Genomic DNA, 72,089 nt, shown 5'->3' on the forward strand with positions numbered 1-72,089 from the left:
AAGCAGACCCAACATATGGCTGTCCAGCTGCCTCGTGAATGATTTGTGCTGGAGAGCCCACCGCCTCCTGATGTAATTAGCTCCATTGTTGTACCGCTCTAACAGTTAGGAAGTTTTTTTCTGATGTTCAGCCAGATATTTATTTACAAAAAATGCCACCACCAAGACTAACTTGCATTGTAAGCAGGGAAGTTACTGATACAACTTTAAAAATAAAAATCTACAGCATTTTTCACAAAAGAAAGAGGCAGGACACAGCAATTTCAAGTTTATAAAATTGGCACAAATATTTGTACTTTGAACAGTCAGATGGTTCTTTGAACTTTCTGTACAGGCAAAAAAAGTATCTGAAAATGGCTTCGTTAGTCTTTGTTTCCAAAGTAGCATCTCTTCTACAATAAATAAAGCAGAAAAAGAGATTGGATAACTATTTATTTTACACACTGAACAGTGCTTACTCTGTTATTGTGCTTTAAAATGCTTACTTTCATGGCCAAATGTTTGGGATGTCTTGACTTAGAACAGGCTTTGCTTGTATCTGTCCACTCTATCCAAACTTTTTCAATCCCAAAGGAATCGTATTGTTGACATGTATTTTACCCCCCCCCTCTCTCTCTCTCACACACACTCTCTCTCTCTCTCTCTCTCTCTCTCTCTCTGTCCCAACAAATGTACTGCAGTGATTCCCTATGGACACTTAATATATCCTCTTTGCTCCATTTGCTTTTTAACATTTTACTCATTCAGGAATGCAAGCCTTATTGAACTGAGTGCCAATGAAAAAATCAAGCTGTCATATTATAATACAGCTGTATACTCTTTGTAGCGCTGGTGAGGGCACTGGACCTTTAGGTGAACAATACTGAGGATACCTTTACTTTTTTCTTTCCTGTGTGACAGCCATACTGTTATACCTTAATTATCTATGCCCATGAGGGTACACTTCTAGAGATCTGGGTTAATGTCACATAGCTGTGGTTGAAAGTACAATAGCTTCCTACAACCTATTATGTCAGCACCAATGAATTTTGATGAGAGGTTTCTTCACAGAAGACTGCAACTTTCACAGGATATGCAGGCCAGATAGTCCATAGACAAGGAGATTGTGCACCAAGACAGCACCTTTCTGTTGATCACTGTGCACAGTTCAGAACTATGGACTCTTCGTTTTTAGGCTCAGATACAACCCTCTTGAGCCTAATTAGGGAAGAACATAAGAAGAACCGTATGTTCTTCTGTGAAGAGCCCAGCGCCCGCTTCTCCTAGTGGCCAACCAGATGCCTATGGGAAGCACCTAAACAGAACCTGAGTGCAATAGCACTCTCCCCTCCTGCCGTTTCCAGCAACTGGTATTCAGAAGCATACTGTCTCCAACAGTGGAGGTAGAACATAGCTATCAGGGTTAGTAGGCACGACAGTTAGTATATAGGTCAATTTGTAGCTGAGAAGAATCATCCACTGTGAACTGTAAGATCCAAACACATATTTTGCATATGCCAGCAAAGCAGAGTCAAGATGCTGCAGATTACAGGAACAAGGCTGGAGTCAATTAAGAGGGGGAATTCAGTATTCAGGGAAGAAAGAATTCTATTTAGCTCTAGCATATAATGATGTTTTCAGGTACAAAATGAGACACATTTAGCACTTGTAGAATTTTCGGTCTTCGCTAAAATCCATCACTACAAGTGCAAAAATGCACTCGGACCAGAGATATGATAAAAACAAGAGTTGAAGTGGAAGGGCAAGTGGGTGAATACAAAGATACCTGGAGACCTCATCAGTAAGTGAGTTAACTAGACTGGGTAATTAAGCTAATCTAGGACAGTACTGCAACAAGCTTTTAGATACAGTAGGGCCCCACTCATACGGTGGGTTACGTTCCGGACCCCCGCCGAAAGGCAAAAACCATTGAAAAGCGGAACTCATTAAATAGAATGGTGTGCGACGCCCGAAAACCGCTGTAAAAGTGAAACAAGCACTGTATGAGTGGGGCTTTAATCTAATTGCGTCTAATTGAGACCGCCGCATTAGCGAAGCACCATAAAGTGGGGCCCTACTGTACATCAAAAGCTACACATTCCACCATAGCAGCAGCTGTTGAGAATGGATTCTCAATATGAAATTCCCTAAGAGATGTGAAAAGTGAAGTATACCAACTTAAAGCTCAAGCTCATTCAGATTTGCAAAATGGTACATAGTAAACTGAGCACTGACTTTCCTGCCCATGTTTATTTACAGCACTGATGAAGGTAAAGAAAACACATTTGTGCTTTCTTTCTGCTATGACACTCTCCAGGCTTATTTACTAGGTTTGTCTTGGCTCAAAATTTAGTTTTATCTTAAAGTCCCCAGAAAGCTACCAGGTTAAGTCCTCGAATAATTCAGCTCCTCCAAGATGTATACATCAAGGACGTGGCTTTAAATACCACAGGTCTTGCTACCATCAAACAACAGTAGGATTTGACCTATCCTCCACTATCTTGGAAATGGTACTGTTTTAATGCATGCTTTTTAACAAATATCATCTTCTGATTGTATATCAGTCAATTAGCTTACTTATTAAGACCAACAGGATGCACATTCTACCAATTACAAAAGAAATTAAAGAAGAAACACTTTCCATGCCCTGAAAAGCATCTCAGAATGGCAGTTTTGGTTCTGCTTTAAATATTTGCAATTATGGTGAATTCCTTTATTCATATGCAGTTCTCACAATTAAAAACAGCAAGAGCTCAAGGTTGAAGCATGGTGAACTATGCTATCCCATCAGTGCTCCGAGGCTGAAAACCCTCTCTTCGAAGACTGGTTAAGTCTAAGCGTGTTATAACCTCACAGCGTACCAAGAGAGTATCCTCTTTTATATATGTTCTTTGTTTTAGTGTGTGCAACTGCATAAAAGTCACATATCCAAAGCCTTTCGGGCTCCGGGGGACTGTTGGACGCTGGAAGGCTAGCAGCTCAGGCTTGGTATCCATTACTTCTTCGTGGTTGTGCCTTGAAGATCCTTCAGACTGATCTAGAATAGAAAGTCGTATGGTGCCTTGGAATGGCCAAGGCAGGTGACTGTCATAGTCCCCTCGCATAGTGTGAACAAAAAGGGAAATATAGTTAGCACAGCGCTGAGCGTTTGGCAACTGGATATGCAGGCGCAAACAAAGTTTGTAGCCAGGTTTTCCTGTGTAGAAACCTGGGCTGTGGATTACAACAGGCCTTTCTTCTTCTTGGGCTTTCAGATAAATACTGAAATTCTCAATCTTCCACAGGAAAATCCCATTACACTGCTGTGCTTCCATTTCAACAATTTTTTCCTCCAGATTTCGGATGGTGCATTTGAGATCCCCCATCTGGGAGTTTTGTGTCTCCATTTTTGCAGCTAGTTCTCGGATCTGGTGATCTTGTCTCACCAAGCGACCTTCCAGTTGCTGAATGGTCTCCTTGAAGTTTTGGACTTCTGGGCTACATTCACAGGAGGCTGTCAAGGCTTGGTTGAAGAGTGATGGGTCAAAGGGTGCAGCTCCATGGAAATTCATGGAAGTTGGGGTAGTAGTAAAGACACTCAGGAGAGACTGAGCCATCATTCTCATATGAACTTGGGTGAACTCTTGCATATGGCGTGCCAACTCATTTCTCTGCATCTGTAATTAAATAAAGACACACAGTCCCATAAGCATTTTCTTTGACTAAAATCAAGCACTAAGCCTTAACGGAGAAGGGAAAAAATACTCTGTTGAAAAGCAGAATTGACTTCATCTTCCAGTGATTATCTGAAACAAGAATTGAAAAACTGAACAGAATGAAAGTGTGACTGCTACACAGTTCAGATGCCTTTACTGGAAAGCAGATTAAGGCCTTGGAAAATTTCTCCACTACAGCCTTTTTTTTTTAGTTATTCAGAAAGTATAATATCAATATCACACTTCACAAACCAGTACTGTACTCTTTGGTCTGTGTCATTTCAAACAATTAGAATGTAGTGTAAAATACTCTTTTGTAAATCTGGAATTCACCAGAACCTAAGCTTCTAGTACTCATGCTTGTAGCAATATATGGGAAAACATCAGATAAGAAAAGTTTATCTGAAGGAACAACTGTCCCTTTTTCTAGTCTCTAGGCGTTTTCTTTCTTCTAGATTCTTCCACCCTTATCCTAAGCAAGCTGTCCCTTGCAAAACAGTCTCACATGAATTTATGGAGAATATGCCTCAAAGGGTAGTTTAAGAAGAGAACAAACTGAGAATCATTTGACCAGCAACAATATATGTGCTGCCTTGCAAAAGTAATCAGACCCCTGACCAATGCTCTCATATTACTGAATTACAAATGGTACATTGTAATTTCATTCTGTATGATATTTTATTTTGAAACACTGAAACTCAAAATCAATTATTGTAAGGTGACATTGGTTTTATGTTGGGAAGTGTAACAAACATAAAAAACTGAAACATGTTGCTTGCATAAGTATTCAACCCCTGTGCTGTGGAAACTCCCAGTTTACACAGATGTAAGAAATTGCCTTATTGAGGACACAATTACCTTACCAGTGGCCTCCACCCGTAAACCATTAAAGTTGCTATCACATTGTCAGGATAAAAATCCCACTGTTGAAGGAGCATTGGTCAGGCTGTGGATCTGAAGGAAAATGAAGACCAAAGAGCATTCTACAGAAGTGAGAGATAATATAATACAAATGCATAGATTAGGAAAAGGGTACAAAAGAATATCCAAGTGTTTGGATATCCCAGTGAGCACAGTTGGATCAATAATCAGGAAGCGGAAGCTGCATCACACCACCCAGGAACTGCCATGAAAAGGCCGTCCCTCAAAACTCATCACGTGAACAAGGAGGAGACTTGTGAGAAAAGCCACAGAGAGGCCAACTATCACTTTGAAGGAGCTACAGAGTTCAGTGGCTGGGAGTGGAGTAATGGTGCACCAGTCAACCATATCAAGAGCTCTGCATAACACTGGCCTATATGGGAGGTTGGCATGAAAGAAGCTGTTACTCAAAAAGTACCATCTGAAAGCATGTCTAGAGTTTGCCAGAAAGCATGAGAGTGCCCCTGCTGTGATGTGGGAAAAGGTTTTGTGGTCAGATGAGACCAAGATACAGCTTTTTGGCTAAAATTCAAAGCTCTATGCATGGAACAAATCTAACCCTGAATGGTAGAAAATATAGTCTATGGCTGATAGCCAACAGAATGCCCAATAATGCCCAATTTCTAATGCACATGCACTTTACTACACAGAGCATGATGTGAATTGTTGGTTCTGTAGACAAGATATACACACACTATATATGCATACATTGCTGTGTATTTTATCTTCACATTTTATATTTCTGTATTAGTACACCTCTGCATTTTATTGCCATGTTGCCATTGGGAGTGTTATGTATATCTTGTCTAGAGAACCAACAATTCACATCACGCTCTGTGTAGTAAAGTGCATGTGCAATAGAAATTGGGCATTATTGGGCATTCTGTTGGCTATCAGCCATAGACTGTATTTTCTACCATTCATTTCTACATATATTTTTCAGAATCATGTAATGTGTGGTTTTTTATATTTGGTTTTTGGTTGATGATTATTTTCTCCATGTTAGGTTTTTGCAAACCTAACACTGTCCATGCATCAAGACACACCATTCCTGCAGTGAAGTATGGTGGTGGCAGCATCATGCTGTGGGGACTGGGCATCTTGTTAAAATTGAAGGAAGAATGGATGGAGCAAAATACAGGGAAATTACTGCAAGGGAACCTGCTTCAGTCCACTAAAAAACTGATGCTTGGGAGGAAATTCACTTTTCAGCAAGACAACGATCCCAAGCACGAGGCCAAAGCAACATTGGAGTGGCTCAAGGACAAAAAGGTGAATGTCCTACAGTGGCCCAGTTAAAGTCCTAATTTCAGTCCCATTGAAAATCTGTGGCACTCTTTGAAAATTGCAGTCCACAAGCAACGCCCAACCAACCTGAATGACCTGGAGCAAGTCTGCCAAGAAGAATGGGCCAAAATCCCTCCAACGCTGTGTGCAAAGCTGGTACATACCAACCCCAAAAGACTTAAAGCTGTTATTGCAGCGAATGATGGCTCTACCAAATATTAATGTGTGGGGGTTGAATACTTATGCAAACAACGTGTTTCAGTTTTTTATGTTTCTTACAAACATTTCCCAACATAAAACCAATGTCACCTTACAGTAATTGATTTTGAGTTGCAGTGTTTCAAAGTAAAATATCATACAGAATGAAATTACAATTACCATTTGTAATTCAGTAATATGAGAGCATTGGTCAGGGGTCTGATTACTTTTGCAAGGCACTGTACATAATTATTAATTTGCACAACTATAAAAGTTTAATAGATCCATTTTATTTCTAATATTTATTTTATTATTTATTTAACAAAATTTATATACCACTTGATTGTAACAAAACCTCTAACCTGTTTACAAGAAATATTGAAATTATCAATAAAAACAGTTAAAAATAGGTAATTTTTCACAAGACAATTAAAATCAGTAGTAAACGAAAAAGAGATTACAATACATCAACATGTATGTGTCTGGATAGGCTTGCCTAAATAGACATGTTTTAAGCTGGTGTCGAAAAGGATACAGCACCTGCCTGATGTCAAAAAGCAGGGAGTATCAAAGTATAGGTACTGCCACACTAAAAGAATGATTTCTTACGAGTGAGGAACAAGTATTATGTGGCACCTGTAATAGTGCCAGTTCTGCAGATTGAAGCAGTTGAGCTGGCACATATAGGGTAAGGTGATACCACAAGTAAATATAGGACTATATTGCTTGCTGAAGTACATCAACACAGAACATAACCATCGTTTATACATTTCAGTAATATAGGTAAATACATTCCTAATCATCCCAATAATTTTATGCTGCTAGTTTTCAAACCTTACAACAGTCATGATTCATTAAGGATTTACACAAGTTATTTGGGATATAGAATACATATTTTCAGGTCCAACTGCAATATTACTCTGGCCTGAGTGACAGGTAGACATCCACAGAGCCAGAATTTAATGTGCACAGAATCAGAGGTCCACTCCTCAAGTTCTGCAGCGATTGTCGATATGTATGTGGATCTGGTCAGAAATGGCTCCTTAAGCTCTCAGTGCAGGTCAAGAACACCTCCTAAAACATTTCACAAAATCTGAAAATATTTTTGAGGTGGAATAGGAAAGGGCTTGCTTATAATAATGTGGTCTAGAAGTCTGTGAGATTATAATGATTACAATCGAACTTCCTCAATAAAAAAGGCTGAACTCCTATGATTTAGAATAGTGTTGTTGTTTGTTGTTGTTAGGTGCCTTCAAGTCGATTACGACTTATGGCAGCCCTATGAATCAGTGACCTCCAAGAGCATCTGTCATGAACCACCCTGTTCAGATCTTGTAAGTTCAGGTCTGTGGCTTCCTTTATGGAATCAATCCATCTCGTTTGGCCTTCCTCTTTTTCTACTCCCTTCTGTTTTTCCCAGCACTGTTGTCTTTTCTAGTGAATCATGTCTTCTCATTATGTGTCCAAAGTATGATAACCTCAGTTTCATCATTTTAGCTTCTAGTGACAGTTCTGGTTTAATTTGTTATAACACCCAATTATTGGTCTTTTTCATACATACATAAAATGTTGAAGTACTATCTTCCAACTACTCAAGAATGGGCTCCTGCTGGGAGGAAGGGCAGGATATAAATAAAATAATAAATAAGAAAGAAAGAAAGAAAGAAAGAAAGAAAGAAAGAAAGAAAGAAAGAAAGAAAGAAAGAAAGAAAGAATGCACAGGAGGCTTCCAGACAGGAATGGCTGAAGATAATCCATTCCATCCAAAAGTACTTCCAACTGCTGAGCCACAAATCTCTCAATCACCTTCCTGCAAAAGAGGGTATTTGTTACTAGGTAGTAGTTGTCCCAAACCAATGAGTCCGAGGTGGGCTTTTTCAGGAGTAGTCGGATCACTTCCTCTTTCAAAATGGGTGGAAACTCCCTCCTGCAAGGATGCAGTGATCACACCCTGGATTCACCTGGTCATATTTGCTCGGCAAGCTTTAATAAGCCAAGAGGGAACACGTTGCTGGCTGAATTGTTGCAGGCACCTGGTCCGTATCATTAGGCTGCATCAACTGAAACCGATCCCATTATGTTGCAGCAGATGTTTTGCGCAACGCCTCACTGGAGACTGCAGTGAATGTGGCATCAAGATTACTAAGAAGGCAAGCAACTTTACTCTCAATGTGCCTTACAAATAAATCACAGTGGGCTTTCAAAGGGTTTAAAACTCCATTTCCTGAAATAAATGTTAATAGACAATACAAAAAAGCTGTGCTGGACAGCTGCTTGAGGATGCAATGGAGGCAGAGAAGTGGGCCTTCCTTGTTGCCCTCATTGCCATGCAGTAAGCATGATTATGTGTTCTCACTTGTGTTTGGCTGGCTTTGTGGTGTCTTTCGCCAACTGTGCTCTAGCTGTCACCCAGCCTGTTTCATTGCTCATAGTTCTCTTGTATACCAATGTGCAATGTACACCAATGGGCTTTATCAGTAATAAAGTGGATACAAATTTAACCAAATAAAAAGCAAATAAAAGCACTAGCTTACTTTTTCTGGACATCCAAAGGCACTATAAGTACATGGTACTGGAGCAGTAGGGCAATCATTATCATAGTGATTAGGTAGCTGAAGGGGGGAAAAGAGATGACACTGTAATTTTCAGTTTACAGAGTGCAGATAGTGACAAATATAAGAATTAGTGATCAGTAGCCCACATATAGAGTAAATGTATAGGATGATATACAGCTAAGCCTGCAATCCAATACACACTTACCTGGGAGTAAGTCCCATTGAACCCAGTGGAGCTTACTTCTGTGTAGACATGTATTAGATTGCAGCCTGAGTCATACTCAGAGCAGACCCACTGAAGTCCACTGATTGCAATACTGTATGACTAACGTTGTATATCATTTCACACCACAACAGTATGATCTAATTGTACATTTAAAAAAGCTATTTTGGCCCACAAAGCTACATGCTGAGAAAAGCCATTTGCTCACTTACAGCATATACTACATGTTTATTTTATTTATTTAAAGATTTCTCAGATGTCCCTCAGCTGGAATTTCCAAGGCAGTTAACAAGCTATATAATGCAAAATGTCTTCTAAGGCTGCAATCCTGTATTCGCATCTGGGAGCAAGCTCCACTGAAATCAGTGGGGCTTACTTCTGAGTTGACATGCATAGATTTGGACTGTAAAAATCCTATAATGAACCAAAATTAATTAAAAAAAACAGCAGTGTACTGGGCATAGCAGTTTCACTACAGATGAGACTATTTGTTTTTGTAAGGTGATGGTAAATGCTATTAAGTTTTCTTGTTATTTGTCACTTGTATGTAGTGTTCTCTATTCTATTTTGTATTATACTCTGCCCATCAGTATTTCTACTCCTAGAGGGGCACACAAATGACGACAAACAATTAAAATAATAAAATTAATGCACCAGCACAAGTTAAACCACATTAAAACAACAGAAATAATAAAAGCACTAAAGCAGCAAAAAACCATGCAGCAGGGTGGAACCTGTTTTAGGCTCCAACTTATGGTGGGAATAGAAAGCAGGATTCAATTGGTGCTTAAAAGGTGCAGCATGAATCTTTAGAGTATTAGACTGAACTGAGGGCATGGGGGTGGGGGGTGGCAGCAGCATTTGGATTCCATTTCTGGCAGCAAAATGTTTCAGGCAAGCATTGCTTGTCAGCTGCCAGAAAGACAGAAGGAGCAGGCACAGGAGAATCTCCCCAGGGAACTATTCCAAGGTAGTCACCATGTTTTTTTTGTTTTTTTAAAGCCCTTTCTCGGGTAATCACCCACCTAATCTCAGATGGTGGGGCAGCTAGAGGACCTCAATGTACAGGGCCACATATGGTCATATATACACACATACACTAAAACCAAATTTTAGTGTACGTGTGTATATATGACCGTATGTCATACAGTCCAAGCCCTATGTAAGAAAATTCTCACAAGCCAGAGCCACAAGATATACAGACTTCTCACTGCTTCTTATCTCTACATAACATTATACCCCCTCCACATCCTACTATGCTTCTTGACCAATTTGAATCTTCCTGTGCTTCTTAGTGAAAACCAGGGGTGTAGCTGTTCGGGGTCTTGGGGGTCTTTTACTTTTTTGGGAGCAGGGTCCCTATGTCTCCAATATCCTATGAGCTAATGAGCAAGAAAGGGGAGTATTGGCCACTGAGAAGAGACTTCTAACATGCTTCCTTGTCCTTTCCTGCTGATTGGAGTCTACAATAGTGAAAGCAGGTAAGTCAGCCACTGAGAAAGCATTAACAAGGATCTCATTCTCAAACCTACATCTCTCTACAAAGCTCTGCATATAGGTCACATCAGATCCCAAGGATGCAATGCAGGTGCTGGATTGGGAGCTCCAGGGTGTAATGGGCTGGATGTGGGTGAACAAGCTGAAATAAAATATGGACGAGGTATTGTTGGTGAGCAGAAATGCTAACAGGGATTGGGGTTGTTGGCCCACTCTGGATGGGGCTGCACTCCCTTTGAAGGAGTGGTTCTGCAGTCTGGGAGTCCTCCTGGATCCAACCTTGCTGCTAGAAGATCAGGTGGAAGTGGTGGCCAGGAGGGCTTTCGCTCACCTTCAGCTGTTGCACCAGCAGCGGCGCTATCATGGACGCTCAGATCTGACTGCCCTCACCCATGTCTCAGTCACCTTGCATTTGGATTCCTGTAATGCATTCTATGTTGGGCTGCCTTTGAAGATTTCTCGAAAGCTTCTGTTGCTTCAAAAGGCAGCTGCCAGGATGTTAATTAGAAAGATCCACTTTGAGCACATTATGCCTGTGCTAAAAGAGCTACATTGGCTCCCAGTTTGATTCTGAGTACAATTCAAGGTGCTGGTTTTGAGCTTTAAAGCCCTAAATGGTTTGGGACCAAGGTATCTGTCTACCCACCTGCCCCTGATTAGTCATGCCCATCACACAAGAGACAGGGAAGAGGGTCTATTGCAAGTGCCTACCATATCTGAAGCCTGACTGGTGAATACTCACAACAGAGCCTTCTCTGTCATGGTCCCTAGAGTATGGAATGTCCTCCCCCTATAAGATCTTCCCATTTTTAGATGGCTGCTGAAGACCCATCTTTTTATTCAAGCATTTGGTTAAATATCTACCCCTACATACTTGAAGGGTTTTAAGGATTTGTTTATGTATGGTTATTTGCATGTTTCTGTATTTTTAAATTTCTGTATGGTTTTATGTATGTTTTGTATTTTTAAATCTATGTAATCTGCCTCAGGACCCACATTCCGGGTGAGAGGTGAACAACAAAAATAAATTTGTTATTAAATTTAAACTATTAACCCGGCAGTAAAAATGGTGAGGGGCATGGCTGTGACTATAATGAAGGGATCCTGCACTTCTGAATTCACAGCTACACTACTGGAAAACCGCTTCACCCACAAACTTTAGATATCAGTAGATTTGGGATAACTCAGAGGTTTGCAGATGCACAAAAAATGGTCATCAACTCTCCAAAACAGCTCCATAACAACTCAAATTAAAAACTCAACCCAGTCTGCTTCTGTTTTGGAATTGCTTTTTAATATGCTTTTAAACTTTTTAAAAAACAGTATGTTTAATTTTTTTAAAAAAAGTCTTCAAAATGTTAAAAAATGTTTTAAAACTTGTTTTGTTTTAATGTATTTCAATGTCTGTTTTGATGATGTTTTAAAGTGTTTTTAGTTCTTTTGTTTGCTGCCTTGGGCTCCTGCTGGGAGGAAGGGCGGGATATAAACCAAATAATAAATAAATAAAATAAACAGCACAACATGTGAACAACAAAGGAAAAAATGACAGTACAGTGGTGAGGGGGAATAAAATGGAGTGGCTTGAAAAGGAGGGCAGAGAAACTTAGATGTATCTAAGGGTAGAAAAGAACCACCACGCTGTCTGGATAGATCACTTCCTGGTTCACATCAAGAATCTGTTTTTAAATGCTCCCAGGAAGTTGTCCATACCTCCCCCAAAACCCCTCAAAATGGTGACTGGAGGGCAGGGAGGAGCAATTGAAAAACAATCAAATACTCCAATGAGAATTGAGTTTTTCAGTGGACATGGAATACTGATTGTTGTATGTGCAGAGGAAATCTACGGACAAAGGCAGAATGGAGTGGCTGGAACCCTGAGCAAAAGCCCTTCACACTACAACATTTTGTTGCAGGACTCCACATATAAATAGAAATTGCTATATGTACGAATGACCAAATCTACATTGCTATCAGACTACAGGGATAGGGTAGAAAGATTCTTACCTGTTCTCTGATTAGTACTGTATTGCAGTATTCACAGGAGACATTTGCTAAAAGGCACATCTGGTCATGAACCTTCATTTTAGTGAAAGCAAAAAGTAAACAAGAATTTATTGCAGTGAAAGGGGATTTATATATCTTAAGTATAGCTTGACATAATGCCAGTTAGGATGTGACTCTTCTCTCTCAAAATCCCATTTTTCCATTAGAGAAAAAAACAATACCAATGGGCGACTTTGAGAACATTTCACAAAACAGCACTAAAAGCGCACACTCTAACCTAGTCATCAGACCTTTGTAAAATGTGGTTAAATTATGTTAAGAACAACAGGTACTTGGTGTTTCAAGTCTATGCTTAAGTAAAACTTTCTGAGAAAGTTATTTAAATCACTTGTCAAGCATAACCCCAAAATACATTGAATCAGAAATGGCTAGTCTGTTTTCTTGGTAGCCACCACACAGTGGTCCAGACCTCTATTTTGCTATACAAGCTTCTGTCCTCATGAATGATTTAAGCCTGTAAGAATGGTGGTACAATCCAACAAGGACAGAATTGTCCCTAATCATAATTAGGGACATGCACTCCATCTAAGCTATGCGGGAGGGGGGGAATATTACATGGGAAGTACAAAACAAAGATTTTAAATATTTGTTAAGAACTTTAAAAAAATCTTACAAAGGAAAGTAGCGGTGAATTTTTATCACACACTGATGAACGTTTTGTTCTAGTGATCTACTGGTCAAATCTGGCCCCACAAAATTCAATCAAAGTGTGACAGAAGTTCCCACCATTTCCCTTTTTAAGAAAAAAAAAGTAAGTTGAGAGAAAGGGCACGGCAAAAATGAAAGTTCAAAATTTGAAGTAAAAACCTTGAAGTCCAGAAGTGAGGCTCAATTTAAATGAAGAGGACAAAGTGCTTGAAAGAAGGGATTGGGAGATGAGCCTTTATTCTTTTTACAGAAGGAAGAATAAAAATTGGAGATTTATATATAAACATAACAATCCAGTTGTTTTCGGGGGATTCATAATAAAAATATATATTTTTGTGATTTTTTGTGAATATCATTCAGGAGAACATTCTGTTCCAATAACTGTAAATACTGATATTATATCTTATCAGATAACATAGAAAGAAAAGTGACTTCTATCGTTTTTAAATATCACTTCATTAAAAAACCAAACATAAGTATCCTGATTAAGTTGCATGTTTTGAAACATACCTCTTTTTCTTCATAAGGCATACACGTGGCACAGTTTGGACACGAGACGTGTCGCCGTGGACATTCTTGTTTCATGTGATCTTGCAGCTGATTCTTCTGGAAAATGCCTTGGCACTGGGGACATTTCTCTGAAGCAAAGCCACAATGTAGCTGATGGTCCTGTGGAACATACAATGGTACGAGAAACAAAACAAAAAATGAGGTCAAGTAATTATTTCCCCTACAAATAAATTTAAATAAAAGGATTATTTTATCCTAAGGATTATCTACACACTGCAGATAATGGCAGTCCAAATCCATCTGAGGGAAGCATGTACTGATCTGACACTTGTCAATTTCTCCCATGGTTTGGGGTGCAAGAGAACTCTAAGGGGAGCAAAAATGTGAGTATGTTCAAGTTGCATTAAGACAGGCTTGTAAATGGTTATGGGGAAATCAAGCGATTCCAGATGACCAGACTGGGAAACTTTATAAACTGAAGAGAAAAAGGTTCCTCCTCACCCCCACCCCACAAAAAACCTGTCTTTTCAGGGAAGCTACAAAGAACTTACAAAGGATAAGTAGATAAGCTGGCTAGCAACTTTTCTGGATTTTATGTTTTGCAAAGTTGTAATGACGCTAGGCAGACTGAGGTGGCTGCCTCAGACAGCTAATTTTGAGGGTCATGAAAGGGCAGCAAATTGTTAGTTATTTAATTTATTGTTGTGTTTTACTGTCAGGGAACAGAGATTAATAATTATATTAGTTTGGTCCATAACTATCTCCACTATAAGTCAAGGGCTGCCTCATAGCATCACAGATGTACACGAAAATACTATGTAGGAAACTACAGGTAACTGCAACTTCTCAATATCCATACAAACAGTGATCTGCAGAAAGCGCATTTGTCTTTACATTTGGAATGGTCCACAAATCTGTTTATTTCATTTTAAGAGAGACTTTAAAAACCAACAATAAACTTAACATGCAACAGTGTAGCACAGGTAGAAGCTTGCAGGAACTATCCTACATAATACAAATGGGGGCAGAGTCTTCACACACCTCTCAAACTCTCTTCACTCTTTTATTCTGATATTACTAGAGGGAAATGTGTGATCAACTAATCCTTGAAAAATGATGTAACCTGCTTTCAGCAGCCACTCCTTATCCATTCCTTCCAAAAGGCTGCTGGATGTCAAAACTTTACTGGACCACAGGTGTAGCAATGATTATGACTACTATCTCAAAATAGGAAATGGGAATAAGGGGTCCCTGTGTGTTGCTCCTAAAAGGCTTGCACAGTATGCCTTGCTGACACTGCTCAGGATTTGACAGCAATTCTGGAAAAATAATCTTTAAAGTCCACCTCTAAATGCCTTAGTTCCATCTTCTGATTACAGCCCTTGTTGGGACATTTCACCATCAGTGAGAGGATTTCCCGCTTCGCAAAATTGTCAGGAAAGAGTTGTTTTTCAAGTAAAGTTTCATTGTCGACTGGACATTTATGACCGGCATCTCTATCAAGAACAATATATATCAAACACAGAAAACAGAATATTCAGTGTATATTTATAAACACAAATTCTATATTTTATTTATTTCTATAGTTTTTAATTCTTGTTGGTTTTTATGTTGCAATACTGTTTTATGATCTGTATTATATTTTATATTCTTGTTTCTGTACAGCACTCAGGTATTCTCTGAATATAGAAGAGTTTACAAATCTGTAATAAGTACAATTATAAATAAATACATTAATTCTACTAGCAGTAATTGTATGCTTGGAGACTAGCTTGGATCCTGCTGTAGCCCCTCCCCCCCATGCCCACCCCACCCAATTCCAGTGGTTAGGAGCAGTTTTTTTTGGGGGGGAGGCAGTGAACTGCTATGAGGAGGAGCAGCCAGAAAGGCTCCATTGCGCAGGGGGAGTCCTGCTCACATTTTCCTCGATCCAACTGACTGAAGGCATCTGTGGCTGAGACAAGATATCATAAGACCCCATTCTCAAGCTGTATCACATAGTGTGGATTACCAGTCAAGGGAAATACCAGTTCTTCCATGAACAAGGTGCCCTACTCACCCCAAGTCACTTTTATTCCTTCTCTACCACAAATGAAGTAGAAAAACTCAACAACATTTAAGGACAGAGTTGACAGAGAACCAGGAATTTGGGGCTGGATAGAACACTGTCGTCTTTGTTCCTTGATATGGTCTTATACCCACTGTTTTGAGCTATTCAGATCAGTTTTCTATACATGGTCTTCTTGTGTAGCTGGACGACTGGAACGGTGTGGACAGAACTTCATACACAACTCTATATGCAGTGCACACTGGACAGTGCACACAATTCTATATGACTACTTTGAATAGGAAAGTAACCAGTTATGACCACCAAATCACCCTAAATAGCCTCTATGTTTAGGTTTTAGTCTACTAAATTCATAGCAACATTCAGACAGGATGAAATATTGGACTATTGCTTTTCAGTTGAGGGGGGAGGAAATGAAGCTTACATTCAAGGTTCAGTTAGACAGCACCAGTCTACAGCACTGCATCTAGAAGGAAGCAGACTTTATTTTGAACCTCAAGAGGAACTTGTTAAATGTTTTTACTTTTTTCAATGGAATAGGGACTATGAGTCGGATATTACTATTGAGGAAGTGGAAAAACAAAGCAGTCAAGAACGTTTCTGAACTCACAAAATCTGTTACAAACATCCGGTTTATAATGTAGGTGAGAGAGCTGTGGGACCACAGTTTCCATAATAGCAAGTCAATTTCCAGTTGCAAAATTCATATTGTAACTTATGTTCAATTCATAATCTACATAAAAATATTCAAATGTTAAGTTTAGTAAGCAGATATTAGGACTGCTTATTATTATTTAAAAGATCCTCTGTGGCGCAGAGTGGTAAGTGGGGGTAACGCAGCCGAAGCTCTGCTCACGGCCGGAGTTCGATTCCAACGGATGGAGGAAGTCGAATCTCCAGTAAAAGGGGTCGAGGTCCACTCAGCCTTCCATCCATCCGTGGTCGGTAAAATGAGTACCCGGCATACGCTGGGGGGTAAAGAAAGGCCGGGGAAGGAACTGGCAAAACCCACCCCATATATACGGTCTGCCTTGTAAACGTCTCAAGACGTCACCCTAAGAGTCGCAAACGACTCGCACTGTAAGTGCGGGGACACCTTTACCTTTTATTATTATTTAACTGGTAATAAAAAAAATCATAACAATGGGAAGTATCCATTTATTTTAACACAAGCAAAATGGCTTCATTATGCTGGATAAGATGCATGTGGACGGACAACTTTTTTATTGCAAGGACCTGTGGGGTGCACAGACATTCATTAAGTTGCATTTTACTCATGCAGTGCAGCTTTTACAGGGGTTCTTGTCCCTCAAGCATGCCAGTTATATACAAGGAAGTAAAATGGCGTATCATTGGGACGGGGTTAAGTTTGTCCGCTCTGAGGGGCAGGTTTTACTTCCTCTCATTTAAGACTGGAAAGAATGTGTTTGGCCACAGCATGGAGAAGTTCATCAGGAGGGCTTTAAACTGAATCCTAAGGGGGAGGGAGACATCAATTTGGTGGTAATGACTGATGAAGGCTTGTGCACAGTAAAGGAACAGAAAGATTGCCTGTAACAGGGACCAGTGACAGTCCTCAGAAGAATGTAGTAAGGAAGCCAAGCCATAAATCACATGGTCTTCGATGTCTGTATACTAATGCGCAGAGCATGGGAAACAAACAGGACGACTTGAACTCTTAATACAGGAGGATAATTGCAACTTGATAGGTATAACTGAAACTTGGTGGGATGACTCCCATGACTCGAATACAGCAATTGAAGGATATAACTTGTTCAAAAAGAACAGAAGGAATAAAAAGGAGGTGGAGTCGTGCTATATGTTAAAAATATATATCCCTGCACAGAAATACAGGAGGATGAGCTTGGTAGCTCCACTGAGAGTATCTGGATTAAAATTAATGGGGCAAGTAATAAAAAGAATGTGGTGCTTGGAGTCTATTACCAACCACACAATCAAGGAGAAGATGAGAATGTAACTTTTGAAAAGCAAATTGCCAATGTTTCGAGGAGGCATGATGTAGTAGTAATGGGGGATTTCAATTATCCCGATATCTGTTGGGAGACAAATTCTGCCAAACACAGCCCCTCCAAGAAATTTCTGACTTGTGTTGGAGATAACTTTCTCCAACAGAAAGTGGAGGAAACAACTGGAGGATCAGCTATCCTGGACTTGATTCTTACCAATAGAGATGATTTGGTGGATGAAGTGGCAGTTATGGGAACTCTGGGGGAAAGTGACCACACCATACTTGAATTCTTGATTTTAACAGAAGGAAAAGCTGAGAGTAGCCATACGCACACCCTGGACTTCAGGAAAACTGATCTTAATAAACTCAGAACAATTGTAAGTATGGTTCCATGGCAAGCCACCCTAATGAGAAAAGGAGTCCAAGATGGGTGGGAGTTTCTAAAAAAGGAAATTCTGAAAGCGCAATGGCAAACAATTCCAACAAGGAAAAAAGGGGGGAAACAACAGAAGAAGCCAATGCGGCTTCACAAAAAGCTCAGAGATGACCTGAAAACAAAAAAGGACACATACAGGAAGTGGAAAGAAGGCCAGGCCACAATGGAAGAGTACAGGTAGGTATCACGGAATTGCAGGGATGGTGTCAGGAAGGCTAAAGCTGAGAATGAGCTGAGGTTAGCGAGGGATACTAAAAGCAACAAAAAAGCTTTCTTCAGGTATGTCCATAATAAAAGACAGAGAAAAGAAATGGTGGCACAGCTACTCAATGAGGATGGCAAAATGATAATAGATGACAAAGAGAAGGCAGAAGTCCTCAATTCCTACTTTGGCTCAGTCTTCTCCCAAAAAAGGATCTGTGACCCTCCAGGAAAACATGAAGTAGAAGGGGCAGGATTGGAGCTTGAGATTGATAGACAAATGGTCAAGGAGTACCTAATCACTTTGAACAAGTTCAAATCGGCAGGGCCGGATAAACTGCATCCTAGAGTATTGAAGGAACTGGCTGAAGAACTCTCAGAACCACTGTCTATTATCTTTGTGAAATCATGGAGGACTGGTGAAGTGCTGGATGACTGGAGGAGAGCTAATATTGTCTCTATCTTCAAAAAGGGCAAAAAGGAGGAACCGGGGAACTACAGACCAGTCAGCCTAACATTAATCCCTGGAAAAACTCTGGAGCAGATTATAAATTAGTCAATCTGTAAGCACCTTGAAAACAATGCAGTGATTACTAGGAGCCAACATGGATTTATGAAGAACAAATCCTGCCAAACTAATCTTATCTCATTTTTTGACCAGGTAACCTCCCTTGTAGACTGTGGGAATGCTGTGGACATAATATACCTCGACTTCAGCAAAGCTTCTGACAAAGTGCCCCATGATATTCTTATTAGCAACCTAGTTAAATGTGGGCTGGATGGAACAACTATCAGGTGGATCCACAGTTGGCTCCAGAATTGTACTCAGCTTATCAATGGTTCCTTCTCAAACTGGGTAACAAGTGGGGTAACACAGGGCTCAGTCCTGGGCCCCATGCTCTTCAACATTTTTATTAATGACTTGGATGAGGAGGTACAGAGCATGCTTATCAAATTTGCAGATGATACAAAATTTGGGGGCATAGCTAATACTGTGGAAGACAGAAACAAAATTCAAAGGGACCTTGATAGGCTGGAGCATTGGGCTGAAAACAACAGAATGAAATTCAACAGGGATAAATGCAAAGTTCTACACTTAGGAAAAAGAAACCAAATGCACAGTTATAAGATGGGGGATATTTGGCCCAGCAATATGACATGTGAGAAGAATCTTGGAATTGTTGTTGATCGCAAGCTGAATATGAGCCAACAGTGTGATGTGGCTGCAAAAAAGGCAAATGCTATATTAGGCTGCATTAACAGAAGTATAGTTTCCAAATTGTGTGAAGTATTAGTTCCCCTCTATTCAGCACTGGTTATGTTCACCGCCCAGAGAGCTATCGCTAGTCGGGCGGTATATAAATTTAATAAATAATAATAATAATTAGGCCTCATCTTGAATACTGAGTCCAGTTCTGGTCTCTGCACTTCAAGAAGGATGCAGACAAAGTGGAACAGGTTCAGAGGAGGGCAACAAGGATGATCAGGGGACTGGAAACAAAGCCCTATGAGGAGAGGCTGAAAGAACTGGGCATGTTTAGCCTGGAGAAGAGAAGACTGAGGGGAGATATGATAGCACTCTTCAAGTACATGAAAGATTGTCACACAGAGGAGGGCCAGGATATCTTCTCAGTTATCCCAGAGTGGAGGACACAGAATAATGGGCTCAAGTTGCAGGAAGACAGATTTCGACTGGACACCAGGAAAAACTTCCTGTTAGAGCCATACGACAATGGAATCAATTACCTAGAGAGGTAGTGGGTTCTCAGACACTGAAGGCATTCAAGAGGCAGCTGGACAGCCATCTGTCAGGAATGCTTTGATTTGGATTCCTGCATTGCGTAGGGGGCTGGACTTGATGGCCTTATAGGCCCCTTCCAACTCTACTATTCTATGATAAATTACAATCAGTTAAGTGGATGCAAAGGCTACAACATGCAATGGGAAATATTAAAAATGGAGCTAGTCCCCATATGGCAGGGAACCTTCTGTCCACAGGTTTAATTAGGGTAGGGGTGGGTAACCTCTTCTGGCTAGTGGGCCAGATTTTAATCTCTTCACACCAAGAAGGCCTGTCAATCACCTGACATCATAGTGGTATGAGGTGATGCTGTGCTTTGAAGCCTTGATTATTAGGACTTCACAGTGCAGTGCAGGGCTGTTTGAAAGCCCTTTACAAGCAGCTCCACACTGCTCCTTAAACCTCCAGTTTCTGCAGGTTCAAAGAGCAGCACTGGGAGGGAAATGTGGCTTCCGTTCAATGGAAACTGTTTCCCCCTCCTTGAGCAAGATGGGCAGGTGGGAGTGTGCCTTACTCCAGCAAAGGAACAATTGGGAGCTCACTTTAAGCTCCTGATTGTTCCTTTGAAGCCCCACTCTTACCTGCCCCACATCTGACATCAGGTGTAGGGCAGGGGGTGTGTGGTTTTCCCCAAATGGGGAAGTGTCAAAGTGACCCACTGAGGGTTGGCTACTTCTCGATGTGGCCCTCCAGCCAGAAGAACTTCCCCACCCCTGGCTTAGACCAACCTTCTGTATGAGCTGCATTCAATCTTGTCCCCTTGCTGTTTAATGTTTTCATGAACTGCTGGGAGATGACTTCCAGCCACAGCCAACACTAGAGCATCTTTTTTTTTTACAATAATTTTTATTCAAATTTTCATAAAACATACAAAACAAAATCATAAAACATTCAAAGACAAAAAACAAAACAAAACAAAAATGATTAAACAAAAAAATAAAATGTTGACTTCCCATTTGTCACAGATCAAATCAGTTATAGGTCTACAATATATAACAATCCTATCTCTTAAATTATATTATAAAATCACTTTCCTCCAGTAGTTATCTTAATTAATCATCAAATCTCATAAACATTACTTTATTCTTTCCACAAAAAGTCAAAGAGAGGTTTCAATTCTTTAAGAAATATATCTATCAATTTTTCTCCAAATAAACATGTCGATTAATCCATCTCGTTAATAATAATAATAATCTTATTGTCATAACCATAGTCCAAATAAACATATCGATTAATCCATCTCATCAAAATCTGTTAGGTCCAATAATTTCAATAGCCATTATTCCATTATCCCTATTAATTCCATCTTCCATCTTCAATAGTCCTGTTAAGTCCAGTAATTTCAGTGTCCAATCTTCCATTATCAGTATTCCATAATAATCTTGCTGTCATAGCCATAGTCATATAATAAGAGTCTGATGGGAATTTCCTCTATCCCAAATATTTTCTTGCCATCAATTCTGAATAAGTTGCTGAAATATTGTTGTAAAGTCATATCTCTGTTCTTCTTTTTTACAGAATGCACTGGCTCATCTCTTGAGAGTTTTTCCATTGTCACATGGCTGCAGTTAATTCCATAGATTTTCTCTATATCAAGCTCCATCACATCATTCCAGTCCAGAAGATTATCCAAGCCATTGATAACTTTATCTCTAATATCTTCATTAATTTCTTCAGAGATAACGTTAAATTCCAAACAGTAGATTTTATTTCTAATATCCATAAACTCCAGATCTTTTTCCAATTCCACATTTGTTCCAATCTCCAGGGCTTGTATCTTCCCTTTATTTTTTCTTTTCTCATCTCTGATCTCATTCTCCTCTCTCACAGGATCCCCTATTTCTTTAAGCTCCTGCGTCATTTTGCTCAGTTCCATTTTCAGCTCCTTACTGCCCTGTCGCAGGGTTTGTTTCGTTATCTCAATCTCATCCATTATTTTCTGAAACCCAACACTAGAGCATCTGAGGTCAAAGCTAGGAGTGCTTTTGAACACCTCTGGTTGGTGCCACGATGCCTTAGTTACATCGTGTTTTGGTTACTGTGATGTGCTTTATACAGGACTGCGTTTGAAGGGGACTAGCAAACTAAACCAGTTCAGAATGCTACAACCACGCTGATAAAATGGGTTGCATATAGGAAGCATGTGACTCTATTACTGCACTGGCTTCAAATTTGTTTCTGGGTCCAAATCAAAGTGCTGACAATGATCTTTAAAGCACTTCACAGTTTGGGACTAGGGTATCTGAAGGGCCACCTTCTTCTGTACAAACTTATTAAGATTGTTGTTAGATGCCCTTCTGCATGTTCCATCATCCCCAGATATATGCTTAGATGGAACAGGGAGAGGGCCCTTTCAGTGGCAACACTATAGATATCATTTTGGGCAAAGCAAATATATTTCAGCTTTAAGAAACAGAAAGCTTCCCACGCCTACAGGATTCCAAGGGAAACCTTCTAGCTCCTTATTTAACAACTGAAAACTAATCATAGAATCATAGGAAGAGGCTATAATAATCTTTTGTATGGATAGTTTCTAATACCAAACAAAGAGCTAGCATACTGACAACATATATAGTAAATAATTTTAAAAGAGACAAGAACCAAAACCAAAACAACACAAAAACACATACACAGAACTGTCAAGGCACCCAAGGAAACTAATTGGAAGAAGCCAATTTTGACTTCTTTTATGATATGTTGGTTATAAATACTTGCGAAGTGGCTAGGATAACATAACAAGACTTTTGAAGGAGACAGCTTGGAGCTTTACTGCAAGGTTCACGGCTGCCATTCCCTTGATACTTTTAGCTTTATTAAAAGGACAAAAAAAATCAGTTTTAACTTGTAGATATTTACACTGGAAATCTGTGGCAGAGACATCAGCGTAAGGCATGTTATCTTCCTACCAGCTGTGCAACTTAATCCATCAGTTCTTAGACCTTACATTTCCCCTGAAATCCTAAATCTACTGGATGCTTACTCTTCCTTAAAACTGCAATCCATCTGCTGTGCCTAAAGTAGTATCTGTAGCATACATGAAAAAAACTGACCAAATTATGCTCTGGAGATGGGCTATAAACTCAGTTACTTTGTTCAGTTCTGACAAGCATACGTAATCACTAACCCAGTATTCTCTGAAATATTTCCATTAGTGCAATAGTGAGCACTATGATTTGCTCTTACTTTCAGTTAATGAAACTAACTTTTGCTACCATTGGAAGTGTACCACCCTAGATTAGGTTCCCCACAAACCCTCCTTTACCTTATGGATTTGACAATGCAAGCTTTGCAGAAACGGTGTCCACATGGTGTCTGCACGGCTTCCCGCAGAGCCATTAAACAGATTGGGCACTCGTATTTACTTTCCAATGGAGGGTCAAATTCCACATCATAGCCCTGGGTTTCCTCCATGAAAGAGTTTGAAAGTGTTCCACCAGTGCCATTGCTGAAGTTGGCATTGAGGCTTTCCTCTTTGGCTCCAGTGCTGCAACCACTAGCCATGGCTGCACAGCAGCCACTCTCTTGATCACTGGTTTCAAAGCTGTTGTCACTATGTAGCAGACTCATAGTAACTGGTAGGGTGCCAGAGGGTATGCTGCAGGCAAGAGAAAGAGAAAAAAATGAATGCCAAGGGTTACACTTCCAGCAACGTACTTCACTGCTACGTTGTGACAATTTGCTTGTTCTAAAACTCACATCTTGCTTTTTCCTCTGTACTAGCTTTTTGTAACATTTTCTACTGCTCCATGAAATGACTATTCAGCTTCTTTTACAATGGGAAAACAACCTGTTCAATCTCTAGTTGTTTCAAGTGACTGAAATCCCAGTACTGCATTCTGTTTCATTTTCCAATTCTACTTCCATGTTTTCAGGATGGCTAAAAGTGTTACTTCCTCAAAGCGGTAGCATCTTCCCAGTTGCTTTCACAATCACGTAAGAGTAGCTTTTCAAGCTGTCTCATCTTTTCTACAGGAAAATCTCTAGACCAGTGGTTCCCAACTTTTGTGAGTACGGGACCCCCTTTTATAAGCTGAAAAAAGTCTGTGACCCCCTCCCCCCAGGGAGGCAGGCTGGCTGCCAGGAAGGAAGGGGGAAAGCAGCCTTTCCTTGCAGCCTTGCTTCTTTTTGCTTCAGAAAAAGCCCTCTCCTCTCACTCTAAGTAAGGGCGCTGTCAGTAGTGGCAATGCAAGGAGACGGGAATCAGTGATAGTAATCCCTTTTTCTTCCTGGTAGCCCCACCTTCAGCCTCCTTTGGCATCTGCCATGTATTTTATAGGCAGATGCCTGCCCTTGGTGCACCTGAAAGACGCTCTGGCGCTTCAGCAAAAGGCCTCCCCTCTCGTCTGGAGCAAGGGGGAAGGTGTCATCTGCAGCGGCAGTGGAAAGTAGCCAGTGTCCAGGGCGTGAAGACTTTTAAAAAAAAAAAAATCATTTCTTTACTGTTCGCGGCCACCTCTGGATTACTTCCCAGGCCGCAGGTTAGGAACCACTGCTCTAGACCAGCCTTTCCCAACCAGTGTGCCTCCAGATGTTGTTGGACCACAACTCCCATCAGCCTCAGCCAGCATTGCCAATGGTCAGGAAGATGGGAGTTGTAGTCCAACAACATCTGGAGGCACACTGGTTGGGAAAGGCTACTCTAGACCATCTGCCAGTATCTATCTACATGAACAGGTATTTGAAAAATGCAAATACAAACATCGAGCTCAAAGAAACAAATAGTAGTCAGTGATTGCCAGAAGGATGCAAGCACTGCACGTGACTGTAAAGTAAATGCACAAAAATTATGGATACATGACAACTGAAAATATTGTAAACATTAATTTTTGATAGGTAGTTGATAAATATTTGGCATAAATATAGAAAGAGAATTAGCCTTTGTAAATCCTCAATAGCTGCAGAATTTACAAGAGCAGGGTCTGGACCTGCAAGTTTAGACACTTATTAGGAACAAAGCCCCTTTGAACTCTGTAGTATTAACTCCGCAAGCAAATACACAATGGATTAAACTGCACAGTTGCGACCCTAAACATACTTGACAGAAAATAAGTCCCTCTAAACCTCCTCAGAATTGGCTGCTGGGCTGCAACTCTATGGACACTTACTTGAGAATAAAAGCACAACAACACATTACTTCAGCAAACACAAGTTTCCAAACCTGCATGTGCTCAACAACAGGAAGATGACATTTTCAAGTGGGAAACAGCAAGTGGGAGGGATGCTTACCTCTCTGCCTCTCTTTCCCCCTGCAGCCCAACTTATTTTATGACACTGGAGCCAAGGGGATGAGGACAAAATAGCCATATAGGAGGGATTGCAAGGAAAATGCAGTAAGTATAGGAAGAGTAACGTACCCCATCCGTTTTGCTTTGGAAAATACCTTCTGTTACTTAGGTCAGTTTGGTGGCATTGGGAAGGTGATGTCCCCAGAAGCTGTAGAGTGGAAAGAAAGTAAACTTTTGATCAAGAGAACTCTGGCACATGGTTTAAAAAGGTAAAGGTGTCCCCGCACTTGTAGTGCGAGTCGTTTCCGACTCTTAGGGTGACGTCTTGTGACGTTTACTAGGCAGACCGTATATATGGGGTGGGATTGCCAGTTCCTTCCCCGGCCTTTCTTTACGCCCCAGCGTATGCCGGGTACTCATTTTACCGACCACGGATGGATGGAAGGCTGAGTGGACCTCGACCCCTTTTACCGGAGATTCGACTTCCTCCTTCTGTTGGAATCGAACTCCGGCCGTGAGCAGAGCTTTCAGCTGCGTTACTGCCGCTTACCACTCTGCACCACGGAGGGTCTTGGCACATGGTTTAAGCTGGCCCAAATGTTTGCTTTAAGGGTGGAAATGTGCCGCTGGTTCATCAGAATCTGCTGGTTCATCAGAAACAGAAGGCTTGGTAATGCTTTAGTCAAGCTGAGGTCATATACCTCTGCAAAGAAGATACAAGGCATGATACTCCTTACTGCCAGCAGCACTGGTTGACCTGTGCTGGAACATGAGATCAGAAAAGCTGCCAAGACTTTAATTAAGTTGAGTGATGTACCAGGATGAATAAGGTTCATTAGCGGCTCTGAGTGACTTTCATGAGGTTCCTTGTACCCTGATAAGGCTCAGGAATATGTTACCCCCACCTGCCAACATAATTAAATGGAAAGTAAATAAAACACCTGTTTTACAGGAGTTTGCCCGATGTCATTTACCAACACACAAATTGTGAGAAAAGGGCAAATCAGAAAACAGAAAATTTGAAAGCGTAGAGGAATCAAAAAGATATTGCACTTCAGTGTTAAGAGTTTACTTCCTCTTTGCTTAATTTTATTTTTGCTGAGCTCCAAGTGTTGCTTGTTCTGAGGTCTTTTGGAGCCTGGTTTTACTTTTTGCCTTCTATCCGAGAGAAGGGATTTCTTGCTTTTAGCATGCCCCTCCTCCTGCTTTTGAAGCTGCTCTTAGTCATTTACTTTGAGCCTGCATTTTGGGGTCTGGATGCTTGGCTTATGGACCATTTTGAACTGATGCAGATTTTATAGAGTTCTATGTATGTATGTACTGCCTTCAAGTCGATTCTGACTTCTGGCGACCCTATGAATAGGGTTTTCACGAGGCTGAGAGGCCGTGACTGGCCCAAGGTCACCCAGTAAGCTTCATAGACAGTGGGGTGTGTGATGGGCGTGTAGACCGCAAGGTGTTTTGCCTGCCTGGTGCGAAGGTTGCGGATATCGCCCGTCGTTTAGATAGTTTGGTAGACAGTGCTGGGGAGGAGTCAGTGGTCGTGGTGCACGTTGGCACCAACGACATGGGGAAATGCAGCCGTGAGGTCCTGGAAGCAAAATTTAGGTTGCTAGGTAGGATGCTGAAAGCCAGGACCTCCAAGGTGGCTTTCTCTGAAATGCTACTGGTTCCACGCGCAGGACCAGCCAGACAGGCCCAGCTTTGCAGTCTCAATGCGTGGATGAGACGATGGTGTCGGGTGGAAGGGTTTAGATTTGTTAGGCACTGGGGAACATTTTGGGACAAGCCGGGCCTGTACAAAAGGGACGGGCTCCACTTGAACCAGAATGGAACCAGACTGCTGGCACTTAAAATTAAAAAGGTAGCAGAGCAGCTTTTAAACTGACTGAGGGGGGAAACCCGACAGGAGCTGAGAAAGGTCCGGTTCGGAATAAACCGCCCCCCTGGGATAAAAACCAAAGAAATGATGAAATTTTAAAAGGGGTAGGCCTAGAAGTAGGCATTGTGAGAGCAGGGGCACAGGATATAAATTCAGAAGAGCAAAATTACCATAGGCCTAACCACAAGTGCCAAAGACACTTGAAGAGAGACACTGCTTACAAGTGCCTGTACGCTAATGCTAGGAGCCTCCGAACCAAGATGGGAGAACTGGAGTGCTTGGTCTTAGAGGAGAGCATTGATATAGTGAGCATAACGGAGACCTGGTGGAATGGAGAAAACCAGTGGGATATGGTTATCCCTGGATATAAACTATATCGGAAGGACAGGGAAGGACATATTGGTGGCGGAGTCGCTCTATACGTGAAAGAAGGCATTGAATCCAGCAAGCTCGAAACCCCAAAAGAGGCAGACTCCTCCACAGAATCGTTGTGGGTGGTGATACCATGCCCCAGGAGGGACTTAATACTGGGAACGATCTATCGTTCCCCTGATCAAAATGCTCAGGGAGACCTTGAGATGAGATATGAAATTGAGGAAGCATCCAAACTAGGAAATGTGGTAGTAATGGGTGACTTCAACTACCCGGACATAGACTGGCCGCATATGTGTTCCAGTCATGACAAAGAAGCAAAGTTTCTAGATATTCTAAATGACTATTCCCTAGACCAGTTAGTCATGGAACCGACCAGAGGGACGGCAACCCTGGACTTAATCCTCAGTGGGGACCGGGACCTGGTGCAAGATGTAAGTGTTGTTGAACCGATTGGGAGCAGTGACCACAGTGCTATTAAATTAAACATACATGTAAATGGCCAATTGCCAAGAAAATCCAACACGGTCACATTTGACTTCAAAAGAGGAAACTTCACAAAAATGAGGGGATTGGCAAAAAGAAAGCTGAAAAACAAAGTCCAGAGGGTCACATCACTCAAAAATGCTTGGAAGTTGTTTAAAAACACTATATTAGAAGCTCAACTGGAGTGTATACCGCAGATTAGAAAAGGTACCGCCAGGGCCAAGAAGATGCCAGCATGGTTAACGAGCAAAGTCAAGGAAGCTCTTAGAGGCAAAAGGTCTTCCTTCAGAAAATGGAAGTCTTGTCCGAATGAAGAAAATAAAAAAGAACACAAACTCTGGCAAAAGAAATGCAAGAAGACAATAAGGGATGCTAAAAAAGAATTTGAGGAGCACATTGCTAAGAACATAAAAACCAACAACAAAAAATTCTATAAATACATTCAAAGCAGGAGACCATCTAGGGAGGCGATTGGACCCTTGGATGATAAGGGAGTCAAAGGTGTACTAAAGAACGATAAGGAGATTGCAGAGAAGCTAAATGAATTCTTTGCATCCGTCTTCACAGTGGAAGATATAGGGCAGATCCCTGAACCTGAACTAACATTTGCAGGAAGGGATTCTGAGGAACTGAGACAAATAGTGGTAACGAGAGAGGAAGTTCTAGGCTTAATGGACAATATAAAAACTGACAAATCACCGGGCCCGGATGGCATCCACCCGAGAGTTGTCAAAGAACTCAAAGGTGAAATTGCTGATCTGCTAACTAAAATATGTAACTTGTCCCTCGGGTCCTCCTCCGTGCCTGAGGACTGGAAAGTGGCAAATGTAACGCCAATCTTCAAAAAGGGATCCAGAGGGGATGCCGGAAATTACAGGCCAGTTAGCTTAACTTCTGTCCCTGGAAAACTGGTAGAAAGTATGATTAAAGCTAGATTAACTAAGCACATAGAAGAACAAGCCTTGCTGAAGCAGAGCCAGCATGGCTTCTGCAAGGGAAAGTCCTGTCTCAGTAACCTATTAGAATTCTTTGAGAGTGTCAACAAGCATATAGATAGAGGTGATCCAGTGGACATCATGTACTTAGACTTTCAAAAAGTGTTTGACAAGGTACCTCACCAAAGACTTCTGAGGAAGCTTAGCAGTCATGGAATAAGAGGAGAGGTCCTCTTGTGGATAAGGAATTGGTTAAGAAGCAGAAAGCAGAGAGTAGGAATAAATGGACAGTTCTCCCAATGGAGGGCTGTAGAAAGTGGAGTCCCTCAAGGATCGGTATTGGGACCTGTACTTTTCAACTTGTTCATTAATGACCTAGAATTAGGAGTGAGCAGTGAAGTGGCCAAGTTTGCTGACGACACTAAATTGTTCAGGGTTGTTAAAACAAAAAGGGATTGCGAAGAGCTCCAAAAAGATCTCTCCAAACTGAGTGAATGGGCGGAAAAATGGCAAATGCAATTCAATATAAACAAGTGTAAAATTATGCATATTGGAGCAAAAAATCTTAATTTCACATATACGCTCATGGGGTCTGAACTGGCGGTGACCGACCAGGAGAGACACCTCGGGGTTGTAGTGGACAGCACGATGAAAATGTCGACCCAGTGTGCGGCAGCTGTGAAAAAGGCAAATTCCATGCTAGCGATAATTAGGAAAGGTATTGAAAATAAAACAGCCAATATCATAATGCCGTTGTATAAATCTATGGTGCGGCCACATTTGGAATACTGTGTACAGTTCTGGTCGCCTCATCTCAAAAAGGATATTATAGAGTTGGAAAAGGTTCAGAAGAGGGCAACCAGAATGATCAAGGGGATGGAGCGACTCCCTTACGAGGAAAGGTTGCAGCATTTGGGGCTTTTTAGTTTAGAGAAAAGGCGGGTCAGAGGAGACATGATAGAAGTGTATAAAATTATGCATGGCACTGAGAAAGTGGATAGAGAAAAGTTCTTCTCCCTCTCTCATAATACTAGAACTCGTGGACATTCAAAGAAGCTGAATGTTGGAAGATTCAGGACAGACAAAAGGAAGTACTTCTTTACTCAGCGCATAGTTAAACTATGGAATTTGCTCCCACAAGATGCAGTAATGGCCACCAGCTTGGACGGCTTTAAAAGAAGATTAGACAAATTCATGGAGGACAGGGCTATCAATGGCTACTAGCCGTGATGGCTGTGCTGTGCTACCCTAGTCAGAGGCAGCATGCTTCTGAAAACCAGTTGCCAGAAGCCTCAGGAGGGGAGAGTGTTCTTGCACTCGGGTCCTGCTTGCGGGCTTCCCCCAGGCACCTGGTTGGCCACTGTGAGAACAGGATGCTGGACTAGATGAGCCACTGGCCTGATCCAGCAGGCTCTTCTTATGTTCTTATGGCTATGTGGGGATTTGAACCCTGGTCTCCCAGGTCGCAGTCCAACACCTTAACCACTACTACTTTCCCTAAAATCCTTTTAATTTTGATTTTATCTTGTTTATCCCCTTGCGAGGCTCAGACTTCACTATGCAACATTTTCCTTGCATTTTTACTTGAATTCCTCTCCCATTTAGACCATTCTGGATCCTATACGCTGGATCCTAGAATCATTTTTCTCAACTCCCTGCCCCCAATTCTACAGAAGCCAGTTCCTTGCTTTAGGTTGGTAGCTATACCCTCCCCTACAGTTGCTGCGGATTTAGCAAGCTATTAATTAGGTTGGACTGATGTTTAGAAGAATACAATGTAGGGCTTAGTAATACACAAATCGCTGTTATATTTCATTCATATATTCTTTTGATTCTTCTTCTTGATACCTCCCACTAGATACCTCTAGATACTTCTTGATACCTCCCACTGCCCAACAGACTCCCTAGCTGAGCTGACAGAGGTGGTCTTGGGTGTACTGTTGAGATCCCCCAGACCGTTGGTTCTGGGGGATGTCAACATCCATGCCGAGGCCACCTTATCCAGGGCAGCTCAGGATTTCATGGTCTCCATGACAACCATGGGACTGTCCCAATATGCCATTGGCCCAACACATGTAGCAGGGCATACTCTAGATTTAGTTTTTGCAACTGGACATGGAGATGGTGATCTGAATATGGGGAGCCTTACATCAGTCCCTCTGTCATGGACAGTTCACTGCTTAAACTTCAGACTTACAGTGGCTTTTCCCCTCTGCAAGGGTGGGGGACCTATTAGACTTTCCTATTCTCCCAGGCATTTTAGCATGTGTTTTTAAATTGCTTTTTAAAAATGTGTTTTTAAATTTGTGTATTTGTTTTTAATGTTTTTAATTGTTGTAAACCGCCCAGAGAGCTTCGGCTATGGGCAGTATACAAATGCAATCAATCAATCAATCAATCAATCAATCAATCAATCAATCAATCAATCAATCAATCAATCAATCCTATTTCAGTTATTGCTGAGTTTGTATATTTTCATCATATCTGAGCTCTGGTTTAAATTTCAGTTTATTTTATTTTTGGTCTCACTCTGGTCCCTTTCTGATTACCACCGGTTGCTCCTGGACCAAGGAATGAAATTTAAGAACCTATTTTAATCTCTCGTCCCTGCTGCCTTGCATTTATCAATCAAACCCAGTGGATGGAAACTTCTGCTTACGGATGTTATGTGTAATTCTACCCTGAAAACTAACCTTACTCTTGGGGAGGATTAGTGAACGAACATTTCAAAAGGCAGAGTGTGCTGTGGAGTCATAAATGTACTTAAGGCCATATAAAATTGTCACAATAACCACATTAGTGATTATTATTATTACTGTAGATTCAATGGATAACAGTGCAACCTAAATGTGACCAATTCATTGGTGCCAATTCCATTACCTCCCCTTGGCGGCGGCACCACCACTTAGTTGCCAAGTCGCCCCAACAGGTCCAGTGTCCACTAGCCACCACTTTGTGCCTAAGGAACTATTAAGATAACTCTGCATATTATATGTTGTAGTGATTACAGAAACAGCCCATTGTGTTGCCTCCTGTCCACAGCACCTCCACTCCCTTCCCTTTACCACCAGAAGAGTAAGCCGCCCTGGGCTCCTACTGGGAGGAAAGGTGCAATATCAATTTAATAATAAATAAATAAATAAAATAACAGAGATTGTCTACAATAAAACTTGTAAGAATAAGATATCTTCTGCTGAGAACATCAAGCTGCTAAATCAACAGCAAAACATTAGGAGTGAACTGGAGGATATAAAATACAAAAAAAGAGAAAAACTGAGAACTTTCAAAATCTTTCCAAGCATCTATTGGAGGCAACATTATTGACATTTCTGAACCTCAGTACCAACAGTCAATACCTGTAATTACTTGTAAGCATGAGATTCTGAAGGGGAAGAGAAGGTTAATGTTCAAAAGAAAAATCAACTAACAATAATCACTTCATAGAACCTAGAAATGGGGGTGCCACAGCATCTGATTGTCCTGATACTCTGGACAAGAGGCTACTGTAAGGACAGAATATGGAGAAAACGATTGGTTCCCAATCACAAAGGGTGTGAGACAGGGGTGTATTTTATCACCCTGTTTGTTTAATCTATATGCAGACCATATCATACGGAAAGCGGGGTTGGACCAAGATGAAGGCGGTGTGAAAATTGGAGGGAGAAATATCAATAATTTAAGATATGCAGACGATATCATAGTACTAGCAGAAACCAGTAATGATTTCAAACAAATGCTGATTGAAGTTAAAGAGGAAAGCACAAAAGCAGGACTACAGCTGAATGTCAAGAAGACTAAAGTAACGACAACAGAAGATTTATGTAACTTTAAAGTTGACAACGAGGACATTGAACGACAAGGATTATTAATACCCTGGCGCAGTCATTAACCAAAATGGAGACAATTTTGGATCATTCAGACCATGGTGTTCCTGATCTCTATGTATGGATGTGAAAGTTGGACAGTGAAAAAAGCAGGTAAGAGAAAAATTAACTCATTTGAAATGTGGTATTGGAGGAGAGTGTTGCGGATACCATGGACTGCAAAAAAGCCAAACAATTGGGTGTTGGAACAAATTAAACCAGAACTATCACTAGAAGCTAAAATGATGAAACTGAGGTTATCATACTTTGGACACATCATGAGAAGACCTGATTCACTAGAAAACACAATAATGCTGGGAAAAACAGAAAGGAGTAGAAAAAGAGGAAGGCCAAACAAGAGATGGATTGATTCCATAAAGGAAGCCACAGACCTGAACTTACAAGATCTGAATAGGGTGGTTCATGACAGACGCTATTGGAGGTCGCTGATTCATAGGGTTGCCATAAGTCGTAATTGATTGAAGGCATATAACAACAACAAAACACTTCATTGTAGCTTCAATTACTGTACTACATACAAATGTTTTCTTTTCTGGGAGTTTCCTAAGTTTTAGTTTTACTTTAAAAGGTGGGGATTTTGTCTCCCTGATTAATTCTATTCAGTATTCTGAAGAAATTGGGGAAACCCACTGATACGCACACATACTTTACCCGTTAAAAATGTCCTCTTTGTCTCAGAAAAGTACCTTTCATTTTATCAGAAACATTAAGATCTGTGCGCTGAATATAGCTCAAAGACTGCAAAATGTTCTACTGCTTTTAAGATGTTTTCTTCAGTTCAGAAAAAAGAGATATACATTCAGTGTACACTGTTAGCAAAATACTTTCTACAATTGCTCAGTGGTGAGAGTAACAAATATGTTCTGCATATGCTCTGAGGCACTCTATGTTTATTTCTCCTTAAGAATTCCAGCTATGAATTCAATAACTGATCTTGGGCTAGTCACTTACTGCTGTGCTTTGGTGTTCTTTGGTGTTCTTTAGGTAAAAGGAAGCAGTGTATGTATGCAAACAGTTATGGGCTGAATGGGGGCCAATAAACTGAGGCTGAATCCTCGTAAGATGGAGGTGCTCTGGAAAATGGTTCCAGTGTCTGGGAATTAGGTGTTTTGGGAGAGCTTGCAACATGCACTCCCCAAAGGACCATATTTGTTGTCTGGGAGTACTCCTGGATTCCAACATGCAATGATCAAGCAGCTTCTGTGAATAGGAGTGCTTTATGCCCAGCATAGGCTGGTTCAGCAGCCATGGCTATCCTGAACTGGAATAGGGTGGCCTCAGTTGTCCATGCTCTGGTGACCTTCTGCCCAGATAACTGTAATGCACTATAGATGGGATGCCCTTGAAATGGTCTGGAGGCTGCAGGTAGTATAAAATGTGGTTTCTAGGTTGGTAAGTGGAGTGCACTGGTTGATAGTGTCCAGACACAATTCAAGGTATTAGTACTAGCTTACAAAGCTCTAAACAGCTTGGAACCCAAGTATCAAAAAGACCACCTTCCCCAATATCAATTAACTTGGGCCCTACAACTGGCAGGGGAGGCCCAGATGGTAGTGATGTTGCTGCTTGGCAGTGACCCATGACAGGGCCTTCTCAGTGGCAGTTCCCCATTTGTGAAACGCTCTCCCTCCTTATTGGTGAGGTGTATCTGTCTCCTTTATTAAGAGATGCTTCATGGGAAACTATTCATAAATGAAATTAAATAAATAATAAAATATCAACTTTCAGAACGAATTTAAAAACATTCCTGTTTAACCAAGTATTTGATGGCTGAAAGATATTGTCCCTGGCAACCTTGGAATATGTGATAGTTTTACATGTTTTAATTTAATTTTGTATTGTTTTATCACTGATGTGTTTGCTACCCTGGGCTCCTTTGGAAGGAAAGGTGGCATATAAATAAATAAATTAAATAAATAAGTGGGGCAAATGTTCTCTAATATAAATGCAATATAACACATATGCACATGTTGTGTGTGTGTTTCTCTTACCATGCAGTATGTAATCTGCCCCACTTCTTTTGTCATCTGGAGCCATCTGTTTTTAGTTCCCACTTACTACTTGTGGCATACCAGAGTCTAAATTGTATTAGCTCACCATTGTCTAGCAGGTCATGCTAACGGACTGCCGAACCCCTCTCTAGGCCATGCAAACTCATATACAGATGCAGCCTTATTTTCAAGTGCAAAATGTTGAAGGATATTGAGAATCACCATTGTTTATAATATATGAAGCAGCCCTCTTTGTATCAGATGGTGTACGGGACTACGTCTGGGCTCTTTTAAATACACAGTACTGGAAAGTCATTATGACAAGCTTTAATTTCTGCTTGTAGTTATTAGCAAGGGAAATCCCCATCCTTGTTTCAAAAACCAGAAACGGTTGGAATGTTTCAGTTTCTGTTTCAGATAAACAAAGGAACAGAATGTGTGCAGGTCTGGTGTCTTATTGTCTTTTAAGATGTTTCAGCGATTGTGGTCCATTTACATTGTTCATTTCTATTTTTATATACCAATTTAAGCTAGTAAACAAGCATCTTCTCTTATCAGGTTAATTCAAGAAAGCTGCCTGCATAACCTGGACATTAAAGAAACAGCAAGGGAGAGAGTTCAAAGTTGAAAGAAAAAGAACCAAGAATGTGAAATGATATGCTCATTGTTATCAATGTTAATTTAAAAGGAGAGAATTAATTGACCACCTTATCTATTAATTGTCCAATACCTTGATCGACAAATAGCTGCTCTTCAAACTAATTCTTGACACTTAAATTGGTGGAGGGAACGGATCTGGCCAGTGGGCCAGATCATTATCATCCCATGGGCCAACTTTGACAATAGGTGGGACCACCCACCAATCAACTGACATTATAATGAAATCAGGTGATTGGCGCTGAAAGTGCATCTTCAAAGGTTTAACCACCAATCAATGGTTACAACCACCACCTCTGAGGATGTTCTGTGCAAATTAGCCGATTGGTGCTGGAAGCCTGCCTTCAAACAGCCTTCCTTTAACTGATTGTCAGCTGATCAGTACTTTTTCGTTGAGAGGTTGCTGCATTGTCTATTACTTAATTGCACTATTTTAATGTGTTTTATTTATTTTAAGTGGATGTTAAATGTTTTAATATTGCTAATGGTTTAATCTTATTTTAATGTAGAATTTTGAATGTTTTAATCATATGTATTTATGTAAGCCGCCCTGAGTTCCACTGGAAAAAGGGCGGGGTATAAATAAAGATAATAAATAAATAAATAAATAAACCACCTATGAACTCTCTGCAGAGGGAAAAATACTCCTAAAATTGGATCATTTCCCCCTCTGCAGAGAAAGCAGTTTATACTCAAAGCACTGGGGGAAGCAGTTGGACTACAAGCTGCTTCCTTTGAAAAGAAAAAATGCTGCATTTTTAATGCTCCTATTCAAAATGGAGTATTTTTTCTTTCCAAAGTAAGCTTGCAAAGTGCCTTCTGCAGCACTTTCCAAGAGCTTGACATTCAGCTGATAGTCAGGCGCTTGGATAGCACTGCACAAGAGCCGTTGCAAGCCCTGTGCACTTAGGAAGCACTCTGCAAGGGCCTTTTTTCAAAGAGAGCATTTGTACTAGGGGAATATGTCCTTCCAGGCGTCTCTATACAGCCCTCTGAATTCTTCCCAGGGCACACACCTTCACTTGCCCTTGAATGCTTTTGCCTACTGGATTGTGTTCTTGAACTAAGAGAATACCTCTTGCTTGCCTAGGTTAAGGATTGAGAAATGATGATATAGGGCTAGTGTTACTAGTATGTGGTTTCCTGTACAAAGATAAGAATCATGTCTGTTTGTCTGGTGTGGCCTCTGGCCATGCATGTGACTCTCAAAAGTTGTCCATGAGGGAACTTGGCCCTTGGGGTCAGGCCCAGTGCTAGTGGGTGGTCAGGTGGGCACTGGTGGAGGGCCCAGGACCACAGAGGGGCCTACAGCGCCTCGCACTTAACACTTCTGCTGCCATTGCTGCGGCCGCTTTGTAGCCACCCAGAAGCATTCGAGTAAGGAGCGGAGCCAACAGCTCCAGTTGCTGCTAGGAGATGCCAAGAAGAATGAGCTGTCCATGTGTTCTCCTCCTCTCCCCACAGCCGCATTCCGCCTACAAGGAAGCGGCCCTCCAGCAGAACCAGCTTTGGAGAATTAAAAGCAATGATTCATGGGAGGGGCAGGCGCACACCACACAGGCAGCTGCTGCTACTTCCCGTTTTCTTTCCTGCCCTTCCTTTCTTCATAACAGCAGGATGCATGTTTGTCTGAGATTGGTACTCCCTGGAAGTTATTTTGTGCAAACACTACTACATAGTGTGCGGGTGGATGTTAAAGAATCCCTCACCCCATGGCAAATGCAAAGAGTTGCAAACATGCTAAAGTCCAGGCTGACAAGAGCATTTCTTGACTGTGACCTCAGTGCATCCAGTTCAAACTGCAAAGACCCAGAAAGTTTTTCTCAATGACTGCTCTACATCTGGGCAAATATAACTCTCTTTCCTAGGGTTTCATCAAAGTCCAAGTTTCAGTATTTTCTAAATGCATTGTCAATACTTTTGTCTGCGTAGGCAGGCATTTAATAACAATTTGCTATCAACCAATCAATCTTTTTCTCTTTCTACTCCCTGCAACTCCGTTAATGTTTCATACTTTTAAGATTTTTATTGTTATTTAGTTTAAATTATTTCTTGTTGTAAACCACCCAAATAACTCTTTTATAGACCAGACTGTTAATAATAAAATAGCAGACTTTTGGTGTCTCTGTTTTATCCATTCAGCAGCAAAAGCTGGTAGTCTGCCAGTGAACTATCACACAAGCAACTGGTGACTTTTAATTGCATGGCTGAGCAGGAATCATAAGATCTTAATCATTTTTATAACTTTACCTTAAATTGGTACATTAGGCTATTTTACTTTTTTTTCTAAACTTGTCACCAAGTCCTCTAAATTGAGCAAGACAGAAATAAGTTCAATAAACAAACTGCCCAGGGTGGTTCATGACAGATGCTCTTGGAGGTCACTGATTCATAGGATCACCATAAGTCATAGTCGACTTGGAGGCACATAACAACAAAACAAACTGCCAGGTTCACTATAAGCAGAACCAGTTTGTTGAGAGTTTACCCTGCAAATTCCATGGAAAAGGGGATTACCTATAATTCTACTCATAGCAATTACTCAGCTGGCGAGGCCAACCTCTGAGAAACACAAAATAAGATCAACCTCACCAAATGTATCCAAATAGAGAGAATCAGATTTGAGAAAGTGGGCTTCCTGAAGGCCAACTCGAGGTCTCTCCTGTCCACCTTTTTTTAAAAAAACCAAACCAAACAAAAACCGCGAATTTACTTTAAAAGCGCTTCCATGTCATTTACAAAGACTCTCCATCACGCCTGCTAAAATCAAAAAGTTTTCAGCGGGAGAACATTTAGCTCCAGGAGGCTTGCTTGCTTGCGCAGAAGCGCCACAGATCCCCTTGCAGGAGACAAACGGGTCCCCATACCCACACGCTCGCCCACCAACCCAGAAAGAAGAAGCGGCCTCCACCAGGGCACAGCGTAAAGAAGGCGAGGAAGAGACGGAGCAGAACCCCGCCGGACCAAAGCGCGAAGCACTGGTTAAGAGTTGAATGCAGATCCAACCTTCTAAAATAGCAATTAACAGTAAACGGCGACAATGGTTTGAACACCGGCCCTTACCTGAACGGGAACGAGTCGGGTGTTCAAAGAACAGCGACCATGTTTCAGAAGGGTTGGTCTGGTGTTTGCCTGGGCCGCCCTACCCCGAGCCAGCAGCTTCACTCGACGCAGGGACCGGCCTAGGCTCTGGAGCGCAAGGAGGCCCGCTAGGACGGAGGAAGCGAGCGTGCACCAGCTACAACGAAAGGATTCCATTTTTGAAGAGCCTCTCAGAGCCAGCCCAGCGAAATCCCTCCCCCCCCCGGAGCGGAAAGGGGACGCTTACCGCTCGGCTGTCCCGTCTTCGCGAGATACTCATCTGTAGCAATGTCCCGAGATAGACAGGCTACTGACGGAAAAGAGGCGGCGGCGGAAGCATAACACAGAAAGGAGTTTCCGCCTCCGTCACTGTGGGGAGCCCAGCAGTCGAGAGAGGGACGCCGCAAGAGGTAGAAGCCACACCACAGCGCCCTCTCAGCGGCCAGTCTTCCTAAAGGGGGTGGGGAGAGAGAGTATGCAACAAGTGTCCCTCCCTCTTCACTATTCCTCAGTCTTCCGCGATGGAGATGTGAACGCCCGGGAAAAAACCGGGAAATCGTTTTGTTTTGTTTTTCAGGGGGAAAACCCCCCACCTGTTTTTCCCCCGGGGTTTTCCCGAGCGTTCACAATCTCTAGTGCTTTCTATTCTGCTGCCCACAAACAGAGGGCGAGTAAGCGACCAAGGCGACAGTCTCCTATTTCTGAGAGCATTGGTGCAATCAGGGGACGCCTTTGGGGCGGAATGAGCAAGAGAGCCTCCTCCATGCAGCACATATCCTACATTCTGAGGTACATGAAGTAATACACATGACCATCTGAAAAGGGGCTCTCCATAAAACCATTAAGTCCAGAGTCTAACATTACTGAACTGGCACTGCATCACTGGCTAAGAGCAGCTTCCGGTTTCCTCTGCTCACCTGTGCCCTCTCCCTGGTAGCTTGGCTTACTCTCTCTGGGTAGTCTTGCAGGGCCAAATCCTCTAGGCCAGCTGCCCAAAGAGAGGGGACCGCCTCAAAGGATTCAAACTGTAATGATTAAGGGCATGATTAATGGGATGATTAAGGGGATGGAGCAACAGAGTGTTCTTGCACTCGGGTCCTGCTTGCGGGCTTCCCCCAGGCACCTGGTTGGCCACTGTGAGAACAGGATGCTGGACTAGATGGGCCACTGGCCTGATCCAGCAGGCTCTTCTTATGTTCTTATGTTCTTAACTCCCCTAATTATTTATTTATTGCACTTGTATACTGCCCCATAGCCAAAGCTCTCTGGGCGGTTTACAGCAACCAAAAACATTAAAACAAATATACAATTTAAAATACATATTTTAAAAACAATTTAAAACACAAGTTTAAAATTTAAAACAATTTAAAACACATGCTAAAATGCCTGGGACAAGAGGAAAGTCTTGACCTGGTGCTGAAAAGATAATAGAGTTGGCGCCAGGTGCACCTCGTCAAGGAGATCATTCCATAATTTGGGGGCCACCACTGAGAAGGCCCTCTCCCTTGTTGCCACCCTCCGAGCTTCACGTGGAGTAGGCACCCGGAGGAGGGCCTTTGATCTTGAACATAGTGTACAGGTGGGTTCGTGTCGGGAGAGGCATTCCATCAGGTATTGTGGTCCCAATACGTGTAAGGATTTATAGGTCAAAAACAGCACCTTGAATTGAGCTTGGAAACATACAGGCAGCCAATGCAAACAGGCCAGAATCGGTTTTATATGTTCGGACCATCTGGTCCCTGTTACCATTCTGGCCACTGCATTTTGCACAAGCTGCAGTTTCCAAACTGTCTTCAAAGGCAGCCCCACGTAGAGTGCATTGCAGCAATCTAATTTGGAGGTTACCAGAGCATGGACAACTGAAGCCAGGTTATCCCTGTCCAGATAGGGACGTAGTTGGGCCACCAACCGAAGTTAATAGAAGGCACTCCGTGCCACCGAGGCTACCTGAGCCTCAAGTGACAGAGATGGTTCTAGGAGAACCTCCAATCTATGAACCTGCTCCTTCAAGGGGAGTGAAACCCCATCCAGGACAAGTTGGACATCCACCATCCGGTCAGAAGAACCACCCACTAGCAGCATCTCAGTCTTGTCTGGATTGAGCCTCAGTTTATTAGCCCTCATCCAGTCCATTGTTGCAGCCAGTCACCGGTTCAGCACATTGACAGCCTCACCTGAAGAAGATGAAAAGGAGAAATAGAGCTGCGTGTCATCAGCATACTGATGGCAACGCACTCCAAAGCTCTGGATAACCGCACCCAACGGTTTCATGTAGATGTTGAACAGCATGGGGGACAGAACTGACCCCTGCAGAACCCCATACTGGAGAGTCCACAGTGCCGAGTAATGTTCCCCAAGCACCACCTCCTGGAGGTGACCTGCCAAGTAGGAGCGGAACCACCACCATGCAGTCCCTCCCACTCCCAACTCAGCCAGTCTCTCCAGAAGGATACCATAGTCGATGGTATCGAAAGCCTCTGAGAGATCAAGGAGAATCAACAGAGTCACACTCCCCCTATCTCTCTCCCGACAAAGGTCATCATCCAGGGCGACCAAGGCTGTTTCTGTGCCAAAACCAGGCCTGAAAGCCGACTAAAATGGATCCAGATAATCAGTCTCATCCAAGAGTGTCTGGAGCTGGCCTGCATCCACTCGTTCCAGGACCTTACCCAGGAATGGAACATTTGCTACCGGCCTATAGTTATTGAGATTTTTTGGGTCCAGGGAGGGCCTCTTCAGGAGTGGTCTCACTACTGCCTCTTTCAGGCAGCCAGGGACCACCCCCTCTCGCAGAGAGGCATTAATCACTTCCCTGGCCCAGCCGGGTGTTCTATCCCTGCTAGCTTTTATTAGCCAAGAAGGGCAAGGATCCAGCACAGAAGTGGTTGCACGAACCTGTCCAAGTACCTTGTCAAGCTGCACCAACTGAAACTCATCCAAGAAATCGGGACAAGGCTGTGCTCTAGATACCTCGCTTGATTCACCTGCTATAACACTGGAGTCTAAGTCCTGGCGGATGCTAAAGATTTTATCCTGGAAGTGCCTAGCAAATTCATTACAGCGGGCCTCAGATGGTTCTGCCATGTCCCTGGGGCCAGAGTGTAATAGCCCCCGGACAATTCTGAAGAGCTCTGCTGGGCAGCAGATTGATGATTTGATAGTGGCAGCAAAATATTGTTTTTTTGCTGCCCTTGCTGCCCCTAAATATAGCTTACCATAGGCACTTACCAGTGTATAATTGCATCCACTAGGAGTTCGCCTCCATCTGCACTCAAGCCATCTCCTATATTGTTTCACTGCTCTCAGCTCTGGGGTATACCATGGAGCCATATGAGCTCTACACAGGAGAGGGCGCTCAGGAGCAAGTATGTCAACCGCCCGGGTCATTTCTGTATTCCACAGTTCAACCAGGGTTTCGACAGGAGCGCCAGCCCTATCAGCCAGAAAACTGCCCAGAGTCCTTTGGAGACCATCCGGATCCATTAGTCTCTGGGGGCAGACCAGCTTAGTAGGTCCCCCACCCTTGCAGAGGGGAAAAGCCACTGTAAGTCTAAACTTCAGCAAGCAGTGATCTGCCCATGACAGAGGGACTGATGTAAGGCCCCCCACATTCAGATCACCAACTCCATGTCCAGATGCAAAACCCAAATCTAGAGTATGCCCTGCTACATGTGTTGGGCCAATGGCATATTGGGACAGTCCCATGGTTGTCATGGAGACCATGAAATCCTGAGGCACCCCAGTTAAGGTGGCCTCGGCATGGATGTTGACATCCCCCAGAACCAACAGTCTGGGGGATCTCAACAGTACACCTGAGACCACCTCTGTCAGCTCAGCTAGGGAGTCTGATGGGCAGCAGGGTGGGCGGTACACCAACAGAATCCCCAGTCTGTCTCGCTGACCCAACATGAGGTGCAAACACTCCAGCCCAGTAGTCACATGGACAGGGTGCTTGCAGAGGGAGATGGAGCTGCTATAGACCACAGCAACCACCCCTCCCCAACCCTCAGGTCTACCCTGATGCTGGACCAGGTACCCTGGTGGACATAGCTGGGAGAGACTGACTCCCCCCTGCTCACCCACCCAGGTCTCGGTTATACATGTCAGATTGGCTGCCTCATCCACAATTAAATCATGAATGAGGGAGATCTTATTATGCACTGATCTGGCATTTAGCAGCAGCATCCAGAGGCCTGAGAGCTGGCTGATAGGGCAACCAACAAACCTGCGGGTGTAGGGAGGACAGGAACAAGGCACAGTTGTTAACTGCCTGGGCTGTGTTCCCCTTACCTGGCAAGTCCTCCTCACAACCCCATATCTCCCTCTACCTGTCACTACACTAATTGGCCCCCCCTCAAATCTCCCCACTTGGCTCTGAGTCCTCTCTCCCAGGCACATAACTGAAGACCCAGAAAAAGGCAGACAAAGCAGGAGCCACCTCAGCCAGCTGGCTTATGTATCCCCTCCAGAGAAGGGACAGGTGGAAAAAATCAGCCACAGCTGGCTGAGTACCTGGGGGCCTGGTCTTGCAAGGTGTGACCCCCACAGAGCAGAAGTCCAACCGGGAAAGGGTGGTGGTGGTGGTAGCCGAGCAGCAGCAGCAGCAGCAAGCAGGCAGGCAGGCAGGCAGGCAGCAGCAAACGGCTCTCTATGGGGAAAGGTTGCAACATTTAAGTCAGAGATGACATGATAGAAGTGTATAAAATTATACATGCTCTGCAGAAAGTGGATATGGAAAAGTTCTTCTCTGTCTCTCATAATACTAGAACCTGGGAACCTGGGATCCACTGAGGCTGAATGTTGGAAGATTCAGGACACCCAAAAGAAAGGAATTCTTCACACAGCACATAATAAAACTATGGAATTTACTCCTAGAGCAGTGATGACTACCTACTTGGATGGCTTTAAAAGAGGATTAGAGAAATTAATGGATGATAAAGGTATCAAAGGCTACTAGCCACAGTGGCTCTGCTCTGCTTCTACAGTATGCTTCTGAATATCAGCTGCTGGGAATCACAAGTGGAGAGAATCTTGTTGCACTTAAGTCCTGTTTGTGGACTTCTGCTAGGCATCTGGTTGGTCACTGAGAACAGGATACTGGACTATATGGGCAGTGGGCCTGATCCAGCAAGCTCTTCTTATGTTCTCGTGCTTGCTTGCTTGTGCACTTCCTCTGGGTGCTGCTGCGAAAGCAATTGGGTCCAGTGGGCTTAGTTTTCCCCATGATTCCATAAAGAGCAAGGGGGGCAGAGCAGAGCATGCATTGTACCGCCGAGAGAAAGAGAGCAGGCAGAGGCAGCCATCTCTCACTCAACTGCGCTGTCCTCTGGATGGCATGACAAGCACAGTTCTGACTTCTCTTCCTCTCACATGGAGGTGACAGGCAAGTGAGTGGAGGCAAGCAGTGGCTGGTTCTTGCAACCACCTCCCACTTGCCTGCTTTTGTAGCTAAGTGATCAGCAGGCAGCACTTAGTTAACTTTTGGATTTTGTAGCTACAAGATGCTTACCACTTAAAGAACACACTAGACTGGTGGTCTGTGAACTTCATTCAGGTGGTCTATGCTGCTTTCACACTGCACTTTGTTCCGTTATTCTGATGATTTCTTACCTGGTAATTTGTGCATTATATTTGATCTTTCACATGACGCACAAGCTAGCTCCAGAATTCTAGTGGAATGTAGTGGAAGTTTAGCACTAATTTCTGTGATAAATGATACCAGAAATAATCTGTTAGCAAGGCTGGGAACCCGGAAGATTGCAGGAGTTTATTGCTAGCTGCAGCCGTTCATGTGACAGGCATCCCAGCATGCAGTGCGTTCTCGGCCTTTAGTTGCGCAGGTGTTTTTTTTTTGGCCTGATACTGGTATTCTGGCATCGGTGCAGGTAGCAGCAGCATTTCCCACACACACCCCTGTTTAGATACAACTAAAACAATTTAAAAAGTCAGATCCTAAAGGGAGAGGGCTTTCATGGTGACAGGACGAGATCTTAGACCTCCTACACAGTGAGGAACAGTGTGCATGGGTGAGGGACAAAACAAGCTGTGTGAAAGACAGTTGCGCAAAATGCCGGTATATCGGCTGAAAAAGCTGCTGTTCCTTAATGCAACAGGTTCTACAGTGTGAAAGGGATTTTAGAAATCAGGACAGAAGCGCTACCTTTTTAATCCGTTAAACTAATGCAATCAGCCCCATGTGTGAAAGCAGCCCTAATGTATGTCTGTAAAATTACAATTAAAAATCATACATCATCTTTCACAGTACGTTACAATTGCTACAATAGGCAGAAAAAAGCAGTTCTCTGCAGCAGCTCTGCCAGCCTGGGAGAAGACCTGCTCTACCCCTTTTACTCCAAAGTGACTTTGGAAGCCTACACCTGTATTGAAGGGAGGAGTCCACAACTCTGCTTATAAAGAGAGTGTGCTGCTGCTTAGGCCTTGCCTGTTCAGTCCCTCCAAAACAACCCTCCGCTCAGAATGATAAAGTTTTGTAGGAGATACAGTAGATGGTTTTCCTTAGGGGTGGGTGCAGGAGGTTAATGGTTACTTCTTTTTTCTTCTTTTTATTTTTACAGAAAAAGAAAGATCTACATTGACTCCAGAAAAATATATAGCAATCACAACAACAAAAGAAGAAATTTCACCAGATATACTGCTTATGGGTAATGGAGTATCTAAATCCTTTTACGCTTATTGCTGTCGATAATTGGATTCCTTCTCTATTCCTCTCATATATTAACAAGAAATGGAAGCGTTCAATATATATCCCAATTCCAAAGAAAGGGGATCCCAAGGAATGCAGTATCTAACTATTGCTTTAATATCACATGCAAGTGAAGTAATGCTCAAGATTCTACAACAAAGGCTCTTACCATGTATGTAGCAAGAAATGCTAGATGTCCAAGCTGGATTTAGAAAAGGAAGAGGCACCAGAGATCATATCTCAAACACACGTTGGATAATAGAACGGAGGAAGGAATTTCAGAAGAAAATCACCTTGTGCTTTATAGATTACAGCGAAGCCTATGACTGTGTAGATCATAAAAAATTATGGAATGCTTTAAAAGAAATGGGGGTGCCACAGCATCTGATTGTCCTGATGCGCATCCTATACTCTGGACAAGAGGCTACTGTAAGGACAGAATATGGAGAAACTGATTGGTTCCTAATCAAAAAGGGTGTGAGACAGGGGTGTATTTTATCACCCTGTTTGTTTAATCTATACACAGAACATATCATACAGAAAGTGGGATTGGACCAAGATGAAGGAGGTGTGAAAACTGGAGGGAGAAATACCAATAATTTAAGATATGCAGATGATATCATACTACTAGCAGAAACCAGTAATGATTTGAAACGAATGCTGATGAAAGTTCAAGAGGAGAGCACAAAAGCAAGATTACTGCTGAACGTCAAGAAGACTAAAGTAATGACAACAAAAGATTTATGTAACTTTAAAGTTGACAACGAGCACAATGAACTTGTCAAGGATTATCAATACCTTGGCACAGTCATTAACCCAAATGGAGACAATAGTCAAGAAATCAGAAGAAGGCTAGGACTGGGGAGGGCAGCTATGACAGAACTAGAAAAGGTCCTCAAATGCAACAATGTATCACTGACCACTAAAGTCAGGATCATTCAGACCATGGTATTCCCGATCTCTATGTATCGATGTGAAAGTTGGACAGTGAAAAAAGTGGGTAAGAGAAAAATCAACTCATTTGGGATGTGGTGTTGGAGGAGAGCTTTGTGCATACCATGGACTGAGAAAATGACAAATAATTGGTTGTTAGAACAAATTAAATGAGGACTATCACTAGAAGCTAAAATGATGAAACTGAGGTTATCTTACTTTGGACACATAATGAGAAGACATGATTCACTTGAAAAGACAATAATGCTGGGAAAAACAGAAAGGCATAGAAAAAGAAGACCAAACAAGAGATGGATTGATTCCATAAAGGAAGCCACAGACCTGAACGTACACGATCTGAACAGGGTGGTTTATAACAGATACCATTGGAGGTCGCTGATGTATAGGGTTGCCATAACTCGTAATTGACTTGAAAGCATATAACAACAAATAAACAACTAAACTAATTAACTGACTAACTGAACCCTGCAAAGGAAGCCATACAGGTAAGTATTTAAAGAGGTATTAAAGTTGTCAATAGGGATGGGTGAGAATTTTGATACAGTTTGCATTTTAAGCAGAATTTATCAAATTTGCCCTTTCTGAATCAGTATGAGAACCTAAACACAGCTATCTTTAGAAATTTGCATTTATTAGAATTTTATGATGCAGTTTGCCAACTAAACAATATTTACAAAAATGCAAATATGAAGGTTAAGTGTATAAAAATGAATATATAAATAAAAAAATGCAAAAATGCATTAGATGATGAGAAGCGGCTTGTAAAAAATGTGTACCTTTATTAAAACCGCTTACGAAAAAGTGTTTATTAAGAAAAATTCACATTAAAATGTTGGAGAATTTTCATGAGGATTTTTTTAAAAAAATGCAAATTGCTGCAGAAATGGGGAGAACTGAATTTAAGATTGAAAAAATTAGAAATTGAGAGAACCGAAATTGATCTTTCCATCCCTAGTTGTCAAATGTTATGTACCAGTGATTTGCTACATGTTTGGAGTTAGACCATCATGTGAAACTGCTGAGCAGGACATAATATTATCAAATTCCACTCATTTGTTAATGTATATTGGCACCAAGCAAAGATTGATACCATAATACAGTAAAGGTGATCCAGCATTCCATATCCATACATATTGTGCTGGAGGGATCATATTACTAGCTTCACCATTAGCAAAACAAATGAAATTATACCATTCTCCTATAATATAGTCAGTTTTTACTTGCCCCCTAAAATGCTTTTAATTCAGCAGTGATTTTATTTTGCTACAGCCAGTTGCCAGATTTTTTTTATGCCAATAATCAGCTGTTGCCCTGATAAGGTCCCTCCAGAACCTGGCTAGGGTTAATTGAGCAGCTGTCAACAGATGCCTGACTAATTCTTTGCACTTTAAGTCCACATTATTTCCATCAAACAAATTAAGTAATGCCAGTTGGGGGATCATGTCTGTTACGACATGTGTCTTTGGGAACCTGAGTGTGTGAACCTGCCACCCACGTGTCCCGTTAAACACACCTCCTCGAGAGGAGGGGGATCTTTGGCTAGGGATAAAACAAGCGCTTTGCCTGAAATGTGCCTAAATGGTGCATGCATAACCCAAGAAATGCAGGTACAAACCAGACTAAAGCAAAGCTTTCTTTTATTGAGAGAAAAGAGAAGAATAGCATTACAAAATTACTGGGTGTGTGGCAGCATTAATCATTAATTTCCTAACTCATTCATAACTTTAAACTAAAGAGATCAAAGGACCCTATTACAATAAGGAGTGACAGGTAGGAGAGATTACCTATCCTAGGCCCAGGAGTGGGCAGCTGAATACAGCCAAACAGATGTGAAGGAGCTCTGCCCCAAAGCAGGAAGGAATCTGTTTGCCTCAAGGCTTGCGCCGAGGCACAGACTCCCTTCCTGGTTGTGGCTCACAGTCCAGAGTTGCTCCTTGATAGCATAGTTACCCATGTTGGAGCTCAGATCACCATTACCCTCTCTTAGATCTCAAGCCCTGTTTTTTAACACTTTTTCTCTTCCAACTCCCATGAAAAGGAGGGCCCCGGGTATGAGGTGATTTCGTGTGTTTGTTTCTAGCTGACACTGAGAAAACTCAGTGCTTTCTTCTAAAGTTTTCTTTGAATAATGGGATTGTTCTGCTGGGCTTGAGGGAAGTCTGCCAAGTAAGAAGATAGCATTTATTTGTTGCTCACATGATGGCCTTGTGCTGTCCTTTTCACAGTACTTTAGGAATGCATAACGAGTAAGACAACGGGGTGTGGGGTGGCAATTATAGTCCAGAATGCTCCAGGGCCTTGCACCCCTTTGATTTTACATGTACCAAAATGAGGTTAGCCGAGCACTTGTAACATGTTCAATGGCGATTTAGCTATAGTTTTAATCTGGGTAAAAACCATTTCCCAAAATTCTATTGCCCTGGGGTATGACCACCACATGATAGTATGTACCATTCATTTGGCATCCTCTTCAACAAACTGGAAAAGCAGATGTTGTTATTCTAGACAGCAGAGTCAGAGTGGTGCACCACCAGTATATTAATTTAAGTATTTGTTCTTCAACTTGTGTTGCTGAGGTATTCAAGGCTGGCCTATTCCACAATTTTATCCAATCCTGATCTTCTATAGTTATACCTGTGTCATTTTCCCATTGCTGTTTAAGGCCTGTGAGATTGCTCATGTCTTTATCTATTAATAGTGTATAAATGTTAGAGATTTGACCTTTAGTTACAGATGTTGTGTTAAGCACCATCATTTCAAAAGCTGACAGCTTTTTCAATGCTTGAATCTTTGTTTCTTCCTTTGTTAGAAAAGCTGCCAGTTGTCACTACTGAACCCATCCTAAAGGAACTTCATTGAAGATGACCCTAATTTCTTCCTCAGATAACATCCTGCCATCTTTGTAAAAGTCCCATAGCTGATAAAGGCCTTTAGACTTTCATCCTTGCCACGGAAATATTCTATATTTATTAAAAAATTGTGAATGAAAGAACAAAAGTGTCAATGGAGAGCCCCATGAAGAAATTGATTTTACTCTGTGAGACCAACATCAATGTAAGGCTGCTGTGAAGGATTGTCCTGTATTTGAGCTATGGTTTATTTTGTTGTGTATAAAATAAAGAGCTTATAGTGTACCCTTTAAAAAGTCTGTTTTCCATTGGGATCCATCTCTTTTCCTCGTCTACTTTCAAAAAAGAAATCAAGTGGTATAACTGATTAGCTTCATAAGAAGAGCGTATATGAGGTGTTCCCCAGCCCTCCATCCTGTTTGCCTATACTGATATTGTTGGCTGATCTGGGGGGTTTTCTTTGAAAAAATAAAAGATTCTATTTCTCGTTGCCAAATATTCAGTTGTGTGTCTGGAATCCATATTGGTAAGGAGTGAAATAAAAAGGTTAATTTAGGAAGCACTGTCAATTTAATTGCAGCTGTTCTAGCCAATAAAGGTAAATTTAATTCTTCCTACACTTTCATTGAGGCAGTGATAACAGACCAAACTGGTCTGTAATTGACTAAAACCAATTTTTAATATTTCTTGTTATTTGTACTCCTAGATACCTAATCTGTTTTCTGTGTAAAGATATGCCCAGAGAGGAGGCCACCTTTCTCTGGACATCAGGAGGAACATGAGAGCAAAATGTTTCAGATTTTTTATAGTTTTTTTGTAACCCTGATATTAAATGAAATATGTATTTATTTATTATTTGATTTATATACCGCCCTTCTACCCAGCAGGAGGCCAGGGTGGCAAACAGAAGCTCTAAAAACACTTTAAAACATCATAAAAACAGACCTTAAAATACATTAAAACAAAACAATGTTAAAAACATTTTTTAAAAAAGCTTTAAAAACATATTTTGAAAAGGGTTAAAATATTATTAAAAAAACATATTAACAACCAATTCTTACAGACTGGGATAGGTCTCAACTTAAAAGGCTTGTTGAAAGAGGAAAGTCTTCAAAAGGCGCCGAAAAGATAGCAGAGATGGTGCCTGCCTAATATTTAAGGGGAGAGAATTCCACAGGGTAGGTGTCGCCACACTAAAGGTCCGTTTCCTATATTGTGCAGAACAGACCTCCTGATAAGATTGGTATCTGCAGGAGGCCCTCACCTGCAGAGCACAGTGATCGACCGGATATATAAGTGGTAAGACAGTCTTTCAGGTATCCTGATCCCAAGCTGTATAGGGCTTTCTACACCAAAACTAGAACCTTGAACTTGGCCCAGTAGCAAATGGGCAGCCAGTGCAATTCTTTCAGCAGCGGGGTGACATGTTGGCGATACCCTGCCCCAGTCAGCAGTCTTGCCGCCACCTTTTGCACCCGCTGCAACTTCTGGACCAACCTCAAGGGCAGCCCCACATAGAACACATTACAGTAATCCAGCCTGGAGGTTACCAGTGCGTGGACAACAGTGGTCAGGCTATCCCGGTCCAGAAATGGCCGCAGCTGTCTTACCAGCCAAAGCTGGCAAAAGGCACTCCTAGCCACTGAGGTCACCTGGGCCTCTAGCGACAAAGATGGGTCCAGGAGCACCCCCAGACTACGGACCTGCTCTTTCAGAGGGAGTATGACCCCATCCAAAGCAGGCAAGTGACCAATTATCTGAACTCAGGAACCACCAACCCACAGTGCCTCCGTCTTGCTAGGATTCAGACTCAGTTTATTGGCCCTCATCCAGTCCACCACAGAGTCCAGGCACAGGTTCAGGGATTGCACGGCCTCTTCTGATTCAGATGTTACAGAGAAATAGAGCTGGGTGTCATCAGCATACTGCTGACACCTCACCCCAAATCTGATGACTGCTTCCAAGGGCTTCATATAGATGTTAAACAGCATGGGGGATAAGATGGTACCCTGCATCACCCCACAGCACAACTGCCAGGGGGTCGAAAGACAGTCACCCAATGCTATTCTTTGAGAACCACCCTGGAGATAGGCCTGGAACCACTGTCAAATAGTGCCTCCAATACCCATCTCAGCCAGTCGGCCCAGAAAGATACTATGGTCAATGGTATCAAAAGCCGCTGAGAGATCAAGTAATTAAAACAGAGTCGCAAGCCCCCTGTCCTCCTGATAAAGGCCATCCACCAGGGAGACCAAGGCCGATTCAGCCCCATAACCAGGCCTGAACCCAGACTGGGATGGGTCAAGATAATCTGTTTCATCCAAGAGTACTTGCAATTGCTGCACCACAACCCTCTCAATCACCTTGCCTAAAAAGGGGGTATCTGCAACCGGTCAGTAGTTGTCATAAACCAATGGGTCCAGGGTGGGCTTTTTCAGGAGTGGTCAGATCACCGCCTCTTTCAAGGCGACTGGAACCACTCCCTCCCACAATGATGCATTGACCACACCCTGGATCCACTCGGTCAGACCCCCTCGGCAAGCTTTAATAAGCCAAAAAGGGCAAGGGTTGAGAGGACACATTGCTGGCCTCATCATTGCAAGTACCTTGTCCACATCATCAGGCCACATCAACTGAAACCGTTCCCAAGAAGTTGCAGCAGACGTTGCACTGGACACCTCATTGGGAACTACAATAGATGTGGATGGGGCATCAAGACTCCTACAGAGGCGAGCAACTTTACCCTTGCAAACAATTCACAGTGGGCCTCAGACTATGTTCCTGGCATAAAACTGGGGCTGCTTGTTCAGGATTTTGCAACATTAGTGCCAAATCATCAGCACAGAGACTTAATATATGTATTTGTCCTCCTATCTCCCATCTATGTTTTGGTTTTCTCTAAAATGGTCCGCTAATGGTTCCATTATTAATAGAAAGAGAAGTGGAGATAGGGGGCAACCTTCCTTCATTCCCTGACTGATGGTGATTGGTTGAGAGTCCATTCCATTTACATTAATCACAGCCTGAGTAGGAGTATACAATGCATTAATGACCTGGTTAAAAAGTCCACCCAAATTCATTGTTTTAATAACCAACTTTTAAATATCCCAGGAGACGCAATCAAATGCTTTATATATATCAAGGAAAATGCAAGCAAGAGGGGATCCTGATTTTTTACAAAAATGAATCACATTTAAAACCCTTCTGATATGAACTGCAATTTGAGGGTTGGGAATAAAACCACTTTGATCTGGATGTATCAACTTAGGGAGTAATAGATTCAATCTTTTTGCTAATAAAGTTGTAAACAATTTATAATCATGATTCAATAAAGTTATTGGATGATAAGAATCTAATTTGGTGGGGTCTTTAAAGGGTTTGGGCAGTACTATTATTGTTGATTGCTTCCAAGTAGGAGGTATTGGGGCACCATGTAGGATTTCATTAAAAAGTACTGTTAATGAAGGAATCAAAATGTCTTTAAAGAATTTATAATATTCACTAACAAAACCATCTGGGCCAGGTGCTTTGTTAATTTTCATAAATTTAAACATTGTTCTCACCTCATCCTCTGTTATGTTGGCATTTAAAATTTCTTGATGTTCTGCGGTAAATGTTGACAAATTAATTTCTGATAGGTGTTGGTTTTAACCTTTAAATCTCTACACGGTCTCGGCCCAGTTTATCTAAAGGAGCGCCTACAATGCCACCAATCATGCCGCCTGACAAGATCGGCCACACAAGACCTTCTCTCAGTCCTGCCAACCAAAGCGGCTAGGTTGGCGGGCACTAGAGAGAAGGCCTTTTCAGTGGCGGCCCCCACCCTCTGGAACTCCCTCCCACAAGATCTTCGGCACATCTCTTCCCTGAATATGTTCCGCAAGGCCTTAAAGACCTGGCTTTTTCAGCAGGCTTTCGGGACTTCTGGGGAGGCTTAATATTCTTCTGTTTTAAATGCCTCCTATTATGTATTGTTTGCTCTTATAATTTATATATTTCACTGTATTTTTATATTGTATTCTGCCATATTTATTGTATGTACATTGCCTAGAGTGGCCACTGGCCAGATAGGCGACACATAAATTAAATTTATTATTATTATTATTTATTATGATAGGTATTGAGTCATTAATTCTCAATTAGAGGGAGGTTGTCTGTATAAACCTTCCAAGTGATGTACAAATGCTTTGTTAATTTGTTCTGTATTCCTTGCCAATGTGCCATTTTGAATTTCTAAATAGCGGATTATTTTCTTTCTTTAAGCTTAATTTTATTGGCAAGCAATTTAGAACTTTTACTACCAAATTCATAATATCTTTGGTTTATATATAATAATTTAGTCACTGTTTTGTTTGATTCCAGTAGCTCCAATTCTTTGCAGTGTTACTCCATGTAGGCACTCTGCTTTGACTTATTTGTTGGGTGGGTGGATCCTCCCATTCGGATACTCCCCTTTCTCAGCCCACTAAACTCTCCATTTTGTTTCCCCTGGCTTAACCAACCACTTCTGCCTCCCTCTCTGTCCTCCTACATCAGAGTTTGCTATAGCCTTCCTCCCCCTCCCCCATCAGTATCATGTCAGTTGCACCCCTACTGCTCTGGGCTTCAGCTGGGAGATGCATGCAATTGACAAGAAGAAACAATGAAAAGGACAAAGAAAACCATCTCCCTCCCTCTAATCAGTATAGTGTGAATTGCACCCCTATGCTCAGGCTTCAGCAGGGGGAGGCATGCAATTGACAAAAAACCTCTTCCTCTTCTGCATTAGCTATAGCAATACACCATTGGAAGTAAACATGTAAATATGTGGGCGGGGACACAAAACAGCAACACCAATCATTCCCAGAGCAACGCTGACTAGTGTGAACAAAAAAAAAAAACGGATTTGAAGGTAGGAAGTATGAACCTTGCAAATTTATTGCGATGGCAAAAGTTGCATCTTTACTACCTCTTTCCGCTCCCATGTGAATGAGTCCTAAATGTCCCCTATAGAGGCTTTCTTCAATGCAGAGTACAGGCTGTCTAATATTAATATATGATCTAAAGTTGAAAAGGAATCATGTATTTTTGAGTGAAAAGTACGGCTATGATCCTTTGGGTGCAATTCACCCCATGCATTACAGAAGTGCAACATTTCTCCCCTCCCCTTTTATTTCAGAAGTCTGTTTCTACCATTTGGTCTCAAAAGTTGTGAGCAGCCTTCAGAGGAACCACTCCTTAAAGGGGCAGCTGTTCTCCCTCCCTTGGAGATTTCATCCAAGACTATTCCACTACCTGAATCATTAAAAAGGCTGACCATAGCTGAATGGGACATTCCCCCAACCAGCAAAAAGTCTGAAGCCTATGCCAATATTCATTATAGATTGGAACGTGGAACAGAAGAACTTATTCTTTTTCCATTCGTGGTTGAGCCAATTATTTATTTTAATACTAGGATTTACTTCTAAATATACAGATGGGTCCTACAACAATCAGGGGAAAAGAGGTGGAGTTTGCCCTCAAAATGCAATTATGAGTCTGCCAACTTTATTTACTGGTTTGTCCCCCTATCTCCATGGTGGCCAGGGCTTCCCATATGAGGCTTTCTCAGGGAATGGTTGATCCAGACATGAACGCTGACAAATTATTCACCAGTCTGGCTGCTAGGAGGGACCTTTGTCTAACTTGTTGGAGTGTGGACAGTACTTCTCGTAATAATCTGTCTACAGCTCCCTTTAACCTACAGCCCCCTTTAATTTGAATAAAATTTCCTTCACCACCTGCCTTTTGAGTCAGTTTGGAAGGGAAGTGTTGGTTTTGCCATCACCTGTGGGCAAATGGGCAGGAAGCAGCAGAGCCATGCTGTCAACATCCAAGGGGAGGGGGAGCAAGGTCACACCTGCTGTCTCTGCTTCACCTCCATATGGTGATTGTCCAGTACAGAACCTACATTCTATGTGGATGCAGGCTCTCTAGGCATAATTTGGGGCACCCTGCAAAAGCTAACTTGTGCATTACTTGTATGGATTGACTGTTTTCATGTGGCAGTTTTCATACAATCTGAAATCATGTCCATTGAATGTGTGTGAAGGAAGAAACAGGAACAAGTCCTTTGTCTCCCCCTCCAACCTCCTTGCTTCCCACAGGCATCTGACTGACTGTGAGAACAGGCTGCTAGTTTAGACGATCACGCAGAGAAAGCCTAAGTATGTGTGCATATGGAGTTAATGAATATGTGGCACTTGGGACAGTGGGCAAAATGCTGGTCCCATCCTCCAAATCCATGAATATGCCTGGATCGTCAGCTGTGTGAGAAGGGCTAAGTACACACAGAGTACTTATCACTCTTTAAGTGTGGATGTCAGTGACTGAACCTGCAATCTTATGCAAGCAAAACATCTGACCTGTTGAGCTATGGCATGTTCAGAATGCCACAACAGCCTTGGGAAAGTAACAAGCAATCAATCATGCTCTAAAGGGCATAAGTAATAGGGGCAAAAAATGGAATTTAATGACAATATTGACATGTTTTGACAGATGCTGTTCATAAGGAGATGTTTAGTTAACAAAAGTTAACAAGTTTCTATTCCAGAATGTTACTGCTTAGCTCCTGCAAATGTGTTGCTAAAGTGCTCTCTAGCTCTCTGATAGTATGCTATCCTTTGCTCTGGCTGTGGTTCCCATCGGAATTGTTTCCCTGCCTTTTTTTTGCAGGTGTGTTCTGCAACATGTCATCGAGGCAATAACAGTGCACCAGTGGTGGATTTATACTGGGCCATCCATGCATCATTCCACTTTATTAGTTGACCACGGTATCCTCTTGGATCGCCTGGAGGGAATGGGAATTGGGGGCACTGTTTTACGGTGGTTCCGTTCCTATCTCTCTGACAGGCACCAACTGGGAGATGAGGTTTCAGACCCTTGGTCCCTTAATTGTGGTGTGCCACAGGGCTCTATCCTCTCTCCCATGCTATTTAACATCTATGTAAAGCCGCTGGGGGCCATCATCAGGAGATTTGGGTTGCAGTGCCACCAATATGCGGATGACACTCAGCTCTATCTCTCATTTAAGTCCTCACCAGAGTTGGCTGTGGATACTATTTCCAAGTGCCTGGAGTCCGTAAGTGGATGGATGGGAGGTAACAGGCTGAAACTAAACCCCGACAAGACCGAGGTACTGCTTGTGGGAGACAAGAGAAGATTAGGAGATATTGACCTGGTGTTGAACGGGGTAAGATTGCCCCTGAAGGACCAGGTCCGCAGCCTCGGGGTCATTCTTGACTCCCAGCTGTCCATGGAGGCTCAGGTTTCGGCAGTGAGCTGGGCAGCTTGGTATCAACTACATCTGATACAGAGGCTGCGACCCTACCTTCCTGTCCATCTGCTCCCACGAGTAGTACATGCCCTGGTCTCCTCTCGCTTAGACTACTGTAATGCGGTCTACGTTGGGCTACCCTTGAAGACGGTCCGGAAATTACAGCTGGTACAGAATGCGGCGGCACGGTTGCTTAAGAACAGCAGCCGCCGTGACCATATCACCCCAGTGCTAGAAGATCTGCACTGGTTACCAGTTGTTTACTGAGCCCAATTCAAGGTGTTGGTGTTAACCTTTAAAGCCTTACACGGTTTCGGTCCAGTTTATCTAATGGAACGCCTCCAGCATCACCAAATAGGCTGCCTGACAAGATCAGCCTCACAAGACCTTCTCTCGGTCCCACCAGTTAGAACAGCTAGGCTGGTGCGGACCAGAGAGAGGACATTTTCGATTGTGGCTCCCACCCTCTGGAACTCTCTGCCATATGATCTTCGGCATACCCCCTCCCTGGTAATTTTCCGCCAAAGATTGAAAACGTGGCTGTTCCAACGGGCATATAGGATTTCAGGGTAATTTTAGTTTATAGTGTATAGATGTTACAGATTGTTATAATTGTATAATTGTATTTATATGTGTACTTAATTTTATGTACGCCACCTAGAGTGGCTGTTCATTCGGCCAGATAGGCGGCCTAAAAATAAAATTTTATTGTTATGATGATGATGATGATGATGATGATTGCCATCTGGAGGGGCATGGCTGCCCTACATTACAACAAAAGTGGGTCAAAACGACCTAGAGCATTTGTGGTGTGAAAAGGTACAGGATTTCAGCAGGAAGCGATGGGACATGCACCAGTTGTAGATGAAAAAGTATGTCTGTCCCTAACGTTTGCAGGTGCAAGCAGTAGTACCGAAATCACATATAACTGCCATGATACCATCATGAGCATAAATGATCTTGAATGCACAATAAAATGGAGGGGCCTACAGTGTGAGGTGTCAATGGGAACTTTCTTCCCATTGTGAATACCAGGCATGGAGGTGGTCCTGATTCTGATCAGGACCATAGTGGTGGTACAGTCTGAATCCATCTCAGCCCCCACCCCATGCCATGCAACAGCAAACTATGTGACAAAGTATCACATCTAATTTGGCTACTAATTAGGTTGCATCACATCTAATTTGGCTGCCGTACTTACGCTACCTCCATGGGTATATGCAGAGTACATCTCCTTAGTATCAAGTAATCACAGCCAGTTTCTGGGATCAGCAGGTAGGGCTTCCACTTGGAAGCTTGAGCCTCAGTTGCCTGTCCTAGATGTGATGCTGAACTGCCAGATTTTCCGTGTACATGTTCAGCTAATACTTGTTTAATTCAGCACCCTGCCTGCAGTGAGTTTGTAAGGATGCTTGGAGCACTTTTTTGTCAGCTCCTCTCTCTCTCTCTCTCTCTCTGGGTGTGGGTGTGGGTGGTTAATTATGCCTTTTTCAAGCAATTGTCCTTTCCCCAAGCAATTGTCACCCATGCCTTAATATTGTGAGGTTGACATTGGAGTTTACTTAGAAGCTATAGCCTGTAGTTTGTGAGGAATGTAGCATACTCTCCATTTCTGACAGTACAGGAACAAGTTATAATGGTGCTCTGGCATCCACACATTGTTCTTTATTTTCTTTTTTTGCAACCCCTAGGTGCAATCTGCTAATGCTGATCAGTGATTGAATTCTAGATGCATACCCTAGGCCTAGATACTATGTCCTGTTCAGATCTGAAAGACTAAGCATGTATGTTCTCTTAAGCCATTTTAGAAAAGCAGCTGGGAGCTGCTCCGGAGCCTTGGAATTTTTTTCCTATTGAGGTCTCCCCAAAATTGAGCCCTGTCATCTTCCAGGAACAATAGCTTGGTTCCAGTACTGTTGATTTTAATTATATATTGGGTTGTATTCAATGCTAAGGTAAATGTCCACCAGTGTAAGGATTTCTCCTTGTATAATGGAATTTTCTCCCCCTCCCCCCCATGCTCCCTCTAAATCTGTTCTTGGAGTTCCCGAACTCTCCGGAGCAGATTTGGGGATGGAGTGGGGGGGGGCAATCCAGTTGTATAAGTGGAAGTTGTTCCACTCACACAATTACTTAGTTGAATACCACCCACTGACTGTAATTTTAATAATGTGTTGTTTGTAAGACACCCAGGGAATGCTTACTGATGAGCAGCTATATAAATTTAATTTAATAACAATTAATTAATTACAATATAGCACTAAAATCTTTTAAGGTGCCACAAAACTCTCTGTTGTTTTCATCTCCCATGGTTAACTTGACTATCCTCCTGGAAAGTGTTTTCAGAGTACTGTATACAGAACAATAGCAATTCTGTATGTTGATAGTGCCATCTTGTGGTGGGTTGTTTTGAAAAACGCTATTGAAGATTCAGTTGAGTTTGACATGGGAATACATGGCTGTAACATCTTGGGAACATGGTAGAAAAAAGCAGAAGCATTGCCAGAAGTTTCTCTCTGATGGAACTTGGATATGGAAGAGAAATAAGAGATGAATAAAGATAAGGGACATTTCTCTTTGATGTTCAAAGTGCTTTACATGCATCAGGGATAGAAAACCACACGCCCATAGTCCAAAACTTGCCTGTAGTGCACTTCTGTCAGGCCTGCAACCACTCCTCCTCAGCTCTGGACCTTCTCCCTGTTTCTTCTCATGGAAGCTCCACTGGCTGCTGCTGCTGGCTCCTTGCCCACTCATGATGGCGGTGGCGGGTGGTGCTCACTGAAGCTGTCTTAGGTTTACTGGCCATAGGATGGGTGCAACGCACAGAATGGATGGCATTAGCTGAAGGGGTGGAGTGCACAATGCATCCTGGGAATTGTAGTCCCAGCTTTCCTTGGTGTGTAGGCCAACTTCCTTGAAAGATACAGCATTGGGGTGGGGAGGACAATGTCCCTGCCTTGCAGTGTGAGTCACAGACAAGAGAGATGGAAGGTGACAGGCGAAAGCCCTCTGGAAGTTTCATATTGAAGGAACGGGAACGGGGGGGGGGGGACAAATACTGTACCCTTCTGGTGAGATAGAAGAAGGAGAGGACCTGCCTGCAAATTTATAGTGGATGGAGGGAGGGACAAAAGAGGTGAAAGAGAGAGAGAAAGAAGGGAGATGCCAGAAAAAGAGTGTGAAAGGTAGGTGACAGAAAAAAAGAGAGAGAGAGAGAAGGGGGTGTGGCCTCTCCCACCACTGGCACTAACCCCAAACAGATCCCCTCCAAGGAAAAAACCTGTATTATTTATTAATACTTTACTCTGTAAAGTATTTAAGAATACAGCAGCAAAGGAACTGGTACAGGTTGCAGAGTGTATCTTGCCAGTATTTGAAGAGCTACAGTGGCTACTAGTTTCTTTTTCTTTAAGGATTGATCTTGGACTTACTTGCAGCCTAAATGAACTAGAAATAGGATACTTGAACAATCACCTGCACCCATATGAACCTGTCTGCCTGTTTTTCCAGCAGAGCAAGAGGTTCAAGGATTGATTTCAAAGACAATGATCAGACCTGTGGAAAAAGAAATTTTACAATGCTTTAATTGAGAGCAGTCAGTGTTTTCACAGCGGGCAAGGCAATAAATAGATAAAAGCAGCTCTTGATCACAGTTGTCTTTTGGTCTCCTTTCTGTTGTTGGAAGCCCTGGGTAACAACAACAGAGAGATCCCAGCTGGCCAATACATACACAGCATCTTGCTGGACTTGGTCTGTGTTGACACTCTTTGAGCAGGAGTTAGGGTGCCTTATTTTTACCCAAAAGAGCCCCTGGACCTGGGTGCAGGTTTGCACCTGTGACTTTAACTAGCTGCACCTGTGACTTTAACTAGCTATACCTGTGGGGATGGGTTTTTTTAATTTGGGTCTCACGCTTCTGCCTTTGTTTATCAATTCTGTCGGTCAGTGTCCTTGGGCTTTGTAGCAGCATGATTCATTGCACCTACCTTGAAGGCCAAGTTCCCAGGCTTTATCAGTGAGAGAAAACATCTTAACTAACAAGCAATTGGCATCCACTGTCTTTTTGCCGGTTAAGGGCCTCTCATACGTTTTTGTTACATGAACAAAGCTTCTCAGACTTATGTACTATTGTATTCTACATAGGCAGGGTTAGAGAAAGCATGCCAAAAGGCCCACCTGGCTGGGATGCAGAGGCTTGAGATAAGAACATGGGACAGGGGAATTGACCATGCCATCTTACACTTCCTCGTTACATCGAGATGTCTTGCGGTCATTTCCCCATACACTCCACCCCTTCACATGCAGTTATTCCTTTCTCGTCCCTATGCCTTGATCTCCCTCCTCCCACTCCACCGGGTAAGGGCTTGTACTCTTTTATACATTTGTTGGATCTTAATAAACAAAAAGGAGCTAATTACTAACAGGATTATAATAGAAATCAGGAGCCAAATTATCTACTTTCCCAATATACTTCTTCCAATGATACCACACAGACATATCCTCTTCCTTTATAATGATGAGCTTCCGCCGGGCCTTGAAGACCTGGCTCTTCAGGCAGGCTTTTGGGGTGGTTAGATTTTAGTATCATTGTTAGGATTTTTTTAATGCTCTAATGTAATTTGTATGTTTTTATGTTGTACGTCGCCCAGAGTAGCTGGATAACCAGCAGATGGGTGACTAATAAATTTATTAAATAAATATATAAATAAATGAATAAATAAATAAATAAAAGGAACTATAATTATCTGTTTGGACAATTTTCTCCCCTCAGTCACCCCACCTGTGGGTGGGTTCATGATGTAATACCATATTGTGTACCATTAGTTACCCATTTCCCCTGTAACATGTCATTTAATAGACTACACTAAAATAAAATCTGATTCTAAGAAATGGATAACTACAGTCTTTGTCCTGATACTATCCATTTCCTGTCCCTGTTACATTCATACAATTGCCCTGAGTCCCAAAAACACACTGTGCCAAAACATATTGTTCACATGACGATAAGATTGTTGCATCTCTTCCTTCTTGAGACAGCTGTGACGATGCAGGCAGCATGGGATTGGTGTCGTTGGCAAGGTCACTGGCTGACAGAACCCAAACGGTACTCAGGCAGACATCAGGACTAGCATCCAGTTCCACTTTTTCTAACTACTCATATACAAAAAAGAAAGAATTGCATTAGCAAGAAAAAAAGCACAGATAGGGAACCATATGAATTATGTCATACAGATAACCAGGGCCAAGGAAATGCCAAGATTCTCTTTGTCTATTTCCCCATTTCGTGCCGTATAGGAGGTACTACCCACACCCCTCCTTGGGCTTTCCCGGTCCAGTCACCTCCTGGATCACAGGCACACTTAGCTTTTCACAGATTAGCTGCGCCACTCGCCGGCCAGTTTGCAGTACAACATCCTCTGAACTGGTATTATGTAACAGCATCTTTATTTCTACTTGGAAATCAGCATCCACCGCCCCTCCTAACACCTGTGTTCCTTTAAGGGCTAGGCCAGATCTTGGCACAATTCGCCCATAGGTTCCACGGGGCTCTGTGATCCCTGTGCCTAAGGGTACAGTGACGTGTCCTCTGGTAGGTATCACCACCCTTTCTGGAGTTGTGAGATCAGCTCCTGCACTATCAGGTGTTGCCTGGAGGAGAAGCACTCCATATGGCCGGAACTCCCACACTCGTAGGTGTTCAATAGGTATAGGTGCTGTCAAACTAATCATTAGCTTTGAGCATAACTCACATGTTGTGGCTGCTGTATCCATTAGGCAGGGGGTACCTTGGCGCAAGGCCCATTCTCTGGTTGCGTTGGCCCCCAGATCTGCTTCCAAGAACCTGAGCACTGCAGACTGCCTGCACTTTCTGTTGTGTATCGGATGGAAATGTGTATTTTTTTTGGCTGTGTCATCTTTGTAACTGTCTAGCTCTGAGAGACTGTCTGGCATCCACTGTCATTATGTTTAGGGGATAGGTAAAGCTGGTATTATATTGCTTTTTAATTGATATTTTGATGATATTGTAATGTATTTTGTTTGCGCAATCAATAAAAATGATAATCCTCCAATTTTTAAATGCACTTCCATCTTGATGCCATATCCCCAAGTTGGTGGAGTGGCCCATGCCATGGTTAGTCTAAGCCTGTCTTTTAGCCCTCAACATTTCATTCCAGCAGTCAGGATGGGTAATATATTTTTTGTGTGAGACCGAAGTGGTGGCTAGTTTTAAGTCAGGCTATTGTCTCTGGATATAGTCTCTTACTTCTGCTCCTTCCTGTTGCAGTCTCAATTCCCCACCCATTTTTCAGTGCTTTTCCATCTTGAGGTAGTTTGTAGTTTGGCTGGTGTTTGCAGTAAAGTCCTTCCTTCTTTAAAGCTGGAATATATTCTCTGCCAAGGTCACCTAACAAAACAAAACAAAACAATGACAAAGGGCTTATCCACATGGGAGTATTTCTTTATAGCAAATACACTCCTTTCACCATCGTAATAGATTTGCAAGGTCCATACTTCATGCTCAATGGTAGCTTCAAATCGGTTGTTTTCCATTCACACAAAGGCATTCCTCTGGGAAGGATTAGTGTTGCTGTTTCCTTGTGGTCCTGCCCTCTAATTTTACATTTTTACTCCCTCTGGTTGCTCAGTTACTGGGCATGTGCAAATATTTTTTACCTGCGCAATATTTCCACTCCCTCCTGTCCCCACCACTTCCTGAAGTTTAGCAGTTGAAAAGAAGATAACTCACAGGCACTTTCTTTCTCCACTTGCTTTTTCTGAGTTAATTTTTCCCTGCTGGAAAAACAAATCAATATAATATCAATATTTTAAATAAAATATCAATATATTGAGAAAATATCAATATTGATATTTTCTCAAAATATCAATATTGATATTTTTGAGGTAACTTTTTTTAAAAATCCACTTTAGATTTTTTAGAAAACAACAATTGGAACTCAGGCACAGAGAAATGTTACTTCAAAATTCTCTTTGCAAAGTTAGAGAATATGAGAAAGAATGATAAAATCCGATGGCAATTCCTATCACTAGTTAACAAGGAGTGAAGGAAGTTTCCTTGGGGGAGAAAGGGAAGAAAGAAGGGAGGGCTGCAGCAAACTGTGAAAGGGAGAGGACAGAGCAGTCGGAAGTTGCTGGATAAACCACCAGAAACAAAATGGAATTCATGAGAGAGTTAGTGGGCGGAGAAAGGGGAGTAGCTGAAAGTGATGATTCACTCGCCCACTAAAAACCATTGAAGCAAACCACCTGCAAAGATGTGTGGAGCGGAGTGGAGACATATTGTTCTAAACTGAACATATTATCAGCGGATTGGGTTAGTAAGGATTTACAGGGGGAAAACTGTGTGATAGCTTCTGTTTGCCAGTAACGTCATGTGAACCATGCAAATTAAAAGGTGTGGGTAGCACCAAACACACAGTAAACCACCATGTAGATGAGTCCAAAGATACAATTAAAAACAAAAGCAGTACATAAAATAGTAAAAAAAGCAACTAAACTTAAAAACAGCAAAGACTTTCTTAAAAACAGCAGAAGAATAAAATTAAATATTAAAAGTCTACTGAAACAGAAACTTGTTCAATAGGTGTCTAATGACAGAAAGAGAATGAGCCTGGTACTCTCCTGGGAAGAGCATTCTCCAGTTTTGTAACCACAACTGAGAAGACTGTGTCTTTTGTAACTTCTTATCTCATCTCCCATGGAGAAGACAGTAACCCTTCTGACCCTGATCTTAAGGGTCAGATAGCTTCATATGTCAGGAGGCAGCTCTTGTGGTAACCTGTTTCTAGGCAGTGTAGGGCTACACCAGTACTTAAAAACTGAGCCTGGAACAAATAGGCAGCTTAGCTGATAGCTTCAATTGGCAAGCCCTAGACAGCTCTACAGCATTTTGGACCAATGGTTTCTGAACTATTTTTAAAGGCAGACCCACATAGAATGCACTGCAGTAGTCCAGTCTAGAAATAACTATGAATGATTGATGCCAGATCCATCTACTCTAGGAAAGGCAACAACTGGCAGACCAGCCAAAGATAGTAAAAGCCACACATCTGTACAAGCAGATTTTGTTTTCTGAATTGAAAAATGTAGCACCGTTCCATGCAGCAATCTAGATATCCTAACTGCAGTTCTGAGATTTTCCTATAGAGCAGTAATTTACAAGCATGCTATGACATACAGGGAGCTCTACATCAAACAGATGGTTGGCACTATCACCTTTAGAAACACTGACTACCAACTGGTGTGAAGAGTGTGTGGGGTTGCCTGAAATTATTCCTGCAAGAAGTGATTGGTATTGTCAGAGCTGGCAGGACAAACCATCTGTTTGGTATTAAACACAGTCCAGTCCAGCAAAATGAATGATGTGCACAGGCCTCGTGCTGGAATTCTTTCCTTGCATAGCATTCCTTAAAGAAGATCTGATCAGGAAGTGTGATCTGGGATTCCTGAATGCAGATCCCTTGAGACTGGGTCATCTGCTTATGTCTAATCCACAGGCATTAGAAAGCACATTTATTTTTAAAATTTATCCTGCTGGAGAAGAACAGATCTTGCAGTTCTTCTGGGTGTTCTTGCACATTATCATCACATTCATCCCGCATCCATGGGCCAAGCTACCAAAAATGCCTCTGAACACATTCATGATGTACTGACTTGGTGTATAGAGAGAATAGCCCAGAGAGTACTTTTAGATGTTTTTAAACACTGTAAAGGAACATGAGAAAAGACAATCTTCATATGCAGGTAGAAGTATAGATCAGTTCAGAGCAGGGAGGGGGAACCTCAGTCCCGAAGCCAAATGAAGCTCTCCAGGCCTATCTACTTGGCCCTCAGGACTCTCCACAGGCCCCTCCCCTCATCACACCACTCACGGATCCTGCTTTGCACCCTCTTCAAGTGCTTATCCCTGGCTGGAACGTGTCCTTGAACTATGATAATATCTCTTGCTTGCCTTAATGGAGGATGGAAATGGGAATGAGTGCAGAACTCTCTTATTGAAACATATCCTATATGTACAAAGGTAAGGGTCACATCTAGGGTTACCAGGTGTCCGGGCTTTGCCCAGAGACTCCAGTTTTGGGGTCCTCTCTGGGTCTCTGGGTGAGTCACCTTAATCTCTGGACACTTAGCTTTCATTTTTGAAAAAAAAAGTTTGTAGGTGGTCTTGTTCAAAGGATATAAAACAAAATGGCAGCCGCCACCCCCCACAACTTCTGTTAGTACTGGCTGCTCTAATCCCTGCCCTTTCAGGTTTGTAGCCAATAAGTGAGGTCAGGGTTGTGATTGACAAGATTTGTTGACCTCCCTCCCCCCCAGGCAACACCTAAAGCCCATTTCAAGTTCTGAGAACAGTTTCCTTTTCCTGCTTGTCTCACATCAGGAATTCAGTAAATTTATAGCTTTCAACAGCATAAAGAGTACTTTCTCTGTACAGGATTGGGACTTGCTTCTCAGTAAACATGCATAAGATTTCACTACAACAGAAGATCACAGCAGGAACTTGGTGGGCATACCCAATAAACAATTTTAGTTATAATTATAATAAAAGTGTGCGTGCAGGGTTTTTATTACTTGCAAAAATGGCATATTATACATTTTATCTTTCATATAATTTTTGAACAGTTGTTTTAAAAAGTGTATATGCTGCAGGTGTTATACTTTTCTAATTAAGGAGTCAACCAAGTTTAAATTTTACTGGATTGTTAAAGAGGGCAGTTTATTTGCCTTATTCATAACCTGTTTTGAAAACCTTCCCAATATGAAGCTTTTCTGGGAGTAAAGCAGCAATGCTAATTCCACATACCTGGGAGTTAACCCCATTGAATTCAGTAGGACTTGCTTTTGAGTAGACATGGTTAGGATTGTGCTGAAAATCAGTGGGAATTTTGAGTGAACATAGAAAAGGATTGTGTTGTAAATCTTTCTCTCCCAGGGTTGCCAGGTTCATGGCCTGAGACTGATCCTGTATCTTTAAGAGAAGAGAAAGTCAGCCAAGTGCAGGTGTTCTTGCAACACTGTAATGAGAAAAACCACAAGGTAGAATTCTCCCTTCCCCCTGCACAACTTTTAAAGATACAGAAGACCTCTTGGAGGCTGGGCCTGGCAACCAAGTGGTCTTCTGTATCTTTTAAAAGTTGTGCAGGGGGAAGGAAGAATTCCACCTTGTGGTTTTTCTCATTATAGTGTTGCAAGAACACCTGCACTTAGCTGACTTTCTCTTCTCCTAAAGCAGCCTTTCCCAACCAGTGTGCCTCCAGATGTTGTTGGACCACAACTCCCATCAGCCTCAGCCAGCATTGCCAATGGTCAGGAAAGATGGGAGTTGTGGTCCAACAACATCTGGAGGCACACTGGTTGGGAAAGGCTGTCCTAAAGATACAGGATCAGTCTCAGGCCATGAACCTGGCAACCCTAATATGGGGTATATGTATTTTTACAGTGTGTGTGTATATGGAATATTTCCAACAACCCTGTGAGGTTGGGTTGGAAACCAAGGCAGCTCACAACAACAAATAAAGCCATTTAAAATCCAAAAACCATAAAACAAGTATTAAAACAGTTGTAAAACAGCTTAAAGTGGAATGATTCTGAATTTTCGATTGTGTGATCCAAAGTTCCTTATCACTGAATTGCAGTCCTATGCATGCTTTTGAGTAAGCCCCACTGAATACATTGGGACTTGCTTCTGAGTAAACATGCATATGATTGCACTATAAATATCTTTTACAGGTTGTTGAAATAATAAACATCTTTGACATTCATGCTTATATAAATGTTTCTTCATACTATGTCTTCATATGTATCTGATTTCACACTATGGTTGTAAATTATTGTTTACAAATGATAATTTCCTCTACATTTTAAGTGTGCCCTTCTTCCTTGGGGTGGTCATGGTCCCCTCTGTTGTTTTCACCCTGAGGGGCAGATTAGGCTGAAAATGGTGCATAGCCCATGGTCACCCAGTAAACTTTGTAGTTTATCTCCATTTTAAAATTTAATTAAAATGATTTATATGTAGGCAAAGTTTATGAAGTAATGCAGATCCACATATTACATTTAAAGCACATCCAACTTGCATTTAAAGTGCATGACTTTCCTCAAAGAATCCTGGGAAGTGAAGTTTCCCCCTCAGAGTTATAATTCCCACGACCCTTAACAAACTACAGCTCCCATAATTCTGTGGTGGAATTCATGTGCTTCAAATGTATGTTGAATGTGCTTTAAATGAGTTGTGTGGATCTGCCCTAGTATGCTGTGCATTCATTAGTGAATTGAAAATAACAATTTTAAAATATACTTTTTTAAACATGGCTGTAGCTCAGTGGTAGGGCACATACTTTGCATGCAAAGGTCCAAAATTCAATCTCTGGAAGAGACTATTGCCTGGAATCCATGTCATCAGTACTGAGCTAGATGGTACCAAATGGCCTGACCTGGTATAAAAGAGACTCAAGGGTCACAGTGACGCCAAAATTTATTTATGAATTTTATTTACATTTATATATATATTTATGTATACTGCTTTATTGTAAAAAAATCGCATAGTAGTTTATAGAAGGCATTAAAACAAAATTATTGGCAAAAACAGTTAAAGACAGGTATTTAAAAACATTCAAAATAATAAAACCATAAATGAGTTAAAAACGGATAAAAAACATAATAGTTTCTACATGCCTGGATGGGCTTGCCTAAACAAAAATGTTTTTATCAGGTGTCAAAATGAGTACAATGAAGGTGCCTGCCTAATGTAAATAGGCAGGGAGTTCCAAAGCATAATTACTGCCACACTAAAGGATCGATTTCTTACAAGAGCAGAACAAGTACTATGTGGCGCCCGTAACATGGAAAGCACACCTTGAACTTGCCCTGGTAGCAAATCAACAACTAGTGCAGATTTCAGAGCAGAGGTATTATGTGCTGAAACCAGTAATGATTTGAAATGAATGCTGTTAAAGTTAAAGAGGAAAGCACGAAAGCAGAACTACAGCTGAACATCAAGAAGACTAAAGCAATGACAACAGAAGATTTACGTAACTTTAAAGTTCATAATGAGGATGCTGAACTTGTCAAGGATTATCAATACCTTGGCACAGTCATTAACCAAAATGGAGACAATAGTCAAGAAATCAGAAGAAGGCTAGGACTGGGAAGGGCAGCTATGAGAGAACTAGAAAAGGTCCTCAAATACAAAGATATATCACTGAACACTAAAGTCAGGATCATTCAGACCATGGTATTCCCGATCTCTATGTATGGATGTGAAAGTTGGACAGTGAAAAAAGCAGATAAGAGAAAAATCAACTCATTTGAAATCTGGTGCTGGAGGACAGATTCCTGGAAAAGACAAATAATTGGGTGTTAGAACAAATTAAACCAGACCTGTCACTAGAAGCTAAAATGATGCAACTGAGGTTATCATACTTTGGACACATCATGAGAAGACATGATTCACTAGAAAAGACAATAATGCTGGGAAAAACAGAAGGGAGTAGAAAAAAGGAAGACCAAAGAAGAGATGGATTGATTCCATAAAGGAATCCACAGACCTGAACTTACAAGATCTGAATAGGGTGGTTTATAACAGATGCTATTGGAGGTTGCTGATTCATAGGGTCGCTATAAGTCGTAAACAACTTGAAGGTACATAACAACAACAACATGGTCTCACTCATGTCAGCAATCATGCTGCAGCATTCTGCACTAACTGCAACCCCTAGGTCAAGTTGTGCTGCATGGGGATTTCTGTGACCTTGGCTGAGGATTTGTTTAGTTTTGTTAAGGAATAGGGCCAGCCCCAGGCATGCTGGGGCCCTTGGGCATCAGCTTGCCCTGGGCCCAGTGTGTGTGTGCGTGTGCGTGCACTACCTTGCCCCCTGCATGCCTCTGCCCCCCGGGCACCCCCACCTACCTGTCTCCTGTCTTTTAGAAACCTTGGCCACCATCTTCATTAAGGGAAATGCTAAAAGGAAGGAGACAGGTAGGTGGGGCGAGGGAATGGCGGGTAGGCGGAAGCTCCTGCCCTGCAATCCGCGGCAGCAATCCTGTGGATCACGGAAGGGGAGCGGAGGGGCTCCTCAGGGGTCCCTGTAGCCCATGGGGCCCTCAGCCAGGGTTCCACCTGGCCGCCCTTTAGAACCAGCCCTGGTTAGGAACCCTGACTTTTCTTTTTCTATTTTCATTTCATTTACCTGTGACCTTATTCCCTTACATCCATAAAAGCAACAACAGTGGTTCCATGTGTTGAGCTCAACCCTTTTAAACCCACTGATGATGCAACTTGTTATTTAGATGATGGTTTGTTTCTTGCCCAATAGTGGTAAAAGAGTGGTACCCCTCTTCCTAAAGAAATAGCTAGAAAGCATTCCTCTGGGTCTGAAGCCTGGCCAGTGAAATGGAGAGTCAAACTTGCTCAGCCTCTGAACCTCTTGACTTCACACTCTGAGTCCAGAAGAAGAATCACTGTCAATAATAAAGCTGAGCGAAAATGGCCTCCTCAAATTTATGTATTTCAATATTCATAGCCGCATTTTTCATAAAAATACAGCAAGACCATATATAGGGCCATAGCATAGTGGTAGAGCATCCACCTTGCATGCAGAAGGTCCCAGGTTCAATCCCTGGCATCTCCAGGCAGGGCTCGGAGAGACTCCTGCCTGAAACCTTGGAGAGCCACTGCAGGTCAGTGTAGACAATACTGAGCTGGATGGACCACTGGTCTGACTCAGTATAAGGCAGCTTCCTAACATATAAAATTAAAATAAGATCAATAAGAAAATGCGTAATAACTGGCTGGAAAAAAGAAAGCCATGTTTCAAAAGTCTGTCAGAATAACACTGTTTTCTGGAAATTCTAAAAGTAGGGATGCTTCCTGCCAAGCCTCTACTGGCAGAGAGTTCCACAGGTCTGGATAAAGGCTTGGTCCCTCTGGGGAACCACCAGAAGTGCCTGATCAGAGGCACTCTGTGACTGAGGTGGAGCATAAGGCATCAGACGGTGCTTAAGATTCTTCAGGCCAAAGTTGTTTAGGGCTCTGCTCAATTTGCTGGCAGGGAAATTGGGGGTACCATTTTGAGAAATATTCTCAGGAGAAATAAGACTTCTCTAATAGTTTCTCAGGGGCACCAAATTTGCCCATATAGCTTTCTTGTGCATGGGTAGTACAGTTTTGACTGCAAAAGCACAAGCACAGGGAGACTTGAATAAAATTGGTATTGGTGATACTGGTAGTAAACCTAGCTGCACTGTCTTCTACTAGTTATTTGTTATAGAATATAGAATATGTAATAGTGATGGATAACTAGCCCATAAAATATTGCAGGAAGGGGCCACCATAAAAAGACAATTTCTTAGCTATCAGAACCATATATACCCATGGAATCAGAATGTTATGGAGCAAATATGCTGTGATAATAAAATATGTTCATTTATTAAATACCAGTAACAAGGACATTAAAAAATCTAGTTGAAATTACCAATTAAAAAAGTCTAGTTGAAATTACCAGTTTAAAAATCTGGTTGAAATTACTATAAGCAACTGATGTAAATTGCAATGTAATCAGTAACCAGGAACTGAATTCTTTGGTTTTCTCTGCTAAACTCCCATATATGTTGTGACATTTCATGATGCAGAGATACTCTCCACCACATGATGGTGCTACGTGAATACAGAAAGCAAATGTGAATGCTGTGTGACAACCCTGTGGTAACCCTTGAAGCATTCATGGTTTTTGTGGTTTAACCCAATTGTGATCTGTCATAAAAGATTGAATCATGGATTCTTGTAAAACAGACACATAAACTGGCATTAACTGCAAAATAATCCTGTATATTCAGGGTGATCACATCACATGCACAATAAGGACAGAATGAGTGTACTTGCAGGAAATGTTTGGCAGGAACTCCCTCCCCTATACCTACAGCAATGTGGCATGACACAGCACTTATCAAAAGCATCTCTCCTTTCCGTTTTAAAAAAAGGGATAGGAGACCCTGTATCTGGCTATCCGATGCATGGAGCCTGCTTATAGTTATTTTCTCCCACCAAAAATGACCAGAATTCTGGACTCTAGCCTGGAGTAAATTGAAGCCAGGGCATAATCCCTGCCCTGCTGTTCAATCAGGAGAGTAGTCCTGGAACATGTAATATAATAAAGCAAACGATGTATCTGACCATGTGCAGAGTGCATTTCCCTCAGCATGGAAGTAACCACCTTCAGACCCCAGACATTTTGAATTAAGGAGTATTTTTCTTATTAATTCCTGTATTGAGTACTGTATCTTTTTCCTTGCTTGTTTCTACTTTTAAGCTTACATTCTGTTTATAAATGCTGCTGCATGCTGGATATTCTCTGTTTGTTATTCAGATTATATTATTCCTTTGTTTCATTCTTTTCGCTCCCTCCTTCTTTCTTCTCCGCTTTCAGCTGCTTGTACTTGCTTTTGGCCTTGCCATTTCCATATCTTTCTTCATATGCTGTTCTATGAGCCCTTCGCTTCTCCTAATTAAACCTAAGATTACCACTCGGCTCTCTGCCGCAAGTCATTTGCTCCTTGCAGTCCTCTACCACTGAGATGCCTCTCTGATATCTGGCTTATCCTTCTTCTTCTGATGCCATTGTCAAAACAAGTCATGCAGGCCTAACGGCACATTATATTTATGCATTTATTTATAAAATTCTTTATATTGTGTCAACTCTTATAA

General features: G+C 42.1%; 2 protein-coding genes across 5 annotated transcripts; both read right to left on the reverse strand.

The window, feature by feature from the left end:
- Positions 1-2,670: 2,670 nt before the first annotated feature.
- On the reverse strand, positions 2,671-38,990 carry TRAF6 (TNF receptor associated factor 6). 4 transcript variants are annotated; one of them, XM_061610805.1, is made up of 9 exons: positions 38,813-38,990; positions 38,548-38,722; positions 25,407-25,485; positions 23,315-23,647; positions 14,923-15,073; positions 13,578-13,736; positions 12,360-12,431; positions 8,615-8,692; positions 2,671-3,635 (listed from the first exon to the last, which is right to left on the reverse strand). In XM_061610805.1, exons 3-9 carry the CDS (start codon positions 25,409-25,411, stop codon positions 2,754-2,756), a joined length of 1,680 nt encoding a protein of 559 aa, XP_061466789.1. In that variant the 5' UTR covers positions 25,412-25,485; positions 38,548-38,722; positions 38,813-38,990; the 3' UTR covers positions 2,671-2,753. The 4 variants fall into 4 exon arrangements, with proteins under 4 accessions (XP_061466789.1, XP_061466790.1, XP_061466791.1 ...); XM_061610806.1 differs by lacking the exon at positions 38,548-38,722; XM_061610807.1 differs by lacking the exon at positions 25,407-25,485.
- A 22,679-nt stretch (positions 38,991-61,669) lies between these two features.
- LOC133377996 (uncharacterized) lies at positions 61,670-62,320 on the reverse strand. The gene has a single exon (XM_061612783.1). The coding sequence runs from the start codon at positions 62,318-62,320 to the stop codon at positions 61,670-61,672; it is 651 nt and encodes a 216-aa protein (XP_061468767.1).
- Between the last annotated feature and the right edge of the window lie 9,769 nt (positions 62,321-72,089).

The sequence above is a fragment of the Rhineura floridana genome, chromosome 2 (genome assembly GCF_030035675.1).
Source record: "Rhineura floridana isolate rRhiFlo1 chromosome 2, rRhiFlo1.hap2, whole genome shotgun sequence".
In the NCBI taxonomy this organism is placed as follows: domain Eukaryota; kingdom Metazoa; phylum Chordata; class Lepidosauria; order Squamata; family Rhineuridae; genus Rhineura; species Rhineura floridana.

Excerpts from the sequence above, each read along its gene's own strand:
- TRAF6 (XM_061610806.1), bottom strand. Across the intron at positions 8,693-12,359 it reads CAGTACTAATCAGAGAACAG|CTACCTAATCACTATGATAA; the intron begins GTAAGAATCTTT and ends TCCCCCCTTCAG. Across the intron at positions 3,636-8,614 it reads CCTTTGGATGTCCAGAAAAA|ATGCAGAGAAATGAGTTGGC; the intron begins GTAAGCTAGTGC and ends ATTTAATTACAG.
- LOC133377996 (XM_061612783.1), bottom strand. The coding sequence starts at position 62,320 with ATGCCAGACAGTCTCTCAGAGCTAGACAGTTACAAAGATGACACAGCC.